General features: G+C 37.2%; 2 protein-coding genes and 1 long non-coding RNA gene across 3 annotated transcripts; 2 read left to right on the top strand and 1 right to left on the bottom strand.

The window, feature by feature from the left end:
- Nucleotides 1-38,555: 38,555 nt before the first annotated feature.
- Nucleotides 38,556-42,789, bottom strand: LOC126610197 (auxin-induced protein IAA6-like). Its single transcript, XM_050278190.1, has 3 exons — nt 42,326-42,789; nt 42,034-42,127; nt 38,556-38,969 (listed from the first exon to the last, which is right to left on the bottom strand). The coding sequence occupies exons 1-3, from the start codon at nt 42,687-42,689 to the stop codon at nt 38,855-38,857; spliced, it is 573 nt and encodes a 190-aa protein (XP_050134147.1). The 5' UTR covers nt 42,690-42,789; the 3' UTR covers nt 38,556-38,854.
- Nucleotides 42,790-46,836: 4,047 nt separating this feature from the next.
- LOC126611897 (uncharacterized) lies at nt 46,837-47,997 on the top strand. The gene has a single exon (XM_050280215.1). The coding sequence runs from the start codon at nt 46,837-46,839 to the stop codon at nt 47,995-47,997; it is 1,161 nt and encodes a 386-aa protein (XP_050136172.1).
- A 6,251-nt stretch (nt 47,998-54,248) lies between these two features.
- On the top strand, nt 54,249-69,689 carry LOC126610193 (uncharacterized). Its single transcript, XR_007618423.1, has 2 exons — nt 54,249-54,484; nt 69,183-69,689. It is a non-coding gene; the product is annotated as an uncharacterized LOC126610193 (long non-coding RNA).
- The last annotated feature ends 2,400 nt before the right edge of the window (nt 69,690-72,089 follow it).

The raw sequence follows: 72,089 nt of genomic DNA, 5'->3' as shown, positions 1-72,089 counted from the left end.
GAAAAAATTCACGTGTGTAAAAATAATTGTGTGTTGTTTTAGAAGGAGAATGAAGCGCTACATAAATGCCTTATGTGCAAAGAGTCAAGGTTTAAAATGACAGCTCAAAATAGAACAACAAAGATTTCACAAAAAGTTATGCGTTATCTTCCAATAAAGCCCAAGCTTCAGTGTTTGTATATGTCGACGTATACTACTAACGACATGACATTGCATAAGGACAGACGGGTGGATGATGATTTGATGAGGCATCCAGCTGATTGTGAGGCATGGAAAAAGTTTGATCGTTTGTACCCTAATTTTGAATGAGAGCCACGAAACATTAGATTGGGGCTGGCCATAGATGAATTTAATCCGTTTGGAGTATTAAACCAAAACCACAACACTTGGCCAATCTTCACAATTCCGTACAATTTACCGCCTTGGAAATGCATGAAGAAAGAATATATGATGATGACTATGTTGATAACTAGGATCCAAGCAAGTCTATTGATGTTTATTTGTGGCTGTTGGTAGATGAGCTGAAAGATTTATGGGAAAATGGAGTTTCGACATACAATAAATCAACTGGGCAGATGTTCACCTTGCGAGCAGCAATGATATGGACTATAAACGATTTTCCCGCATATGCTATGATGTCCGGGTAAAGTACTAAGGGTTATTTGGCATGCCCAGTTTGCAAGGAGGACACAACATCTTCTTGGTATGCCGGAGTTTGCTACCTAGGGCATGGTGGCGTTAGAACGAGACAACATTCTTTGATGGAACAAAGATTCAGCCAAGACCTAGAGAATGGTCCAAAGAAAATATTTTAGTGCACTTGAATTGTTTGGATTTTGGTCCGTTTGGCAAATCGGTAAATAAAACCAAACCAGACACCCATCTAAACTAGACACAAAATAGTATGTTGTTTAAGCTATCGTACTAGTCAAAATTGAAATTGCACCATAACCTCGATGTTATGCATGTTGAGAAGAATGTGTTTGATACACTAGTTAGAACTATATTAGACATCGAGGGAAAGATGAAAGACACGATCAAAAATTGCATCGATTCGGAGCGAATGGGAATAAGGCCACGTTTTTGAATGACGAATGAGAGTGAGATAGCTAGAAAAGTGCTAGCTTTTTTTTTCTAGTAAAACCGAAGAAGAGGAAAGAGTTTTAAAAGTTTCTATCCTCCGTAAATTTCTAGATGGGTATGCTTTAAATATCGAACGATGTGCAAATGTAGATGAGGGAAAATTTTATGGGCTTAAGACTCATGATTGTCATGTCACTGCAACGTTTGCTCCCGATCAGTATTTGACACCTATTGCCAGAAGATATGGTGAAGTCGATTTTTTTCTTAATTATCTGCTAGGACGTTGCGAAAGTCACGTGTATAACAGTTACGCATTGGCATTGTTGAAGTCCTATGCAATTTTGAACAAATATTTCCTCCTTCTTTCTTTATAAGCATGATCCACATGATGATTCACTTGCCAGATAAGACATTACTTGTCGGACCCGTCAATTATCGATGGATGTATCCAATCGAAAGGTATAAAGTCCTTAGTCATTAATTAAATCATGATCAATTAACGATTTAACTTATTTGAATCATCAAAATTTTATTTTTGCAGATTTCTAGGTAAGTTAAAGAAGAGTGTAAGGAACAGGGTAAAGCCCAAATGATCAATTGTGGAGGCTTGGGTGGCATTTGAGACAGATACGTTTTGTGCTATGTACTTACAAGATGTTGCGATGGCGTTCAATTGACCACACCGTAATATTGACGGTGGTGTGAGAAGGCAAAAACTATTCGTGTTTGCCCAAATCATGCAACCATTTGGTGAACCAGTACAAGGTGATTTGTTCACCGAAAGAGACATAAGACTAGCTCATTGGTTTGTACTTAACAATTGCGACGAGATAATTGAGTACTTGGATGAGCATAAAGAATTGATGAAGCGGGAACATCCTTCTCATTTATATGTCGTGAAGTACCGTGACCTGTTTCCTCGTTGGTTTCGCGAACAAGTAAGTTGTTTAGGTCTTTTTTGTTGCTTTTGTCCTAACATATAATTGCATGTCAGTTGTCTTAAAATTGGTAAAACCAACATATGAATTTTTTGATATAAATTAGGTGAAAAAACTGAAGGAAACCAATTGTCCCACGTATATTGATGGATTATACGACTTGGCTATCGGACCTCTAAGCGCGGAACTATACTCAGGATGTCTTGTGAACGGCATAAAATTCTTGGAAGCTGACCATGATGACAAGCTTCATACTTAAAACAGCGATGTGCATGTCTTATAAGCGGGAGATATTGCAGACATTGATTTCTATGGCAAACTAACAAGTGTGGTCCAATTGCTTTACAAAGACTGTTGTCAAGTCATCATTTTTAGTGTCGTTGGTTCGATGCAGACCTTAGTAGGAATGTGAGTGTTAAACAGGATGATGGTTTACTATCGATGAACATTACCCGATGTTGGTACAGTGAAGACCCGTACATTTTGGCAATTATGGCCAAACAAATTTTCTACATCGATGATCCAAAGGCTGGGAAGGGATGGAAATTTGTTTAGAGGATTGATCACAGAAAGGTGTATAATATTCCGAACCAAGATCCTAACGACACTGAAGATGACGACAACTTTGCCAAACAACTCCTCGAAACTTCGACACAAATTGGTGCAGAAACACTTCGGGATACTAATATTGTCCAAGAACCATTTCAGGTAGTTGAAGGTCCTCAAATTGAAATTCCTATAGACTCAATTACAATTGATCTTGGAAGTCTCCTAAGATACAATCCACCTGAGGGCGCAGATGATGTACCAATGGATGAGGATGAATGGGATACTGAAAGTGATCAAAGTAAAGACAGTGATATTTATTGTACCGAGGATGAGAATTAAGGACTTTTGACTTATATACAATGCAATTAAGTGTATTTAATTTTTTTGCATATAAACAAATTTTAATTTATTAAATTTGTAATTAGATAAAGGATTTAAAAAAAAAAACAAATTAAAGTCAATTCAAAGCGACGAACAGGAGAAAGTCGTCACGCATAACGTAATAGCGCAAGGAAAACAAGAAAATTCGTCGCTCAAGGTAGGTTTACGCTACGCAAGGGATGCATTCGTCGCATTTGGTGGTTTGCGCGACGCAACAAGTTCAGTTCGTTGCAGAAGGTCTTCAAAATTTCCCAAAATCAAAATATGGGCACCTTTTTTTTAAATGTTCATTAAACATTGGGCGGCGAATGAGGGTAAATTGTCCCACAATACCGTATTGCGCAACGAATGGGATAACTTTGTCGCTATAGGTCCTTCAAAATTTCCAAATTAAAATGTATGTGCCTTTTTTTTTAAATGTTCATTAAATATTGCGTGACGAAATGTGCTATATTTGTCACGCTTTTTACTTATACGCGACGAATGTTTTCCTTTTGTCCTGTATTGTTCTCCAATTAACCAAAAATAGGGCGGTTTTTTTTTTAAAATTCATTAAAATTGATCGTCGCTCAAAGTCCTTAGCATTATAAGTTCCATATAGCCTTTCTTTCTCTCATTTTCTAAAACCTCTATCTTACTTGAACTCTATCTCTCCCCCTCAAACTCTCTCTCTCCAACCGTCTCTATCACTCGAACTCTATCTCTCCCCCTCGAACTCTCTCTCTCCATGTATGTCACATCCTGGCCTGGGCCCCCACCACATCCTGGGCTCGACTCCACCGTAGCATAATATTGTCCGTTTTGAGCCCCGACCACGCCCTCACGGTTTTGTTTTTGGGAACTCACACGTGAACTTCCCAGGGGGTCACCTATCCTAGAAATGCTCTCACACAAACTAGCTTAACTTTGGAGTTCCAATGGAACCCGAAGCCAGTGAGCTCCCAAAAGGCCCCGTGCTAGGTAAAAATACGAATATACATATAAGGCTTACAAGATCCATTCCCCTAGGTGATGTGGGATGTTACAATCCACCCCCCTTAGGGGCCCGACGTCCTTGTCGGCACACATCTGGACAGGAATTGGCTCTGATACCAAACTGACACACCTTGACCCGAAAAGGTTGAAGCATGCTGGCCACCACCGTGGGGTGACGTAACCATAAGGGTAAGTGATGCAAAAAGTGAATAAAATTAAAACTAATTATACTAAATAACGAAAGGCAAAGAGTGTGCAATCGTGGGATGAACCCACTACAATTATTTAGAGCGTAATAGATAGTGAGACTACAGAAGAGTAGTCAAAGTAACTAAAGTACACTTATTACACAACAGTGATAAGTTCGTATGCCTAATCAGAAGAGAATGTCAGAATTTCCGAGATTCCTTGAGCCCCACAAAGAGTACAACTATCTAAGTCCTAGAGGGGCGAAAAACAAAGTTGAATGGGTCAGCAAAATAATGTTTAAAGGAAAACCTTTGTCTTGAATATACTAACCCCTCGCCGTAAAACAAGTATAGTTTCCTTAAAACATACTATATAGGTATATAAACAATAGATCAACAACATTATAACCACAATTATGCCAAGTCATGATATATTAAATGCCACAATAATATAATCATGTGATAATCAAGTATAGCTAAGTGCTCATCCATCTAGACTCACACATGAGTTCGAACAGATAATTTCTGACACAAGCAGGACTGGGTGTAATCAATATGCTCTAGTATTACAATCACGTGAAGGTTGGTGCTGAAGCATGGTCGCATACAAGTCAGATTGCCTAATGCAATCTACCCGACATGACTGGCACCTAGCTTGGATCCAAGACGAGCAAATGGTGCGATGTGAACATACACGTGAAGGATTGGCCTTGGCCCTAGGGTGACCGGTGCAACAAGATGAGCATGTACAAATATGTATGAATGCCATAATAGTAATATCCCAACCATATAGCAGCATTTATCACAATTCATATCACAATAATGATACTAGGCAATATAAGCGTAAAATGAAGTAAATACGCATTTATGGAAACTATAATATGTATAGGTATAAAAACAAACTGCCTACTCATAAGTATGTTGTTGGCTCGTAGCCCCTGAGCCTAACTTGGCCTCAAACGTCCTCGGGATACGTTTCACATATATGTGAAATAACTAAAATAAAATAAATTAAAGCATATATACGGAAACCTAAATAAAACCCCCATAGTTTGCTCAAACCTAGGGTTTAAATGTACCATTTTGACCTACTCAACGTCAAGAAAATCCCCAAATTTTCAGAATAATTTTTTGGACGGCTAGCGCGCCCTCATACGCCGTTAAGGGCACGGCCAGACGCATCCCTACGCACAGGCCAGTGTCGTTAGTGGACTTGACGCCGTCAGGAATATTTCGTTAAAAGCTAACAGAGTTTAACAGCGTTACCTGACGCTGTCAGGAATGTTTCGTCAACTCTAATGGAATATTCCGTCTCATTCTCCTATGAGCCTTGCCGTTGCCGTCTGCAACTGGGTTTTTCACCGGATGTCTGGGAAACTTTCAAACACATTATTCTCCTTCAATTCTCAACCATTTTCGACGTACTTTATATATATTTGAAGCTAATGAAGAGTAGAATCACATTATACTTGTTTGGAGTCTAAAAAGTGGACAGATGTCGCTGGAAAAAAGCCTCGAAAGTTTCGGCCAAAAGTGAACTTTTCGAAACTCGATCATTTCATTTCTAAACTTCCCCCAAATTATTGTAGGAGCCTCGAGGAGTTGCGTAGAAGTTTCCCCAATCTTCAAAACACCCTAACTCCCTCGAAAACACGTCGAACTCAATTTGCCCGAGTTCGGACCACACAAGTTCGACGTTGAAAACTCGTCCATTTTAGGTTTCAAGAACATGGTTGTTTTCGTGAAGATGAGAGGAGTATAATGGTGTGGTTTTTGGGTTTGATCCGTGAGCTTAGCGGCTCATTTGAGGGTTTTGCACAGAATAGAGCATACGGGAGAGAGAGAAAGAAAAGAGAGAGAGTGAGAGAGATAGTCATCTTTTTCCTTTTTCTGATTGGGTGATAGAAATGAGGGAATGGTTGGGATTGGTGAGAGTGAGAAATAATGGAGGAGGGTGCATGGGATGGGCTAAGAAAAAGCTAGGGATAAGGTTTTTGGGTTTTGTACATAAAAGGTATCGAAAACCTATCCGGAACATTGTTTTCACATTGATAAAATTTACGTACACTCGCAACAACGTGTACAATTTAAATGCGATAGTGAGAAATAAAATGAAAGCGATAAGAATACGTCCACGTCACTTGCCAATAAGGGCATAACCGATAAAATGAAAGCGATAGGAATACGTCCACGTCACCTGCCAACAAGGGCATAATCGTCAATACGTCCACGGTTATGCTCTTATTGGCAAGTGACGTGGACGTATTCATATCGCTTTCATTTTATTTCTCACTATCACATTTAAATTGTACACGTTGTTGCGAGTGTACGTAAATTTTATCAGTGTGAAAACACTGTTCCAAATAGGTTTTTGATACCTTTTCTATACAAAACCCAAAAACCCTATCCCTAGCTTTTTCTTAGCCTATCCTATGCACCCTCCTCCATTATTTAACACTCTTACCAATCCCATCCATTCCCTCATTTCTGTCACCCAATTAGAAAAAGGAAAAAAAGGATTCTCTCTCTTTCTCTCTCTTCATTCTTTTTCTCCCGTATGCTCTCTTCTTTGCAAAACCCTTCAAACGAGCAGCTAAGCTCACGGATCGAACCCAAAAATCACACCATTGTACTCATCTCATCTTCACGAACACAACCATGTTCTTGAAACTTGAAATGGACAAGTTTTCAACGTCAACTCGTGAGGTCCAAACTCGGGCAAATTGAGTTCAACATGTTTTCGAAGCTTGGGGAAGCTTCTACGCAACTCTTCGAGGCTCCTACAACAATTTGGGAGAAGTTTGGAAGTGAAACGATCGAGTTTCGAAGAGTGCACTTTTGGCCGGAAGTTTCGAGGCTTTTTCCAGCGACCTCGATCAACTTTTTAGACTGCAAACAGATATAACGCGATTCTACTATTCACTAGCTTCAAATCCATATAAAGTATGTAAAAAATGGTTGAAAATTGAAGGAGAATAATGTGTTTGAAATTTTCTCGAAAATCCGGCGAAAAACCCAGTTACAGATGGCGACAGACGACGGCGATGGTAGGGCTCACCAGAGAAGGAGACAAAATATTCCGTCACAGTTGATAGAATATTCCTGATGGCGTCATGTAACGCCGTTAAACTCGGTTAGCCTTTAACGGAATATTCTGTGGAATATTCCTGACGGCGTCAGGTCTACTGACAGCAATGGCCTGCGCGTGGGGGCGCGTTTGGCCGTGCCCTTGACGGAGCGTGATCCGTCCAAAAATTATTTTGAAAATTTGGGGATTTTTGTGACATTGAATAGGTCATGATGGTATATTTAAACCCTAGGTTTGAGCAAACTATGGGGGTTTTATTTAGGTTTTCGTATATGTGCTTTAATTTAATTTATTTTAGTTATTTAACATATAGAGGAAACGTATCCCGAGGACGTTTAAGGCCAAGTTAGGCTCAGGGGCTATGACCTGGTGACGTACTTGTGAGTGGGCAGTTTTTTTTATACCTATACATATTATAGTTTCCATAAATGCGTATTTACTTCATTTTACGCTTATATTGGCTAGTATCATTTTTGTGATATGAATTGTGATAAATGCTGCTATATGGTTGGGATATTATTGTCATGGCATTCATACATATATGTACATGCTCATCTTGCTGCACCGATGTTAGTACTCGCCCCAGGGCCAGGGCCAGTCCTTCACGTGTATGTTCACATCGCACTGTTCGCTTGTCTTGGATCCAAGCTAGGTGCCAGTCATGTCGGGTAGATTGCATTAGGCAATCCGACTTGTGTGTGACCGTGCTTCAACACCAGCCTTCACGTGATTGTAGTACTAGAGCATATTGATTACACCCAGTCTTGTTCGTGTAAAAAATTATCTGTTCGAACTCGTGTGTCAGCCTAGATGGATTAGCACTTAGCTATACTTGATTATCACATGATTATATTATTGTGGCATTTGATATCAATTGTGGTTATAATGCTGTTGATTTATTGTTTACATACCTATATAGTATGTTTTAAGGAAACTATGCTTGTTTTACGGCGATGGGTTAATATATTCAAGACAAAGGTTTTCCTTTAAGCATTGTTTTGCTGACCTACTCAGCATTGTTTTTCGCCCCTCCAGGACCTAGATAGCTGTACTCTTTGTGGCACTTGAGGAATCTCGGCAGTTCTGACATTCTCTTCTGATTAGGCGTACAAACTTATCACTGTTGTGTAATAAGTGTACTTTAGTTACTTTGACTACTCTTCTGTAGTCTCACTGTCTATTACGCTCTGAATAATTGTAGTGGGTTCATCCCACGATTACCCACTCTTTCCCTTACGTTATTTTGTATAATTAGTTTTAATTTTATTCACTTTTTGCATCACTTACCCTTATGGTTACGTCACCCCACGATGATGGCTAGCATGCTTCGACCTTTCCGGGTCGGGGTGTGTCAATGTAACTCTCTCTCCCTGCAACTTTCTCTCCCGCGAATTCATTTTCTCTCTCAACTTTGATGTAATTTTTTTTCTTCATTTGTTAATTATTTTAGATGTATGATTTTTGTGGATTGATTACATATTAGGGTATTAGGCATTAGGGGTTACATATTTAGGGATTTTGTCAATTTGGGGATTTATGGTTTATCTCATTTTGGGGATTTAGGGTTTATCTTAATTTGGGGATCCAGGGATTTTGAAATTGGGGATTTAGGGATTTTAGAAATAGGGAATTTAGAGATTTCGAAATTTAGGGAGTAGGGCTCGGGTGGGCATCAGGGATGGGTGGTGGGGGGGGGGGGGTGGGGGTTGGGTTGGGGTGGTGGAGTTTGGGTCATCGAGGGTTGGGTAGGGGTGGCGTGGGGATGGGTGGTCCAGGGTAGGGGTTGGGTAGGGTTAAAAATTTAAATTTCATAATTTTTATGCAAATTTCATTTAATTTTCAATGTATTCAATTTGTTAGTATGTTAACAAATTTCATTTAAATTACTTAAATTTGTGAAGTTGTTAACTTTATAATTTTCTATTTGAATTTTGTAAGTTTAGGGGTTTTTTTTATTTTTTTTTATTTTTTATAATGTTAGGATTAACATATTAGTGATAGGGATTATTTTATAATTACAATTATAGGCTTAGAATTTTAGTTTACACTTATTTTATATTTTGTAAGTTTACTTGTTCATTTGTTAACTTTAAAATTATAGGTTTAGAATTTTAGTTTAATTTTTTAATTTTAGAATTAAGATTTTAGTTGTCGGTATAATATTATTGATGTAGGGTTAAAAAAAAGAAGATTTGGATGAAGTATTATTTGTTGGGATTGATTGTTAAATTAGTTAAATTTGTTAACTTAAACATTTGTAGGTTTACATTTTTAATTTAATTATATAAATTGAGGATTAATATTTAGGTTGTAGGTATCAATTTGAAATTTTTTGTATTAATTAACTAATTCTAGGGTTGCTTTTACAAGTTCATAAATTTTGTGTTATTTGTAGAATTATAAGGATTAATTTTTACTTTTTAAATTTTAGGCTTTTGTATTGATTATATAAATTGGTATTAATAACATAGTTTTAAATGTTGGTCATTCAATTGGATTTTGTAGATGTCGCATTTGATTAGGCAGTGTAGGTCAGTCAGTAGGTCCCCTCCGACACCTCCACCACCTACTCACTAGTAGAAAAAATAGCTTGCGCGATGAGATTTTACGCGACGAAACAATTTTCATCGCCTAAGTGGCACCTACGTGAAGAAAAAATATATTCGTTGCGCAAAAATGGTCAGATAGAATAAATAAATAAACATTATGCGACAAAAACATTCGTTGCGTAAGAATACTTCGCACGACAAACACATGTGGTCGCCACGCAAGAAAAAAGCAGGAAAAATATTTTGCCGCCAAATGTTTGTTCGACGAAAATTTCCACACATTCGTTGCACAAAGTTTCACTGAAATGGTCAGATAACCCTTCAACCGCTCCCATTTAGTGCACATTTATAACACATTTTGCGTAGGGGTTGGATTGGGGTGGTGGGGGTTGGGTCATTGAGGGTTGGGTAGGGGTGGCGTTGGGATGGGTGGTCCAGGGTAGGGTTAAAATTTTAAATTTCATAATTTTTATGCAAATTTCATTTAATTTTCAATGTATTCAATTTGTTAGTATGTTAACAAATTTCATTTAAATTACTTAAATTTGTTAAGTTGTTAGTTTTATAATTTTCTGTTTGAATTTTGTAAGTTTAGGGTTATTTTTTTTTTATAATGTTAGGATTAACATATTAGTGATAGGGATTATTTTATAACTTTACAATTATAGGCTTAGAATTTTAGTTTACACTTATTTTATATTTTGTAAGTTTACTTGTTCACTTGTTAACTTTAAAATTATAGGTTTAGAATTTTAGTTTAATTTGTTAATTTTAGAATTAAGATTTTAGTTGTAGGTATAATATTATTAATGTAGGGTTAAAAAAAAGATTTGGATGAAGTATTATTTGTTGGGATTGATTTGTTAAATTAGTTAAATTTGTTAACTTAAACATTTGTAGGTTTACGTTTTTAATTTAATTATATAAATTTAGGATTAATATTTAGGTTGTAGGTATCAATTTGAAATTTTTTGTATTAATTAACTAATTCTAGGGTTGCTTTTACAAGTTCATAAATTTTGTGTTATTTGTAGAATTATAAGGTTTAATTTTTACTTTTTAAATTTTAGGCTTTTGTATTGATTATATAAATTGGTATTAATAACATAGTTTTAAATGTTGGTCATTCAATTGGATTTTGTAGATGTTGCAGTTGATTAGGCAATGTAGGTCAATCAGTAGGTCCCCTCCGACACCTCCACCACCTCCACCACCTACTCACTAGTAGGAAAAACAGCTTGCACGATGGGATTTTTACGCGACGAAACAATTTTCATCGCCAAAGTGGCACCTGCGTGAAGAAAAAATATATTCGTTGCAAAAAAATGGTCAGATAGAAAAAATAAATAAACATTATGCGACAAAAACATTCGTCGCGTAAGAATACTTCGCACGACGAACACATGTGGTCGCCACGCAAGAAAAAAGAAAGAAAAATATTTTACCGCCAAATGTTTGTGCGACAAAAATTTTCACATATTCGTCGCACAAAGTTTCACTGAAATGGTCAGATAACCCTTCAACTGCTCCCATTTAGTGCACATTTATAACACATTTTGCACGACGAAGTAGTTCATTGGTAAAAGTGTTACGGGTTCTATATAACACAATTTCAGAACCCTAGTTTTCAAAGGTTTTGTTTCAAGGGCAATGGTTGATTTGGTTCCCGATTCAACGAAAAGTTGCATGGGAGAAGGCTCTCACGAAGGGAAAGGTAAAAAAGAAATTTATTGTTGAATTAGTTGTTTTAATATTTGATATGGTTGAAATCATTTATTACTTCTAAAATTTTGTGGTGGAAAAAGATATGAGAAACATGTTATGAATAGAGAGGTACCGTTGTAAGCAAGTGCCCTACTTTGATAATAAAGGTAGGGCTGATGCGTACACCGAACTAAGGTTTGATATTGGGGGTTTTGTGTGGGTGCTCCGGGATACGGAGCGTGGGGGAGTTCCTGATGCCGCTGTTGATACTCCGCATAAGGAAGATTGAAGTTTATTTGTTGTTGTTGTTTTTATTTAATTTATTTTTTTAATTTTTTTTTATGAAATAAGATTTATTTGGATGTTATATTTGACTTTAATTAATAAATTTATGTTATATGGATGACTATTAATATTTACATTAGTTATAATATATATTAGGATAATAAATTAATTTTATTAATTATTTTGGTAATGTTTAATTAAGTTTGAGTTTTTATTTAGATTAAAATAAAAATTTACATTAGTTAAAAAGAAAACGAAAAAAAAGAAAAAAAATTTAAAAATATGCATGTTGCGCGACCAACAGAGTATTCGTTGCGCAACTTGTTTACATTAATAAATTATAAAGAAAACCCAAAAAAAAAAATATGTAGAGTTGTGCGACGAATAATACATTAATCGCATAAATATACTTTGTGCGACAAATAGTTCGTCGCGCAAAATCATTCGTGCAAAAGTAATCTTTATAATCTGGCAAAGGTAGAAACTGCAGAATTTGCCTCTGCACCTTATCCCCCTTCATTTTTCTTTAATCCGGCATCCATCACTTTCATTTTCTCTCAATTTCATCATCTAATACTCCCTCAATCTTCTTCTCTAGGTTGATCAAGCTATCTTAGTGTGTCTAGCAAACATTTTTTTTGTTAGGGTAAAAGTATTAATGTAAATTCATACTAACGCCAAGAAATTCGTTGTCTATAGGGATATTGTGTGTGATTAGCGATTGGTGGAAAATGATTTAGAAGGTATTTTCTTTGTTTTATTTTTAAAAAATATAAAATTAATTAAATTATGTTGGAACTATATGTTGTTATATTTATATTTTGTTGTGAAATTATATTTATATTATGTTGTTAAATTTGTACGTGACGTACAAATATGTATTGTGATGTATGAAGTTAATTGTAATTAACTTCGTACTTGTTTTTTTAGTACCAAGAATTATACTTAGGATGCGAGAGTTTTTTCGATTCTAACGGCCATTGTGGGACTAATGCATGGAAAAATAAAGTATCGTTTGTCAAACCAGTGTTTCGATTACTTTTTTGGGGTTTTCAAGAGAATGTTTCCAAAGGACAATTGTATGTCGAAAGACCATAGACATGTGCAAAAGGTGTTGAATGGTCTCAGATTGGGTTATGAAAAAAATTCACGCTTGCAAAAACAATTGTATTTTATTCTACAAAGAGAATAAAGCATTGGATAAATGCCTTGTATGTAATGAGTCAAGGTTCAAAATGACATCTCAGAATCAAACGACTAAGATCCCACAAAAAGTCATATATTATTTTCCTTTGAAACCTAGGTTGCAACAATTGTATATGTCAATGCATACTGCCATCGACATAAGATGACATAAGAAAAAACGGGTAGATGACAATGTGATGAGGCATCCTGCAGATGGGAGAGGAATGGAAAGAGTTCGATTGAACGCTCCCCGAGTTTGCTGCTGATCCCCAGAATGTTAGATTGAGACTGGCCACTGACGAATTCAATCCGTTCAGGGTTTTAAACCAACACCACAACACTTGGCCTATTTTTGTATTTCCATATAATTTGCCGCCTTGGAAATGCATGAAAAAAGAATACATGATGATGACTCTTTTGATAACTGATGATCTTGGTAAGTGAATCGATGTTTACTTAAGACCATTGGTTGATGAGCTAAATGATTTATAGACAAACGGTGTGGGCACGTATGATAAGTGTACTGGGAAGATGTTCACTTTGCAAGCAGCAATTATGTGGATTGTGAACGATTTTCCCATATATGAAATGGTTTCTGGGTGGAGCACTAGGGGTTTTATGGCATGCCCTGTATGCAAGGATGATGTAACATCTGGTTGGCATGCCAGAAAAGTTTGTTACCTTGGTTATTGAAGATGGTTGCCATGGGACCACAAGTGGCGAGAAAAGGATAAAGAGTTCAACGGGAAAACAGAGCATCGCCTTAGATCTAGAGAATGGTCCAGTGATCAGATTTTGGAACAACTTAACCATTTGGATTTTCCTCCATTCGGGGAAAACAGTGAGTAGGACCAGACCTTCTACACATATGAATTGGACGCACAAGTCTATGTTTTTTGAGCTCCTGTATTGGTTGAAACTAAAATTGAGACACAACCTCGACGTTATGCATGTTGAGAAAAATGTATTTGACAAATTGGTGGGCACCATTCTAGATATCAAGTACAGGACAAAGAACATGATCAAAGCTCGTCTTGATTTGGAACGAATGGGAATACAGAGGGGTTTATGGATGAATATGGACAGTGATAAAGCCCGAAGGGTTCTTGCGTTTTTTTCCATGAAACCGAATGACAAAAAAGAGTTTTTAAAGTTTTTATTGTCAGTAAAGTTTCCCGATGGGTATGCTTCTAATATCGCGCATTGTGTGAATGTTGATAGGGTTAAATTTGTTGGACTTTTTCAAAGGGCCATGATTTCCATGTGGTTATGCAACACCTACTTCCTGTGGGTATTCGACACCTATTGCCAGAAGATGTAGTGAAGGCAATCATGTTGTTTCCCAACTGACGTCAAGAATGTTGCGAAAGATGAACGTTAATCAATTGTGCCATGACATTGTCCAAGTCCTCTGCAAGTTTGAGATGATATTTCCTCCAGCTTTCTTCACAAGTATGATCCACGTGATGATTCACTTGCCGGAAGAGGTATTGCTTGCTGGTCATGTCAGCTATCGCTAGTTGTATCCAATAGAAAGGTATATAATCCTCATCATTTTTTTATTGATCATTAACTGACACTTACTAATTTGTATCGTATCGTTTTATTTTTGGAAGGCTTCTCGAAGAGTTGAAAAAAAGTGTATGCAACAGGGCGAAGCCCGAATGATCAATTATAGAGACTTGGGTTCAATATGAGTCGCTTACATTTTGTGGAATGTATTTAAAAGATGTGGAGACGACTTTCAATCGTCCTCAGCGCAATAATGACGGGGGTGTGAGAAAGGAGAAACTTTATGTTTTTGCCTAAAGCGCACAACCTTTTGGAGATCTTGTACGAGGCTAGTCGTTTCCCAAAAATGACATGGAGGTAGCGCATTGGTTCGTACTGAACAATTGTGACGAGACAATAGAATACCTAGATAAGCATGAAGAAATGATGAAGTGAGAACATCCATCACATTTGTATGCCAAGAAACACCGTAAATTGTTTTCACAGTGGTTTCTCGAATATGTATGTTATAAGTGTTTTGTATTTGACATATATATTGTACTATTTAATTTTCTCAAACTAACAGGTGTATGTTTTTGTATAATGTTAGGTGAATAAACTGAAAGCATCGAATTCCCCCACTTACAGTGAAGAGTTATATAACTTGGCGTTCAGATCGATTCGCGCTGAATTTTTCTCGGGTTGCCATGTTAACGGCATCAAGTTTTTTGGGGCTACACGAGATGACAAGTTGTGTACACAAAATAGCGGGGTCCATGTCCCAGGTGGAGACGAAAGTATAGACATTGATCTCTATGGCAAACTAACAAGTGTTGTGCAATTGCTTTACAAAGACCGATGCTAAGTGATCATGTTTAAGTGTCGCTAGTTTGATACAAACCCAAATAGGCAAGGAAGTGTTAAAATTGACCATGGCTTACTATCTGTGAACACTAACCGAACTTGGTAAGATGACAATCCTTACATTTTGGCAAACATGGCAAAATAGATTGTGTATCTAGATAACCTTAAAGCCGGGAGAGGTTGGAAAGTTGTTCAGAAGATGGATCAGAGGAATGTGTATGCTATACCAGAATAAGACCCTACTGACGACGAAGTCAACAACGTCGCTGACCAATGTTTAAAATCTTCAATAAAAATGATGCGAAAACTCTTCGAGGTACAAATCTTATCCAAGAACCGTTTCAGATACAAGGAGTGACTTCAATCAAAATACCGATTCAGTCAATTACAATTGACCTCAGTAATCTTCCGTGATACGATGTTGCAGTGGGCCCGAACGACGACGGTGACATACCTATCGAGGAGGGGAATGAAAGGCTGAAAATGATGATAGCCCTGTCTCTCACTAAATCTTTGTCACCCTCTCGGCCTCTCACCCTTTCACCCCCTCGAACTCTCTCTTCCTCCTCCGACAGCCCTCTCTCTCAGTTAATCTCCGTCACACACTCTCTCAGAGGTAATGTTTCAATTTACTTAACTCTAGTAAAGTTAGGAATTAGGGTTCTAGAAAATTTTAGGAATTTGTAATTTTAGGATTATTTCATGCTTTCATAATTGCTTTATAATTAGGGTCCTAATATGCTTTGATTTTTATAATTAATTGCTTTCAGGTTGCTCGAAATCTAATGCTTTGATAATTGCTTGTTAGTTGCTTTTATTTATAAAGTGTACACATAATCTGTCGAGTGTAGGGATGGGCAAATACCCATTGGTTATGGGTAACCGCGGTTACCCGCCCATTTAAATTAAACGGTTACGGTTATGGGTAACCATTTAGAAAAATAAACAGTTATGGGTATAACTGTTTACTCGTGAAATTTAAATGGGCGGTTATGGGTATTAACCACGGTTAGAAACGGCTAACCGTTTACCCATTTATTTTATATATGTAAAACTAACACAAACCATGTTCTTGATCCAATAATACTTAGCATCCAATAAATTAGCAAGGAATTCATCGGTCATTCTCTCAATAACACTACTACAGGAATGATGATTCTCATCATCAAGGAATTGGCCAAATTAATTTAAATTCCTTGTGGGTAATCGTGAAATTGACAGAAATGCTTTGACATAAATGTCTTGTAAACAATTTTTGTAACCCAATAATACTTAGCAAATATTATATTTATTTTCATTGGTAACAATTAAAAATATCGTCCGTAAACTATTATTTCAATTATTGGAATAGTATAAGGACTTAAAAAATTAAAATATGGAAATGTATGATGAATGTACCTATAACGGTGTTTAATTGTCAAAAAAAAAATTATGACAATTTTTTTAAATTTTCAAGTTGTTAAAAAACATGTAGACGGGTGAAAAAAGGGTAATGGTAAAAAAAAAGAAGATAAACGGGTTAAAAAGGATAAATGGGTAAACGGGTATTAAACGGTTACGGTTAAATTGGTATGGTTAACCGTTTATAAACGGTTATGGGTATGGGTATAACCGATTAGGCAATTACTCAACAGGTAAACGGTTATGCGGGTATGAGTATAAACGGTTATGGGTAAATTAACCGTGATTACCCGCCCGCATAACCATTGCCCATCCCTAGTTGAGTGCAAGGTTTTATGTATAATCTGTCAAGTGTCAACTATGCCATTAGCTTTGACGCAAACTTGTTCCCAACCACCATTGCAGCCTTGTAGTGAGTGAAAACTTCGAAAATTTTCATGTGCTATACAGGTTTGATCTGCTTTTAGTTTTGCAATTATTATAACTTTGTTATATGTATGTATTTATACTCGAAGTTGAATAAGTTACCATGTGTATGTATGATGCTGATGAAGAATCTCCCATGATCTCTATTTCTATGATCTCAAGTAGGTCGAACTCTATCTGTAACTTAACCACACAAGAGAGAGAGGAGAGAGAGAGAGAGAGAGAGAGAGTATAATATGATTGGGACTGAGGGAGTTGCTTATGTAAGATATATATACATACAAAGCTTAGTTAGCAGGCTAGAGATCACAGAGAGCTGAGAGACTGAGAGGATTAGAGGAGATTTGTAAATGACCATTTCTTTGTTTTCTAACCCTCTCTCCTGCAGTATTTTGTCCCAAGTCGCATTTAGGCAGCCCCTCCTCCACGTGATCTTGACAATTGTATATGAGTCCAGCTCTCATGATTTTTCTCTGCTTGTAGTTTTGCAATTATGTATCAAATTTTCATAGGCCTAACGAATATCCTTTTCTTTTCCTTTCACCAAATTTCCAAATTCTATGATTTCCTTGTTCCCGAGATGTTTATGATTTCTAATCTAGTTCTAACAGCTGACCAAAATGAAATTTCATTCCTTGATAAGAATTAATAATAGAGCCTTCAGAAATTGATGGTTTGTAACATGTCATGTTGCTACTTTAAAGCTTTAAGTGAGAAGTTATTTTTTGTTAGGCTTATTTTTTTGCCGGTATCTTCTTTCTGTTCTTGGTCAAGGATTTGTATATTATGAAATTCATACAGAGAAGCTAATATAATTATTTATGCACACAAAAACAAATACTTCTAAGTTGAATTTCAAGACTTTGATGTGAATGTTGATTTTTTTTTCCATCTTTAATTGTTATAGTTAGTGATAATTAAGCTATTGGTCATCCACAAGCTAATGCGAAACTGTGTTTGAACTAATTATGGCTTAACTGCAGCACTACACATAGTTTTTGTGTTCCTTCAGCTGTTGCTGTGCTCCTTGAAACTTTAATATGTAGAATTGCATAAATGTGAAACTTTATTTTTTGATGAATGCTTCTGGTGTTTATGTTATATTTGACACTGGTACTACAGTGGCTAGCATATGTAGTTTTGGTGTGGATGTTTAAAGAAAGAAATTGATATTAGAGTGAATTGTTTCCGCATATTAGTATTGGTATTTTGAGCAGCCCCAAAACCATATCATTTGTGAATTGGATTGAATTTCTGAAGGCTGCTGCTGACGTATCGCAACATGTATATGGATTGAATATTTTTATCTAACTGTGCAGATGTCACAACTTTAATATGTCATGTTGCTACTTTAAAGCTTTAAGTGAGTAGTTATTTTTTGTTAGGCTTATTTTTTTGCCGTTGTCTTCTTTTTGTTCTTGGTCAAGGATTTGTATACTATGAAATTCATACTGAGAAGCTAATATAATTATTTATGCACACAAATGTAAGGATAAAGTTGAGAATTAGACAGAAAAAAATGACTTTGAGTGTCACATCCCGGTCTGGGGTCCACCACATCCCATTCCCGCTCCACCACCGTAGCACGATATTGTTCGCTTTGAGCCCTGACTACGTCCTCACGGTTTTGTTTCTGGGAACTCACACGAGAACTTCCCAGTGGGTCACCTATCATGGGATTGCTCTCGTGCGCTACTCGCTTAACTTCAGAGTTCCATGGAACCTGAAGCCAGTGAGCTCCCAAAAGGCCTCATGCTAGGTAGGGATGAGAATATACATATAAGGATCACTCCCCTGGACGATGTGGGATCTTACAATCCACCCCCTTAAGGTGCCCGACGACCTTGTCGGCACACCACGGCCAGGGTTAGGCTCTGATACCAATCTGTCACATCCCAGGCCCGCTTCACCACTATAGGGATGAGAATATACATATAAGGATCACTTCCCTGGGCAATGTTGGATCTTACAATCCACCTCCTTTAAGGGGCCCGACAACCTCATCGGCATACCACGGCCAGGGTTAGGCTCTGATACCAATCTGTCACATCCCGGCCCGAGGTCCACCATATCCCAGGCCCGCTCCACCACCGTAGCAAGATATTATCCGCTTTAGGCTGTGACTACGCCCTCACGGTTTTGTTTCTGGGAACTCACACGAGAACTTCCCAGTGGGTCACCTATCATGGGATTGCTCTCGCATGCTACTCGCTTAACTTCAGAGTTCCGATAGAACTCGAAGCCAGTGAGTTCCCAAAAGGCCTCATGCTAGGTAGGGATGAGAATATACATATAAAAATCACTCCCCTGGGCGATGTGGGATCTTACATTGAGGCACGCTAATATGTTTTCCTTAAAGTGATATTTGCCCCCACTTTAATATGAGTTTGCTAACGTATCTAAAGCAAATCACTTCCAGGATACAACAAAGTTTGGAATTTTAGTTTAGCAAGAACTAAAATTCCTTTAAAATCTTCTAAAAGGAAATTGTATGATTTTGATGGAGAGAAAGAGGATAAGAAACTATTGTTTGAAGAATTGTATATATGAATATGCAGCCAACATGGGCTCTATATAGATTATATGGTGCCTGTTGAATTTAGTTCAAAGTGTGCATAGAAAAGTCACTTCCTTCAACTGAAAGTGTGTGAAGATCAAATAGATCTTTCCAACATCCTTTCATTCCTACCGAATGGATGAAAGCCAATTGCCTTTTCATATATGTGCCTTTCACAAAAAAGGCGTAACCTTCTGATTGAATGATCCAAGGGACATATCCCTTGTTGTGCTACGGAGCTGCAGTCGTGCTTCTTCATTCCAAGAGACACGACATGGCACTGCAGCCATGCTTCTTCAATTTCAAGAGACATGGCATTGCAGCCCATCTCTCACGCAATACCATATATATATATATATGCTCATATACTTGGAAACATGTAACAATTCTCCTTTATCTCAAAATATATAAAACTAGAAATATTATAATGAATCAATTTTTCTATCATTAACTTTAATCATACACATATGTTCATGCATACAAAAAGGTATCTTTCGATTTTAACCTTCAATTAGTGTAAGTATCTCAAGGTTTTTACAAATACAATAGTGGCCTTTCCATACTTTAAACTATGTATTTATCAGTCAAAACCAGAAAATGCTACACACATGATCATATTATAGCTTTCTTGGAGAAAATTTTGTTCTAGTTATCCCTATTATGGCCCTGTGCTACATCCTGGTTTCATAAACATTTACAAGAGAAAACCCAAAAAACTCTTAGTAGAAGCAGCACCACTCCTTATGTTTATATAGGCGATATTACTTGTATATGTTCCTGCTATTCGAACATCTTATATTATTATACCTCATTAAGAATTTAAATTGCATCCTCTATATCATAGCAGTATGCACTGCCATTCTAGAATAGGCTATATAAATTATTCAGTGCTTATTCAAACCACTTATCAGTAACTTGTTGTTACCCATTGAACTTTGGTCTAGTGATGTTCTAGGCAAAGTTGGGTTACCATTATTGGTGATTTATAGTAAAGGATTTCAACCCCATTCCACTAGATGTACTTTGTACCATATCTCTCGAAAGTCCCTTGGTAAAAGGATCTGCCAAATTTTTATTTGACCTTACATAAGTTATGTTAACAACTCCTTGTGTTATTAACTGTTTGACAAATTCATGTCTAAAGCTAATATGTCTAGATTTTCCATTATATACTTTGCTATAAGCTCTAGACAATGTAGTTTTACTATCGCAATACAAAGAAATAGATGGCATTGGTTGTGGCCATAACTCTATATCGAACAATAAATCTCTTAACCATTCTGCTTCTTTGCATGCGGCTACTAATGCTATAAACTCAGATTCCATAGTGGATAGTGGAATGTGATGTAACAGTTTGTTTCTTAGATACCCAAGAAACAGCACATCCCCCAATAGTTAATATCCATCCTGTTGTGGATTTATTATCCCTTGCGCTAGTAATCCAACGAGCATCTGAGTACCCTTCTAGTACCGCTGGAAATCTTGAATAAAATAGACCCAAATTAGTAGTCTTTTTAAGATAACCAAAAACTTTACAAATTGCTTTCCAATGTAAAGTGCTAGGGTTGCTAGTATATCTTGAAAGCTTAGAAACAGCAAATGTTATATTTGGCCTTGTGCTATGCGAAGCATACATCAATCCTCCAATTGCACTAGCATATTCAAGTTGAGCTACTGATTTGCCAGAATTTACTAGCATGTTGATCTTAGAGTCATAAGGGGTCGGTGCTTTTTTTATTTGCAAATGATTATACTTCTGCAATAGTTTTTCAATATAGTGTGACTGGCACAATGCAAAACCCCCATCATGTCTCTTTACTTTTATCCCTAAGATAGTATCCACTTCATTTAAATCTTTCGTTTTGAAATTTGAATTTAGATATTTCTTAGTTTCGGATATAACTTTCATGTTGGTCCTAAATATTAGTAAATCATCTACATATAAACATATGACAACACCATATTCGTCAGTGAATTTAGAATAAATACACTTATCGGCATTATTATGTCTAAAACCATTTGACAAAATGACAAAGTCAAATTTTTCATGCCATTGTTTTGGCGCTTGTCTTAGACCATATAGTGATTTCATTAATTTACAGACTTTCTTTTCATTACCAGGAAGAACAAATCCTTTCGGCTGCTCCATATATACCTCTTCATCCAAATCCCTATTTAAAAAGGATGTTTTCACGTCCATTTGATGTACATATAGGTTATATACAGATGCCAAAGCAAACAACACTCTAATGGAGGTGATTCTTGCAACTGGTGCATAGGTGTCAAAGTAATCAACTTCATTTTTCTGTTTAAAACCTTTGGCTACCAATCGGGTTTTGAAGGTTTACAGAGAACCATCAGTATTATATTTCCTTCTAAACACCCACTTACAACCAATTGGTTTAGATTCAAGTGGTAAGTCAACCAAATTCCATGTTTGGTTGGATAATAATGAGTTCATCTCATCATATACAGCTTTTTTCCAGAAAACAGCATCTCTAAAAGTCATTGTTTCTTTTAAAGTTACAGGATCTCCTTCTACATTTAAAATGAAGGGTATTTTATGTAGAACCTTTTTTCTATTTCCTTCCACCAAAAATAAAATGGCTTCTGAAGATATAAAATCATGACCTAAATTCTTTTCTTTTTCTGACCCTTTGACCTTTCCTACGCTCTAGAACCTCTTTCGGTTCCTTTCTCTTTTTGGTGCCGGAAACTGAACTGGGATGTTCTTTCGACACTGATTGTTGATTATGTTCTTCAATTGAACTAGGACTAGGGTCATTATAGAATTTTTTCCTCAAAGAACTCTACATCTCTTAACTCAACAATGACATTTAAGTTCACATCAAGCAATCTGTATGCTTTAGAGTTCATGGCATATCCCACAAAAATACTTTTTATGCCTCTAAGACCTAATTTGGATCTTTTAGGGTCGTGAGACCTATAAAATGACAAACACCGCCAAACTCTAAAATATTCCAAATTTGGCTTTCTGTCCTTCCATACTTCATATGGTGACACATGAGTTTTCTTAGAGGTAATTTTGTTTTGTATATGGCATGCTGCAAGAAGAGCTTTGTAGATGCACAAAACCGGAAGGTCTTGGAACAACGTAAATCCAACCATGAATTATGCAAGAAAGTAAAGAACACAAGATGTATCATGGTTTACCCCAATGTTTGGGCTACGTCCACACTGTTGTTGATATTGTTTCACTCTGAATGGTGAATATACAAGAAGGCTAGAGGCAGTGTGCTCTCTAGCCTATTTTCTGTGTTTGCCCTCTCTAAGATGTTTTCTCTCTTCCCATGGCCTAAACCTTAACGACCCCTAATGAGGAGAGTGATGAGTCCTTTTAAAGAATAAGGGCTCCTCACTTATTACATATTTGCCCCTTCATTTATTACATAATTACATTTGAGTCTCCCAAGTATTTATACGAGGTCTAAATACGGAGGCCCTAAATATGGTACAAACAAGCTTCACCCCATAAATATGTAGGAACATTTTCAATTATGATCATTGAATTAATCATAATATTCTAGGCCATGAATAAATATTGCACAATATGTAGCCTGTAATGATGTTCCTAGTGTGTGTGATGCAGACATCAAATAATAAAATAATATAAAGACATCGTGCGGACTAGCCTGTATATTTTCGACTGCCAACTCACACCCACTTTCAGCAAATAAAAATAAAAAAGGGAAAGTAAAGATATCATCATGATGTTTGTGGGGAAGGTTTAGAGCAAAAGTAGGAATATATTCAAGTAAAGATACCCAATCCGTGGAGGTAAGCTCCACTTTACAACTCTTTTGTGTTTTTATTATTATTATGTTTTTTTAAACATCATGAATGATTCCAACCTTTCAATTTTATTATTCCATTAGCAATAGTGAAAGTTTTGTGAAGTGTCGCAATCATGTAACAAATATTATACAATAATAATAACATATTAAATAACAAAGTAAAGTTCTTATCTTTTGCAGAAGTTGGTGGGTTTTTCAGTGGGATAGTGGATCATCGCTGTCCAGATTCACATTCAGCGAATATGTTCACGACTTCCCATCCGTCATCTCACTCATCACCAATGGCTTCTTTTTTTTATTCCCAGTTGGGAGAAGGAGTAGGGCAGGGTCCCATCATAATATACTGAAAAATCTTCCTCTCAACAAAAGGAGCAAAAAACACATAGAAAGCAAAGGCCAGCACTAGAAATACGGTAACAGCCACCACCTGAAGAGGATGGTAAGGAAGCTGCCATCCATGCTTCCTCATTTTTCAACTGGAATGCTGAAAACCCTAGACTGATCCTTGAGAATCATCGATCGAACACCGCGAATTAGCAGACCAGGGTCGCGTAGATCGGGATGGATTCTGGTTTGAAGCCTTTCATGACGGTTTTAGAGAGATTTTGGGACATTGACAATGCTTGTTCGATGAACTCGGTCATTGACGGGAGGGGATCTGACCTAAAAACCTGCTGTTTAACAGACCCGCCTAGCTTTCACCGCCGCCAAGCAGCAACAGCTCCACACCGCTGTAAGTCGAAAAAAGCTTGGCGAGGAGGTTTGTCTCGCCAATGTTGGAGTAAGAGTGAGGGAAGGTGCTTGTCGGGAGTCTTCCCCGGATGGATCACAATGACATCGTCGTAGGGAATGCCATGGCTGACTCTGTGCTTGAGCAGACCCATATAGATTTGCACTCCTCTTCTCTGACCATTGGACACCTTGTGCAAACGCCATGAAAGATCAATATCCAAAACATTTCTCGTCGATGAACTCGTTACTTCCGTAGTAGCGGTTGCTGGGCATGCCTTCAGAGTACTTGTTGGTGAGGGCGCTGCTAAGGGCCTTAATGATGGCAAATGAGGTGACGTTTTCGGAGGCAATGAACTCGATTCCTCGGCATTGGCGGTGCTTTTCCTTTTCGATGAGGTCGTGGATCTCGGGGCTCTTGAGAGATGAGTTGCCCCACGCGTTTACTGGTTCCATGGGGATAGTTTGGAGAAGAAGAAATGAGGGAGAAGAAAAACGGAGGCAGAGAAGATAGAGAGAAAGAGAGGTTGTGGGATTTTGTCTTGCAGTTACAGAGAGAGAGACTGAGTGAGAGAGGAGGTGGCTCCATGGGTTTTCTAGGAAAGCTTTGGGTTCTTGCAGATTCACGACGGAGGTGAAAATTTGAGAGAGAACTGACATAGCTTTTCATGTCGCTTCCCACAGACGGCGCCAAATGTTGATGCACAAAACCGGAAGGTCTTGGAACAACGTAAATCCGACCGTGAATCATGCAAGAAAGTAAAGAACACAAGATGTATCGTGGTTCACCCAATGTTTAGGCTACGTCCACACTGATGTTGATATTGTTTCACTCTGAATGGTGAATATACAAGAAGGCTAGATGTAGTGTGCTTTCTAGCCTATTTTCTGTGTTTGCCCTCTCTGAGTTGTTTTCTCTTTTCCCATGGCCTAAACCTTGACCTCCCCTAATGAGGAGAGTGAGGAGTCCTTTTATAGAATAAGAGCTCATCACTTATTACATATTTGCCCCTTCATTTATTACATAATTACATTTGAGTCCCCTGAGTATTTATACGAGGTCTAAATACGGAGGCCCTAAATATGGTACAAACAAGCTTCACCCCATAAATATGTAGGAACATTTTCAGTTATGATCATTGAATTAATCATATCAGTGAGTGTCATATTCTTTCTTTCTGCTAAGCCATTTTGTTATGGAGTGTAAGGTGTAGTTTTCTGATGAATGATTCCATGTTCTTCACAAAATAAAGAAAATTCATTTGAACAATATTCACCATCTCTATCACTCTGAAGGATTTTAATTTTCCTTTCCTTTTGGTTTTCAACCTCTGCCTTATATCATTTGAAAAACTCAAAGGCCTCATCTTTATTAGACATTAAATAAACATAAGTAAATCTAGAACAGTCATCAATAAAAGTAATAAAATAGCGTTTTCCTCCTCTAGTTAAAACACCATTAAACTCACATATATCAGAATGAACTAAATCTAATATTTCAGTATTTCTTTCTACTTTTTGAAAAGGTTTCTTTGTAATTTTAGCTTGTGTGCAGATTTCACAATTTTTAAATGCAACATCTGTACAAGAAATTAAACCATGTTTAGACAAATATTTTAAAGATCTATAATTCAAATGTGCTAAACGAGAATGCCATAAAGTAGAAGAAGAGTCAACAAAATAAACAGAAAAATTCACTTTATTGATACTGAGTTTGAACATTACATCAAAGGAATAACCCTTGCCAACAAATACACCATTCTTTGACAGTATAAATTTGTCGGCTTCCAACACCACTTTAATACCATTTTTACACAGTAGATTTGCAGATACAAGATTCTTCTTAATGTCTGGGACATGAAAAACATTTGTCAGAGTCATTGTTTTTCCAAAAGTGAATTGTAGTTCAACAGTCCCTTTTCCAAGAACCTTAGCACCATTGTGATTGCCCATTAGTACTTCTTGACCATCCTCTTCGACTTTGTAGATCTTGAACTGTGCTCTATCATTGCAAACATGTATGGTAGCACTAAAATCAAGCCACTAGTAAGAAGATTTAACGGTTGAAGCCATGTTCAATCCAGTCATCATGCCAATTTGCATTTCAGACACCATAGCAATTATATATTCAGTATGAGTTTCCTTTACCATATTTGCTTTGTTTAATTTGGCGTCCTCATTTTTCTTGAACCTGCAATCACGAATAAAGTGGCATTTCTTTCCACAATGGTGGCAAGTTGCATTTTTCTTGCCACTGTTGGTGCCAAAAGATGTCTTTTTGAACTTTCCTAGGTTATTTGCTTTCAAGTTCTTTTTGAACTTACTATTGCTCCTTTCAACATAATTGATCTTAGTGAAGTCTTGTGAGGAAAAATATTTTTCTCATTTTCGAGGTTCCTCTTCAATTTGGATCCCCTTCAAGAGATCTTGGAGACTTATATCTTCTGCCATATGCAAAAGCTGCTTTTTATACTTGTTCCAATCAAGGGATAATTTTGACATGATAGCCCCTACTTGTAATGCATCCGGAACAATTATTTTGACTTCACGAAGCTTTGTGATCAAAAGTAATAAATCTTGAACTTGGTCCACAATGGATTTGCCATCAGTCATAGTGAATTCATAGAACTTAAACATGATAAATTTTTTGGTACCTTTTTTTCTCCGATGTATACTTCTCTTCAAGAGCATTCCATATTTCCCTTGGAGATGAGTTGTAGAAAATAAATTGTAGAGCCAATTCAGCAAAGTATTCAGGACATGTCCTCTGCACATCAATTCATCGTCTTCACTCTTCTTTCTGTTGGCAATAATTTGTTCAGTATCTGCATCATGAGGTTCAGGAATTGGCTGCAAATTTGGATCAAGAACATAAGCAATGTTCAGGGCCGTCAACATCCAGCGTATGTTGTCCTTCCAGCGCATGAAATTGGTTCCATCAAACTTGTCAAGTTTCCAAAAAGCACCGTCGTTCATTGCAGATAAAGCCATAGTTTCGGACATCTTCTCCATTGCGAATATCACTTTAAGATTGTAAGAATAAAGTTGAGAATTAGACAGAAAAAAATGACTTTGAGGCACGTTAATACGTTTTCCTTAGAGTGATATTTGCCCCCACTCCAATATGAGTTTGCTAACGGATCTAAAGCAAATCACTTCCAGGATACAACAAAGTTTGGAATTTTAGTTTAGCAAGAACTGAAATTCCCTTAAAATCTTCTAAAAGGAAACTGTATGATTTTGATGGAGAGAAAGAGGATAAGAAACTATTGTTTGAAGAATTGTATATATGAATATGCAGCCAAGATGGGCTATATATAGATTATATGGTGCCTGTTGAACTTAGTTCAAAGTGTGCATAGAAAAGTCACTTCATTCAAATGAAAATGTGTGAAGATCATATAGATCTTTCCAGCATCCTTTCATTCCTATCGAATGGATGAAAGCCTGCTGCCTTTTCATATATGTGCCTTTCACCAATAAGGCGTAACCTTCTAATTGAATGATCCAAGGGACATATCCCTTATTATGCTACGGAACTGCAGCCGTGCTTCTTCAATCCAAGAGACAATACATGGCACTGCAGCCATGCTTCTTCAATTTCAAGAGACATGGCATTGCAGCCCATCTCTCACGCAATACCATATATATGGATTGAATTTTTTTCTAATTGTGCATATGTCACAACTTATTAAAAGTTGTATGACGGTGACGACTGCACCCTGTTCGATTCCCCCGCCTCCTACTACTGCCATTACTGCTTTAGCAGAAATGGACCTCGGGCTGGTTAATCCGGTTGGTTCCTGGGTCTCCCAGGTGCTAGTGTCATCAGCCTCTTCAATAGTGCTACCTGTTAGCACTAGGTGTGGTCATTGCCACCCCCTCATGCCTGACACGACATCGGCATCCATTACTGATGCCTCGAGGTCACAACAAGTTAAAGTTAAATAACTCCCTTTATTTCCTTGTGAATTTAGTTATTCACATATTAAGTTTAATCAAATTGTTACATACTTTTGTGAATTTAGTTATTTCCTTGTGATTGTTATTATTCATATATTAAGTTTAAGATAGATTTCTTAATCCATGTTGTTGTGCTCTCTCTTTCTTTCTCTCTCTCTCTCTCTCTCTCTCTCTCTCTCTCTCTCTCTCTCTCTCTCTCCTTCCCTCCTCTCCCCATGGCGGAAATTTAGGCAAATTTATGGCGGTAGGGTGATCATTAGTTCTTCGTATGGAAAAATTATTTTTGAAAATGTTCATTTAGTGAGGTACGTAAAGGATTTGGATCCTCTCCTGAATAGGGGGTTCGAATCCTACATCCCTTAGTATCTGATCAGGAGGATTCAGACCCTCTACTCAGGAAATGATCCAAATCCTTAAGTAAAAAGCTCTTTTTGACTGATGTGACCTATTTGAGTAGCCCAAAGAAATGTTAAGAAACAAACATGTGATAAATGCTGATAACTGATTCGTTCTATAGTGCCTTAGTGATTTCTTCATATAGATTGTTCTATGTGATATTGGATTGCCTAATGATGCTGGGAGGGTGGTCATTAGTTCTTTGTAGGGAACAACGTGTCTTTGAAAATGTTTGTTACTTAGGTAAGCAGAAGGAAAAGGAGTAAAGTTGATCATTTAGTTTTCTCTGCATGTCCTTTATATAAAGGATTCTCATCTAAATGATCATAGTAGGCGTTAGGCCGTTAGTCTTCAAGTATTGAAGCAATTCATATTAGCATTTGAATTTGCTACTTAAATTCCCAAGTTCTACTATGTAATATTTCACTTGGCATACACTACTGAAGTATTCAACTGTTATGATTAATTGTTGTTGGATATCATATATTATTCATTACAATGTCCAAGGTTTGGGAAATGTTATAACTTTAGGGGAGGTTATGCCTAAATTTCGGTATAATTTGTAGTGTTTCTTTGACTTTTTTTATTTTTTTCAGCAAAGAAAAATACCTGGGGACCTTGTTGCCAGTTGAAGACGGGGAAGGTCACCTGGGTGACCAACGAACGTATCACGATCGGATACAATGACCAGCATCGGGTTGCATCAACGGCAGAGCAGCATAGCGTATTGGGCCACGACATTGGTCACGTCGTTCGGACCTATTACCCTATGTGATGGAAGTCTTGGAAGGCGATGGCAGACAAGGTGAGGACGAAGGTACGCGATTATTTGTCGGTACGTATCCTGACTTTTTATTGCTTTTCCTTTAAAGTTTATATATTTATATTAATTAATGCATGTAATTAATTTGTTACATTGCAGACAAACTACAATTTCGACGACATCAACGACAATATGTTGGCGTATGTCAATAGACTCTTCGCTGAATGGTACAAGTAGTGGAAAAGTGACCTGCACCAATATTTTCAAACATTTGATGATCCGCATGTCGCTCTTGATAAAGATTGTCCGAAGAAGTTTAAGAACTGGGAAGAAAATTTGGTGTGACACTGCAGTCATTTTTAGGAGCTCGACTATGTGGTACATTTTTTTATATTAAGTCTAAAAGTATGATACATTTCTTACTAATGTTTATTGATTTTTTTATATTTCATTTAAATTACAGCTAATACGTTTATTTTGTGTATAACAGAAGAAGACGAAAGCCAACAAGATCAATCGGGAGAAGAAGACTTTTCTCCACTATAAAGCCCCGCCCCAAAATATTTATTTCGGAAAATAATATCGGTGATAGGCCCAAACTAAACTCTTGTTTAATCAGCTACCATTAATCACAATTCTCTACCTCAATTTCTTTTTCCCTCACAAAATTTATGATCAACATTGATTTACCAAAACATAAGGTTAAATCTCAAATTATTCACCAAATTCCTTTTCTTAGTTCAATTTCTCAACAAAAGATTTGTCTCAATTATTTAAGGCTGCATATAACCCCTGTTAGATTGCGTACGTACCCTTGAATGGGATCAAGCCTTTCGTAGTTCACCATTCAATCTTAATCCATTTTCGATTATATTCCCAATAAACGAAATATCCAACATTAGTTCTAATGATTGAAACACATCCAATGGGTACCAAATTCGTATTTAGAATATCCAAATTTGTACAAAATGGCAGCATCGGCAAACTAGTCACGCACCGCCGTGGGTGATAGTTTCCGGCGAACGGAAACCCAATTTTCCGACTAACTCTAAAAATGACCCAATTTTATAGGTAAGTAAAGTTGAATGAGAGGAACAACTTTCATACCTGGGCCGAAGACCAATTCGGCTGGGGAAACACCTCGACCTTGAACCGATGAAAACCCTTGATTTGGATGTTCTTGATTCGACTCCAAAATAGCTCTGTTGCCCCCATACTTGTTTGTGCTTTGTTCCTGGCCTCAAGAGGATGCTATAGTTAGTGGTGATTGAAGGAATTTTTTTCAGAAATAAGAGGATCAATGACAAGAACCCCAGCACCCACCGTGCGGTTTCTCCCAAATTCAAGGCCAATTTTCCTATATTTTTTGGTGAAATGGGTAGAGGGAACGACTGGGTTCAAGGTAAGGATCATTTTGGCACCGGTCTCGTCGTCAACGATGGCCAGAATCGGGAGATATGGCAGGATTTGGTTCCCTCTTTCTCTTCTCCCTCATTTCCCCTCATTTCCTCTCTTCCTGATTGGCCGGTCCCCTCTCTCCTTTTTCCTCTCATTTTTCTCTCCTTTCTCTTCTTTCCTTCTCATCCCAGCCGTCCATCTCTCACTCTTCTTTTCTTTTCCTTTCATCCCAGCCACACACGTGGCATATCACATGGCTCCAGAAAATCTGAAGCCTTCTAAAAAAGGTTAAAATTACCAAAATATCATTGGCTTTAAACGTTAATAACTTCTTCGTTATAACTCTATTTCACAAACGGTTTGCGCCTACGCGTTTGTGAGATCGAGCTTTATTCAAAAAATATAAATTGTGACCTCGAAGGGTCTATAGATTTTTGATAATTAACGTCCAAACTTCAAACTTCGTAACTAGTTTAATTTAAAACTCAATTCAATAAATTAATATAAATTCTTGAAAAATAATATAAAATCTCAATAATACCAATATGTAAATTATAATAATTTCCGATAACAAAATTTTAAAATTCCTCAATTAAATTTTCATAACCATAAATCGATTTATTTCCGATTTTTCTCCACATATTCATAATTATGAATATTCTATTTCATATATTTAAATTTTTAGGGTATTACATCCACGATTTGGATTCGAGGCCTTTCTTATATAGGATAGAGGTGCGGCGGTAGGTAATAATAAAGTTTTTCATATTAAATTTTTAATACGTCGATAATATTAATTTCTTTTTCGTACTAACATTTTTCTTATCTTGTTCTATTCAGGGGGTTCAAAATTCCCAAAGATTGATGTCTTTGGATACATTTATGTTCGACCGAGGATGAGTTGCTGAGTCCCTCCATGTAAGTATTCTTCAATTGTAATTACTATCTTATGCATTCAAGTATCATGGTTATTATTTCATTGTTATTATTAATATTTCATGTTATATTACACAAGCCACGATGATGGAGAAGGGGCAATCGGTTCTTTAGGAGTTTGCTGCCCAGCTTCCTCCTGAGACTCTGATCAAGTATATGGATCACCCCGAGGATGCGGGGTTTCAGATCCTTACAGACATCTTGGATCAAACTATTGGGCGGAGGCCGAGGATGTGTTGTAAAGGGATGGGGAATACCCAACGGCGGGAACCTAGAGCCTCTTCATCCTTGCAGTCGAAGGGCGAGGTGATAGCTTTGACAACAAAGGTGGCCGACCTTAGGACTGAGCTTGCCTCGTATAAGACCTAGATGTCACTGATCGTAAAGGCCTTCAGTGAATCTGGCATTCGTCTCCCAGATATTCGTACCCCGTCGACGTCTAAGCCCTTTCAACCCAAGCATGCCCAGAACTTCGCCCCTTCGACTTCTAAACCCGTCCTCAACCCTAAGGTCTTCTTACCCTAAGCTTTCTAGCCTCCTGTGAACGATGACCTAGTAGATTATTCCACCTTCTTTTCTTAGTTATTTACTCCCTTACTTTTTAAAATTTTTCCTTGTACATACGTTTGATTTTTATTTTAAATAAATTAGTTTTCTCTTCATTACTTTTTTTTATTGCAATTTTATTTTATTATTTTATTACAAAATTAAAACCAAAAAAAAATAATTTTTTTTTTGCGCGACGAATACCTTTGCCTTGCATAATTTTTTGCGACTAATCTGTTTTCATCGCGCAAGAATAACACATCATCCCGCAATTTTTTTAGAGACGAAGATTAGTCGTCCTATGTATGTATCCTGGCATTTTGTGCGACGAATATATTCGTTCCTAAAAATTTGGTGCAACGAAGGCGGAACTGTCGCGCCTTTTTCTTCGCGACCAATGTGTTTATTTGTCATGCAAAGTCTTTCTTCACAATCTTTGTGTGATGGATTCTGCAAGACGAATTTTTCATCGCTCAGACGTTTGTGAGATGGGGATAAGCTTTGCACGACCAATTTGTGTGCGTTGCACTAAATGTTAAACATAGTAATGACTACTACTACCATTACCACTCCACCAGCACTAGCCCCAACGTCGTAGGCTGTCGTACATCCATCCCAGGCCACGATGTTGGCAATGCCTAAGTCATCGACTTCTTCAATGACTCATCCATTACTGAGCGCTAGATGTTTTCATTGACAGCCCCGACCTATCGATGAGGGTGATGAGTTTGCATCGGCTTCCACTGCAATAGGAGAGGGAGTCGACATAGGTAATACATTATTTTCTCCAAATTTTTAATTTAATAAATATAATATACTTTTATTGGGTTCCTCTATATGTGAATTGTTGTGTACTTGTGTTGGTTGTGTTGTTTATTAGTTTGTAGGTTATGGGAAATGTTGTATTTTTAGGGGAAGTTCTGTCGTATTTTTCGTAGATTATTTAAATCGTTTTAACACTAACTTATTTCATTTTGCAGGTCGTAAAAAAACTAAGGGTCCATGCATACTCATGGGCATGTTACAGCTCACCCGCACCACCCACGAACGTATAAAGATTTCGTGGGATGCTCGACATCGGGCGGCAGTAACAAAGGAGCAACACAACCGTTTACTCCACGACATTGGCTCCATTGTGCATCACCACTACCCCATGTAGTGGGAGTCTTAGAGAATTGTCCCACCGGGGACCAAGGACTTTGTTATCGGTTAGTAAAGTTTTTTTTTTTCATTATTTTGTATGTAAAGTAATGAAATTTAATAACTGTTAACTTTGATTCATTTGTTTCATATTTGTAGCATCACTATGACCTTGAGGACCTTTATGCCAATCAAGCCAAGTACATCCAAGAACTTTTCACCGGCTGGTTCACTTAGTGGAAGAACGACCTCCACAAGTATTTTAAGAGATTCAACGATCCGGTTGACGCTCTAGCACATGGGTGCCCCTTGGAGTTGGTGAAGTGCCCTGAAAATTGGGCCTAGCTCTGCACCCATTTTTAGGACGAAAAAGTACTTGGTAAGTGAATTATATACATTATTATAGACTAATAATATTTTATTAATACTTCAATTTTGTTTATTAATTTATTTTAATACTTTATAATTAATACCGGCACTAATGCGGTTCATTTATTTTTAACAGAAAAGAGCCAAGGCCAATGCAATAAATAGGTTGAAGAAGAAGCTTCTCCACCACTCCGGCTTCTGACGCTTTTCATATAGGATGGAGGAGCAACTTCAGGTAACCATATTTTTTCCAAAAAACAATTATTACTCTTACTCTAAATTACACAACTAATAACTTATTTTTATTATTTTTAATACAGGCGAGGTCGAAGTTTCTGGAGATTGACATGTTCAAGGAAGTGTATATGCGCGGCCCGGGGATAAGTTCACAGAGGGGCTCCATGTAAGTTTTTGTAATTTTTAAATTTAAAATTCTTATTCATTTTAAATAAATGTTATATAAATATTAATTAACTTGCTTTTATAATTATAGGCTACTATGATGGAGATGAGCCAGGCTGTCTTTAAAAAAGTGCCTTCCCAGCTTCCCACTGACACCTTGATGGAGGAGGTGCCCCCCTCCCTTGAGGATGCGGTTCTCCGTATCATAATGGACACCCTCGACTAGAGACTCGGTCCTAGGCCGGGGAAGGTGTATCAGGGTATGGGAAATGCCTACCATCGTGAAACGGGAGACTTCGCTTCCTCTTCTACCTCGGGACATGTCGCATCATTGACGAAGAAAGTAGCGGAACTCGAGTTGCAAGTGGCAGTCCAACATAAGCACATTGCAACGCAATCTGCCCAGATCGCCACCCAAGAAGCTCATATTGCTACCCAAGAGTCTAAGGCCATCTTCAACCGAAAGGTCCAGAAGGCCAGAGGGCAGAAAATAGCCCTAAAACCGTCTACAACCGAGGGCTAGGTCAAAGGGCTCGAGAATTTGGGAGGGCCCCACGGAATTTCAAAGGGCCAAATGGCTGGCTGCTTTCGGCCAACCAGCCAGCCCCGGGCTGGCTATTTAGTTTTTATAGTTTTGTTATTCCTGTCAGTTATAACCGACAGGAATACATGCTATTATTTAATATACTAAATAATGGTGTATTCCTGTCGATTATAACGGCTGGCTATTTAGTTTTTATAGTTTTGTTATTCCTGTCAGTTATAACCGACAGGAATACATGCTATTATTTAATATACTAAATAATGGTGTATTCCTGTCGATTATAACCGACAGGATTTTTTTAAAAAAAAATCAAATGAAACGGCTACTAGCCGTTACATTTGATTTGATTTTTTTTTTACATTATTATTATTTTTTTTATTTACAAAAATTTTCATATAACTTCTATTTTTTCCTATAACTTCTATTTCACAAAATTTGGTTCATATTTTTTTTTAAATTACATTTTTTCCTATAACTTCTATTTCACAAAATTTGTTTCATATTTTTTTTTAAATTCCATTTTTTCCCTATAACTTCTATTTCACAAAATTTGTTTCATATTTTTTTTTCCTATAACTTCTATTTCACAAAATTTATTTCATATTTTTTTTTAAATTCCATTTTTTCCCTATAACTTCTATTTCACAAAATTTATTTCATATTTTTTTTAAATTCCATTTTTTTCCTATAACTTCTATTTCATAAAATTTGTTTCATATATTTTTTTTAAATTCCATTTTTTTTCCTATAACTTCTATTTGACAAAATTTGTTTCATATTTTTTTTAAATTCTATTTTTTTTCCTATAACTTCCTAAGCCATTATTCAACATTAAATTAAATTAAGTAACATGAAACAACATTAAACAATATGAAACAACATTAAATAACATTAACCAACATAAAAATTATACAACATGAAACTTAAACAACATTTTAGTTGTAGTTTTTAAATAATAAATTATGTTTGGCCCTATGGCCCTTTGGCTCTCGGTTGGAGACGGTTTTTTGTGACAAGGCTAAAACGAGCCCTCTGGCCCTTTGGCCCTTGGTTAGAGACGGAGGCAAATATGGCCCTGTACTGTTCATTAAAATATTAATATCTTGGGGAATCTTGGAGGGCCAGAGGGCTAAAACGAGCCCTCTGGCCAGCCCTCGGTTAGAGATGGCCTAAGATGGCCCAGAACATCACCACGCTTCAGTTGTCCAGCTTCAACATCCTCGCCACTAAACCTCCTCCTACTGCTTTGACCTCCCAGGCCCTCGACCCAGCACAACCGACCGCAGAAGTTGACTCTAATGACTTTTTAGTGTAGTTTTTTTTTTAATTAAACATTCATACATTTAAAAATGTTCCCCACTTGTACATACATTTTTCATATTTACTTTAAATTAATATTCTTCTTTATCAATTATTGTTCTTAATTAAATTTAACCAGACAAAATTATTTTGTTTTGAAATTCAGATTATAAACAATATAAAAAATAATAATGGTTTGCGCGACGCAGTAATTCGTCGTTGCGACGAAGGATCTCTTCGTCGCTCTGTTCTTGCGGCACGAAACCCCTTGTCCCTCTAATCTATATGCGACCAATCCTGTTTCGTCGCGAATATAGATATATGACAATTAATCTTCGTCCCTATTCGTTTTACGCGACGACCTCGTTCTTCATCGCGTAATAAACCTTTGTCCCTTAAAACGGTATGCATCGAAGAATCTCTTCATCGTTTCCGCCTTGTGCCACGAAACCCTTTGTCCCTCTAATCTTCATGTGACGAGTTTAGTTTCATCGTGCCCATAGGTATATGCGACGAATTGTCTTCGGCCTTATTAATTTAAAGCAGCGACGTAGTTTTTCATCGTGTATAGAGTTTGAACGATGAAGTGTTTTCTTTTCATTGCGCAATACCTTTCTTTACGAGCCTTGAGCGATCAACTTGGGGCGACGAAGTTTTCGTTGTTTATAATTTTAGGTGGCGAATTTCTTATTTACACGACGATTTATTGTTCGTCGCAATAACTGTTTTATGTAGTAGTGCACGGCCTTCTATTGATTTTAGAGGCAAAGTAAGCCCTAATTAATTTAACATATTTTTAACTGGGGCTTAACGGATAAGACGTTTTCAATAGGTTGGGTACTTTTTTGGAATGTTTAAAAATGTTGAGACCAATTTGGATGACACTAAAAAGTTGGAGAGTTTTAGGTACTCAATCCTTAAATTTATTATGAATTTATATAACGTATAATTATTACTTTGCAATTAGTCATGTTTTATTCTAATATTTTTTAGATCAAAGTTTGCAAATATCCTATTTGGGTTGAATTGTTTTCTAAAGATAAGAAGGCCCTTGTAAGGCTGGAAGGCGAATCGTTAGAAATTAAAGAGCATGCCACCTCACTCTCGAAAGAAAATAAACCTTATGAATCAAGATGGCATGATATGGAGAGAATAATGCACAATAGACCATAGATAAAATCCCTGGTTCCGTCACCAATATGACAAGAGCCATCGATGCAGATCAAAGTCAAATTGACATAAGAAGGAAAATCTATAGATATAGCATGGTTGACAACTCAAACTTAATTGCCTACATCGAGAGCACAAAACTTGCCTATAAAGTGAGACTACATAACATAAACAAGTCAACTTGAGTTTTAATTTGGACTTATTACAAGGATAAAACAAGAAGCCTAGTCCTAACTCCGTAGGGCTGATATGGTGGTTTGGGGTTGCTTAAATTTTTTTCCAAGCAGCTTCTTAAAAAATTTGGGACACTAATTGCGTTTCGTAAATTAATGAAAAAAAAATGTATCCTTCAAAACCATGGATCCAAAATAGCAGAAAGTAGAAGCAGCTCAAGTCATACTTCTCAAAAGTGCGCTTTTTCAAGGAGGCGAGTGAACATTACCATTTGGTGAAACTTCCATATTTGCAATCCTACTCCCGTCTAATATTGCATTGTTCACAACTATCGTGCAGTTCCAACTCTCCAGCTCTCTCTCGTCGTTCCTAACTCTCCCTCTGAGCTCGTTCTCTCCCTCTCATCTTGTTCAAACACACTTCACCAACGAAAGGGTTAATTTCCTTCTCTCCCAACCGTTATCTCTGTGTATTTCGACATTTTTTTTGTTGCAAGATTGAAGGATTGAACTGGATAATTGGAAGATTGACCTAATTGAATATACCCCATTTATTTTTATGGGAACTTTAACGAAAAATTCCGGATACTGTTCACTTTAACGAAAAATCACATTTTTACACTAAAAAGTCAATCCTGGTACTATTCACTTTTCCCTTTATTTTGTCATTTTTGTTAAAATTCAAAGTTTTCAAGTTATTTTCATTAGTTTTTAAGCATAACGTTATTTCTGGAGGTTATGTTCATAACTTTTTCTTTCATCCATACACTCTATAACATTAAATCTTTGCTTAGTTATATGTCAATACTCTCGGTTGTTTCTCAGTCTCACTATTTCCAAAACTTTTGGAAAAGTTTTAGCCATGGATCATAACTAACTTGATTGTGGTCTGATAATTAAGTTCACAACTCAAATGCACATTAAGATCCATTAAGACTCATTTAGTTTGATTTTACCTTAAATCATCATCACTACTACCAATCTCACATTTATATTATGGTAATATTAAATTAAATAGGTCTTAACAAGTACACATTAACAACCCATGAGTTAATTTGCCACCTCTACTTTTAGGTTATATCAATTTTTTTTTTATGAACTATACTATAAGTTTAACACACATACAAAGTTTTGAATATATAGTACCACACCCAACATTGTTCTGCAACACGTTAAGCCCCTAAAAATTTTCTCATGAGGGTGAGAACTAGAATTCATTATCAAACGGAAGCACAAAAAAATAATATATATTCAGAAAAAGAAGATCCAGTTGAATATTAAGATATCATCTGAAACACATATATGAAGCAAAATAATGACGATAATGAAGGAAAATTATATCCCCTTAATTTCTAGGGTTCCTATATTCTTAACAATTTAACAATATCAAAGTTTCACCTTTAATTTGCGATTAAAACAATAATTATCTGCTTAAAGCCAGCAATTAATAATCATTATATGAAAAAATGCGTACATATGATGAGACAAAGTCAAATATGCAGTCATATATTGATCTTCATTTCGATATTTCCTTCTGAAGTGATTATTTATGGCTCCTCTTCCATTGTTGCTTTACGGAAGCCCTCCTTGTGCTGCAGTCCAAATCCCTTGGCATCCGATCTCTTCATGATCCTCAGCCTCTTGCATGACTCAACAAACATCCTGCAATTAAATGCCAAGCATAATTAATCAGATTATGAATTACAAGTTTGATATAGCTAGTTAAAGGGTCCGGCTACAATGGTACATACACTACTAAAAATGAGGGTTAATAACGAGGGTTGCCTTGGCCACAGATTCTCTTGTGAGCTGTGGCTTTATGCAAGGTTTCAAAAGGCGTTAGGTGAAGTGCCTAGGCGTCTAAGCGGTGGCTTAGGCGGTTTTTTTAATTTTAATTAAATTTATTATGTAGTATATAAATAAATATTAGGATAAATCAATTGTAAAATAAATTGATATATAAATTATAAAGTATTAGGCATATCAAAAACATGGGTAACAAGCATGTTATTCAACACTTAAATAATAAGTCAATCATTACTTTTTATATCATTTAGTTTACAAAATATAATCTATACGTCAACTTCTATGTTTATTTGAGAGTTTGTATGAAAAGTTTTCAACGAATTGGTGATTGTAATTGACTCGCCGCCTACGGTCTCTTGCTCGTGCATGACACGCTAGAGGTATTTATTCCAGACGTGACTAAATTTTCTCTTAAATTTTGTTTTTATTCTCTATTGGGTCAAAAAGATGACGGTTGAGAGACTGGTACTAATTTTGTGTTTTTGTGGTGTCCTAGAGCGATTTGTCATGATTTTGGCAACGAAGAGGCAATGGTAAATGATTTGGGATTTTTTTTTGTTTCATTGGGATGTCTAATTTCTTTTGGAAATATGGTTTTCGAGTCTGATTATTTCCGTTTCCGTTATTCTTCAGGTTTGAGATGATGAGGGTAGTGAAAAGGGAAGTGAGAGTCAATCTTTAGCATACGAAAGCAGGTCTGGCAATTGGACTTGGTTGGATCAAGGATTTCATTTTTGTTTTTGGTCGGAACGAAGGACTTGCCTATATATAAAAGTTTCAACTAAAATGGTGAAACATTCAAAATACAATATTGTCTTTTTGAAAAATTTAAAAAATATTATTAAATTAAAAAGAGTTTAATTCAACACATTTTAAATTTGGAATGAAATTAAAATTTGAAACTTTAGAAAGAAAAAAAATAACAAAAACAAAGACCCCAGTTATGGGCGTTGAGACTTGATTAGGAAGAAAAAAAGTTAGTGGGTGTTGAGTTTCGTTTTCCTTTTTAATAATTTTTTGATAAAATATATATAAATAAAAAAAATCTCATTTTCTAAATCATTTTTTTAGTAAAATTCATGGGAAACGATCCTATTCGGATTCCATATCCTTTCAACCAAGTCCACCAAGGCACACAATCCGAGCCTTTGTAATTTGATCCAACAGCTACAAACAAGGACTCACTTTAAAAGTTATAATAATTATAGCCATTGAATCAAATTTCAAAATTCTGGATTGTGTGCCTTGGTGGACTTGGTGGACTTGGTGGAAATGATCCAGAGAGGATCATTTCCCAAAATTCATAAATAAAAACTTAATTAACAAGGGGTGTGATATCCACACACTCCATTTTACTTCTCACACACTTTTTTAATTTTCGGCCGTCGGATCGGATGAATTGAAGAAGATCAACGGACATAAATTATCAAGGATGTGTGAGAAGTAAAATGGGGTGTGTGGATAGCACATCCCATTAACAATTGCCTAGTTTCTTATGATTGGAAGATGGTATTGTGAAGGACATTTAAAAAAAATTTACCTAAAGATATATTAGATTCATATATACAATATCTAACGGTTAATTTTTAAGCCACTTTCATATATACCATAAAGAAAAATTAATAATTAAAATCAAGCACGCGGGTCCAAATAAGAAGAAGATATTTTTTTTACGTTTTGATTTCAACTTGGGAATATGTTGTACAAAATTTTGCCTTGTGAAATACATTTCACTTCTACGTCCTCTCCAAAATAATGTATTGCCATGACTAGGCCGTACGACCTCAAAGGACAATTTGGTATTATTCTTCCCAACATCATCATAAGAAATGCTTATGTCGGTAGTATGACTATGTGGTTCAAAATATAAGAAATTCGAATAATGTGAGAAATCATGGAAAGACGCATATAATTCTGTCCCTAATCTTTACAAGGATGAAAAATTAATAGCATGCATGCCTAATTAGTGCCGGTTTTATGGACCAATTAGTGTTAACCCTATACACTTTACGACTAATACTTGGCAACCAATGTTGACCCTTTGCAATTTGATTCTAAACTTATCACGCACTTAGCAAAGAACAAGTCCAGTTGTATTCCAAGATCAACTTTTATTTATGTACTACTTAATGACACTTATTTTTCTGATGTGAAATTCACACTCAACAAAATTTTACATGAAAATATAGTTAGTGTAATAGATTTACTTAGAGAGTCTAATGGGCTCTTCAAATGAGCTCCTAGCTTAATTTTAGAGAGAATTTGGAAAAAGTCATCTCCAATCACACTCACTATTCAATTAATTGTATTATTACGCTTAATGTACCGAGTGTTCCTGCCACACTGAAAACCTTTTCCTAACCTAAAGTATCAAGTTATGCTTCCGGCACACTGAAGAATTTTTGTAGGGAGCTCCTAAAGTAACTTCGTAGTCTTTTTGGTTAAAATTTAACTAAATATAGAGAGCATGATTGAAGATGCTATTATCTTTGTAAGCATTGGCTCAATTCAGTAGTCTTATAAGCTCAATTGGATCATGGAAATTTGTATACCCTCCATTAAAAATTATATAGAAAACTCTTCTAATCTTTGTATATGTCTGAATTTAGATTACACAATTTTGCAGTTCTAATCCTCAATTAATTACAGGTCAACTTAAGTAACCCAGGTCTTGGTGCTGCATGAGGCATGGTACTTAAAGAGAGAACTGGATACAATTTCATGTTCAATTTCATTAAGCAAGATTTTACATTTTTAATATTTAAAAAAAACACAAGAATTCCTAATAATCCTGCAATTATTGTATTAAGTTCTCAATAACTGTAGCGCACACTTGTAAACTGTAATTCATAAGTATAAAAAATAGAAATTATAATTCATGTCATGTCATGTGTTGGGATTTTGGTTTTAAAAAACTTACTCCCAAGGAACATCTCCCACTAGCATCCAGTCTCCATCTTTGTCTTCATAAATGGGTGCAAATTCACAGTTGTCTGCATTCTTCAACACCTCGCCTGTTATATATATGTGGACAAACTTTTAAGAACATTTCTTTCAATTTTACTTTACATTTGTAGTTTGTAATTCAAGTGGTAATTTCGGAATATGCATAGATAAAGGTTTGATTAAAAAAGTACCATTTCCTTCCAAGTGTTAGTTGTTGTACTTACATAAAAATATATAAAGAAAAGATATAACCACAACGTACTCACCGATGCCATAACAACCAAATAACTTCTCCAACGCCAGAGCAAGATCTGCATACTCGTTGTGCATGCTCAAGTCAATTTTACGAAGAAAAGGTGCTCCATCCATGCTAACTTTGACATACATTTTTGTCGTCTCATTCAAGCTATTAATCTTCATTCTGTATGAACACACTGGAGGCCACCCCACAACCTCATTCTTTGTCTGACCATTTTTCGGGTAGTCACCAGATGTGGTACTATACCTGCCGTCTCCACCGTCAATCTTTGAAAACGCCCTTTTCTTCTCGTTTTTGTCCACTAAACTTGGACCACTACATAATCCCAACCTCAGCTCTGTAATTTCAAGCCCTAAACCTTCTTTGGCCATTTGGGTTTTGAGGGTTTTGAGAAATTCGAACGTGTTATTTTGCTTTTCTGGATCAATTGGACTGGTGAGAAATGGTTTTTTTTTTATACAGTTTTAAATGAATAAAGGCGAGTTCTTATACATGGTGTGAACTATAGAAATACAGGACATGGTGGGAGCAATGACAGGCCAACTGTGGCTTAGTTGGTCGGTCACATGAGAGGCAAAAGTGGGGACTATGTGCTTCCCTACATGCACTAATAAAGACCGGCACCATAAGTTGGATATGGGACAGATCTTAAGGCTATTGGTGCTTTGAGATTTGGTGGGATCTGATCTTCACCGTCTGATCTGCTCGCTTGGAACAGGTCATGTGACTTTCTTAAGTGTGGTCGTGCTTTGCCTAATTCTATCTCTTTTTTTTGGGGGGTTTTATTATAACAAGAGTTGGGATGTAACGTTGCATCATGGAAGATGGGATAATGTTTTTGCAACATATATGTATGGTCATCCCATTCGTCATGCATGCATAAGTATGAATCATGATGCAGAACTAGGGTTATTACGCACCTATCTGTGAACTCGTAGATTGGTATGCATGAACGATGAATAAAATTTGCTGAAAATATGACTTTAGCCCTTAAAATTTAATTTTCTCCACATAAAATCCGACATAAGTTTTTTTCTTGAATAAAACCCATTGACTAGATTCCACATCAACAAATTCATTAATTATGTTTGACTTTACATATTTAAAAAAATTTGGATGCCTAAAATACCCCTATTTGAATTTTTTTTTAAACCCTATTTAAATGTTTGATGTACATAATTAATGTCATGCGGATGGATGGTAAGGGAGAATTAATGATTTTACCAAAAAAAAAAACATTAATGTTATAAATTCATTGCCTAATATATAAAAACATAAAACATGTCTAATATATGTTATTATACATGCTTAATTAAGTCAATAAAATTATATTTTACATATTAATGTAGGTAAATTATTTCACACACACACACACACATATATATATATGTCTGATATATGTAAAATTCATGCAAAATAATTTACCTACAAAAAAAAACATTTGATTCAAATTGTGCACCTACTATTAAAATTTTAAAATGTTAGATTGCTGGAAAAAAAAACAAAAATAATATACCCAGTATATGTAAAATACATGAAAAATAATTTACCTACATAATAACAAACCCATATATACAAAATACATGCAAACTAATTTACCTTATAAATTCATTGTTTAAGTTTTAAAAGAAACAATGTTTCTACTAGTTTTTTTTCTTCCAAAAATAAAGTACCTATTATTTAATTTTTATGAAAATTGTGTACCTATTGTGTAATTTAAAAAAAAATTACATATTGTTTTTTTATTATGAAAATAATGTAACTATTCTTTAGTTTTTACAAGAAACAATGCATCTACTAGTTTATTTTTACCTATTTTTGTTTTAATTTTCACAAGTTAATGTATCTACTTTTTCAATAGAATGTATATTGGACTAATTAGATTTGGATTAGGCGATTTCACATGAACTTCTTCTCTTCTTTTTTTTTTTTTTAAATTAACAGCAATTAAAACTTAAACTAATTGAATGTTGTTGACAAACAAAAGACAATAAATTAAAAGTCTACAAAAAAAAAAAAAAACCGTAATAGCCATATTAATGTTGGTGGCATGGTGTTGTAAATAAAATTAAATGTATGGATATCTTTTATCTTACCTGGCATTAAATTCAAAATTTGGGTTTTATTTAGATGTTTTAATATAGGTGGGTTTATATCTAGAGTTCAACAATTCTAAGGGGCTAAATCTAAAGCACCCTAAAATTTGTTTGTCCATGCATTGGCCATTAGGATGGCATGATGGTACATGCATATGTCTATAGTTGTGGAAGGAGTAACCTTACTAGTAACAAGAGTGAAGCAAAAAATAATCAAGAAAATTATGGAGGTGACACATGGACTTTTGGGTGAAAATGACAAAATTACCTTCGAGGCACATCGGGATTCTCATGCGCATACAACGAAAAATAACGGCTTAATCAAGGAAGAGTCAAAGGTGATCAAAATGGTATTTATTCAAAACCCTCTCATCACTTCTCATCAAATCCTTATTCAAAAGGTAACTCCCAATTTTCCTATTTAATTTAGGATTAATTGCCATGTTAATTGCAAGATATTATTCACATAATATCTTGTAATTATTCACACAATGTCACCATATATGGCCGGCCACTCCCCTATAACTAGCCTTGTTATCCCGAGTAATGTTATTCATATCATGTTTTTATATCACATTTCTATACCACCTTAGGTGGCATCTGATGTGAACAGCCACATTATTTGAAAATTTTGCAAAACCCAAGCAAAGGAATAAAAAAGATTTCTCGTATACCACAATCATCATTTTATTAACTAGTTTTTCGTAATTATTAGTTTATTAAATAATGAACTAAATTTAAAAATCTGATTAATTCAAATGATGTGGCTGTCCACATCAAATGTCACCTAAGGTGGTATGAAAATGTGGTACAAAAACATGGTATGAATAGCATTACTCCCATTAAAAAGCTAAGTCATTTGCTACCTACAAACTCCAAAACAAATTCTTTTCAAAATTCTAACTTTGGCATTGGAGATTCTTCAACCAAAGCCTCCCCATTCATCGTGGCCGCAAGAGGCTTTTGGCCTTAATCTTAGGTGTTATTATTAAAACTTAAAGCCTTAATCTTAGGTGTTATTATTAAAACTTACTTGAAGATTCTTTGGTCAAAGAAAAAGACGGCAGAAATTTACATCCACAACAAAAGTGAAATTCGAGCTAATTTTTTTATTGCCTCGCTATTGCCGGCAGACACAGCTTATAAACGGTGCCTTGTTCATATGTGTTGTACCAGGATCCTCTCCTGAGCAGATGGAGAGGATCCTCCTGACCAGGCCCATCAAGCCGTTCATTTTTTATCCAACGGCTACAAACAGGGGGCCCTTCTAAAAGTTATAATAATTATAGCCGTTGGATAAAAAATGAACGGCCCGATGGGCCTGGTCAGGAGGATCATCTCCATCTGCTCAGGAGAGGATCCTGGTCCGTAATTATTTGTGTGTTTGGGTTGCTTTTTGTTAGTTTCCACTTAGCTGACTGCAACCCCATCACTTTGCATTTGTAGCTGCATGCCAATGCTTAGCTTTGCCAGTAAGAGACTATTTGGAGGTGGGGCGGGTTGGGGGTTGGTGAAGCCTATATCCTAGAGACACTCTTATATAATTAACCTACGTACGTGGTTAGACTGAGTTAAACACATAAATAAGTTATACTATGATAGTGTGCTTGGTCCAGAGCCGGCTTTTAAGGGGTGTGACCGGTTCCACTGCACATGGCCCCAAATTTTAGGGGCCCCCAAAAATAAATTTTTATTGAATATAATAATATATAAAGTAATATTATATAAAAATAATACATAAAAATATTAATCAAATAAAAAAAAATAAATATATATATATATATAAATCTGATGGGGCCAAAAGCCATCAGATACGTGCCCCCCAATAATAATTTTTTACTGAATATAATAATATACAAAATAATATATAAAAATACTAATCCAATCAAGAAATATGTATATAAAAATCTGATGGCTGATTCCCAACAGTGCTGTTGAGTCCCATCACTGCTGCTTCCTAGTTTTCTTTTCTCACGCCCAAATCCCATCGCTACTCCCACTTTTCTTCTTTCAGAATTCACACCACACTTCCAGACTCCAGTGTCAAATTCCCATCACTGCCGCTGCAGTCTACTTTACTTCTCTCTTCCTATTGTTCTTTTTTCCCACAAATTAGTAAACCCTAATTTATAAGTTCATGAAATTGAAGAGAAATTTCCGAATATGAAGACAATTCAACTGATCAGAATGATGTACACTTCGATTAAAGTAAGATATTTACTAATTCAAGTATATTGACTTGGAATTTGAAGATTTGGGTATTTCTCATTTATAATAATTTTTTTTCTTTTGTACTTTTCAGGGCAAAATCAAGAGGAAAGCAGTCACAAAAAATCACTAGACGCACACGTATTGCGAACTATCAGGTTTCATTGTTTATACTTACTATAATTTTATTGTGATATTGTTTGAGATATAAAAGATGGCACCTACTAGAAAATATCCATCTGGCTACTTGAAGCGTCAAAGAAAAAGAAAAATTGAACAATTGACTCAGTCTCAAAAAGGAGCTATTGATAGGTTCTTTTTGAAAGAAAAAGAACCACAAAGTTCAGTGGATGGTTTAATTACGGAACAACAGGATGACAATGAGCAATTAGCTAATGATTTGGGCAATGATGAAATTGATGATGACCTTGATGAGAAAGATAATCATGAGGATGCTCCTATTGTCAGTGGTCAACCGAGTGAGTTCATTCCCTCAAACATTTATGATCCTCAAATTTGGGATAGTCTTGATCCCAAATGGATTGATTTCTTGGCAGAAAAAGGTCCTGCAAGAGATCTATCAATTGAGAAAGGTCCTAAATATCAGTTTAATATGCGTTTTAATGCAGCCTTTTATACTCGATACTTATCCAATGGAGAGAAACATGATAGAGATTGGCTAGTCTATTCAAATGATGTTGATAAAGTGTTCTGTTTTTGTTGCAAATTGTTCAAGAAAGGGCCTCTTAAAGGTCAATTAGCAAATGATGGCTACAGAGATTGGACACATCTCAATGTGAGGCTTAAAGAGCATGAAAACAGTTTTGATCACATCTCGAACATGACCACTTGGATTGATTTGCGTCTTAGATTGCAGAAAAACGAAACAATTGACAAAGTTGTACAAGACCAGATCAAGAAAGAAAAAGAGCATTGGAGGGAGTTACTACGAAGGTTGATCTCCATTGTGAAATATCTAGCTAAATACACACTAGCTTTTCGTGGAAATAACGATAAGCTTTATCAAGAAAACAACGGAAATTTTATGGGCCTAGTTCAAATGATGGCTGAATCTGATCCATTGATAAATAATCATCTTCAACACTTCCAAAATAATGAGATTCGTTATCATTATCTTAGTCATACCATCCATAATGAGTTGATATTGTTGATATCTTGTGAAATCAAAGCTGCAATCATTCAAAAAGTCAAAGAAGCTAAATATTTTGCTGTGATACTTGATTGTACTCCTGATTTTAGCCACCAAGAACAGATGACCTTGATCATAAGATGTGTGGATATGAACAGTACTCCAGTAAAAGTTGAAGAATACTTTTTGCAATATCTGATTGTGAATAACACATCAGGAGAATGACTGTTTGAAGAGTTGCAAAATGTATTAAAAGTTCTTAATCTTGATATTGATGATGTGAGAGGGCAAAGTTATGATAATGGATCAAATATGAAAGGGAGACACCAATGTTGTTTCTTGCTGTTTTAAGTGTTTTTAGTGTGTTTTTAAGCATGTTAGTATGTTTTGACATAAAAATCCGAAAATTTGACAAAAGTTTGAAAAAAAATTGTTTTGAAAAAGCCAAAAAAAGTTGTTTTTGTGTGTTTGTTTGTGTCTTAGGGTACCTTCCAACACAATAATGAGGATTTGGTTTGTTAATTGCATGACTGTTAAAGAAAGTTATAAACATGGATGGAAGTTTGATATGCTCTTGATTTATGCTTGGTTATAGTTATAGTTTACGAATTCACATGTAATCACAAAGAAAAAAATCAATTTTTGTAACATGCTTGAAGGAAGGAACTCAAACTAACACTACAACCTTGAGAGACTTGAGCCTAATACGTTCTTTGGAGAGTTATTAATCTGTGCATTTTTGTTTTCTAAAGTCGTTGCATGATCTCATCATTCTTTGCTTGGTTGCTACTTAGAAGGCGTTTCATCATTTAGTTCCAAATACTAGAACTTATGCCCGTTCCATTCAAAGCATGACATTGATTTGCATAACACATATTCAAGATGAAGTTGTGTAGTGAACTAGAGCCAAAAAGCTTATCCCGTGCATATTTGTTTAAGTTTAACCCCGTTGAGCCTTGTTTAGCCTGTTTTCTTTGTTAAACCACATTTCCCTTACCTAGCCTAGATTAGGACTATCCATACCCTTGTTTTTAAAGCATAATGAAGCATGACTTAAAATGAATTCCTTTTGATTGTCCTTATGCAGAAAACAAGTATGGGGGAATGAGATTTTTGTGTTTTGTGTGCCAAAAGAAAGTAATAAGGCACGGGTTAGAAAAGAAAAAGAAAAAAAGAAAAGAAAAAGAGTTTGAAATAAGTGAGGAAAGGCTCACAAGTGTTGTTTGTAGTTGAAATCGGCCCTAAAAAGTTGAATGAATAACCCCATTGTGTTTAAAGTTAGTTGCTGCATTCAAAGGGAATTCTAAGCATCAATTTCATTACTTTGCTTATTATGCTTTAAAAACGTTTGTTTCCTTACCTTTCATTGTTAGCCAATCACCCCTAACCCCGTTACAACCCTTAACTTCAATCTTGAGTGTTATGCGTTTCAATATGTGGAGTTTGGGATTGGTACGAGCATATGGTGTCCCTGGTTCTCGCATCTAAGTAGTAGCATTCCAGTCATGAGATCATATCTATACATGCTTAATAACTCCAGAAATTGCTTTCTTTGCTATAAACATATGTGAGTGTTCGTTTTCATGTTTACATCAATCTTCTCACATACACCTAGTGTAGGGTGTGTAGTCAGAAAATCGGAGTGAAAATAAGAGTGTATCTTGTAAGGAATTGAGCAGATTCTCTAAGGCATGTTACTACATTCAAAACATAGTTTTAATTGGTTATATGTGAACTAGTATGTGGTGACTATGATTAAGTATGTGCTCAAGGGTAGGGAATGCCAAAATATGTGGTTATGATGATCTTTTGCATGTCATGTTGCATTGAAAATCCCTAAGGTAAATATTGGAAGGTTTAGGTTTTGTTTTGTTCTTATGTTTTGTTTCTTTGTTTTGCTCGAGGACTAGCAAAAGCTAAGTGTGGGGGAATTTGATAGGAGCATATTTATGCGACTTAGTATGTTTGTTTTCGTGCATTTATGTTCTTAGTTTTTAGTTATGTTAGTAGTTTAAGCCATTTTTGTGTGTTTGTAGGTTTTATGGGCCAAGGATGCAAGAAGATGCATTTTGGAGCATTTTGGAGCATTTTTGGGCTAAGATTGGATGATGCAAACATGGAGACATGAGGATGGATGTTTTGGGCTTTTGTGTGTGCAAGTGTGTGTGTGTGTAATTGCAAGGATAAACACATGCAAAGAAGCCCACATGCAAACTCAAGGCAAGAGAGGGAGAAAACACATGCAAAGAAGCCCACATGCAAAGTGAAGACAAAACTCATGGCAAAGGTGAAGGAATTGTGTGTGTTTTGTGGTTGAAATGATGAAGCATGTGTGTGTAAATGTAAAGGGAAAAACATGGCAGAAAATGTGTGTGTTTTGTGGTTGAAATGATGAAGCATGTGTGTGTAAATGTAAAGGGGAAACATGCCAACACACACCCACACAAGCTCACATGCAAATGAAATGGAGTGGTCCTATCTCAAGCCTATAAATACCACCTTCCATATTCATCAAAGTCATAACAGATTTTCTCTCCAAATTTAGCCAAAAACCACCCCTAGCCACACCACCCATCAATCCTAAACCTTTCCATACCATTCCCCATCCATTCTACACCATAAAAACCACCCAAAACCGTCCAAAACCTCTAGTGCCGCAGCTTGCAAGTAAGGAAGGAGAAGGAACATCTTGTGTCGTGCCTAAGCCCAAGCCTTGGGAGTGTTGGAGCGTTTCTAGGTGTTTTCTATCTTTGATTTCAATGTCTAATTTTATGTATCTTTGTTTTGCAAGTATGAGGAACTAAACCCCCCTTGGCTAGGGGGAATTCAAAGCCATGAATATATTTGTAATATGAATTGATTACCTTCAGTTGTGATTTCTGAGTTGTGATTTAATTTGCTTAACTGCTTGATTGATAACTTATTTTTGTATGTCGATTAAGAATGCATACTTAATTTACATGCATGAATTTGATGCTAGAATATAAGTGAATTTCACCTAATCGTTATGAACTTATATTCACAAGTAGTGAAGGTTGCTAGTCACAATCACGTTAAGTAAATTCTTGGCATAAGTTTCATGCAAATCATAGTTACGAATGCCTCGTCAATGCTTATAGTTTTCACAAAGTTTAATGATCTTTGATTGTATCTCTATTGTGCTTTTCACGTAGGGGACTTTTGAAGAATGTTTTGAATTGTTGTATGCATTTTTCCGTCCAATTCAATAACTTAAGGAAAACTTGAAGATTAAAAAAGTGCTGTTCACGGTTAATCTGAAGTATTGAGATTTACAATTTATTGAAAGAACAACTGAAAATCAATTTAGGTTGCATATGTGTCATGTGTGGAGAAGAACCCTCTAGCTAGTCCATCACCTATCCTTTCACCTTAATTTCATGTTTTTGTCAATTCTGTAATTTATTTAAGTTTAATTTACTTCTCGTCAAAACCAAACCCCCCCATTATTAAATTATATTATTTAGTTAGTTTTCATTGTTGTTAGTCTTTTAATTCAATTTCCGTCCATTTCAGTTCCTAGTGTCTAATTTGATTGTTTTCATTATTTTGAGTCATTCTAAGTGTGTTTCGAGTTATTAGAGTTTTTAGCCTAATTTTGTGTCATTGAGTCTTGTTTAATATTTTTAAATTAATTTAGAATAGATTAGCAATCCCTCCTAATCCCCGGCCTAGAACGATACCCTACTTACATCTATACTACAATTGTCAAAAAGAGGGTTTAATTTGTGTGTCAAGTAATTTTCACATCACAATGTACACTCCATGTGGTTGCCATAGTCTTAACTTAACACTTTGTGATATGGCAAACTCTTGTGGCAAAGCGAAAGACTTCTTTGGAACAGTACAACGTATTTACAGCTTGTTCGCAAATTCTACAAAACGATGGCTGATTCTAAAAGAAAATATAAAATGACTGACTCTCAAATCATTGTCGACCACACGATGGGAGAGCCGTGTTGCGAGTGTTAAAGCAATTCAATCTCAACCTCTACAAATAAAAAAAGCTCTACTCCAATTAGCAGAAAATGACAATGACTTAGTAACAAGAAGTGCAGCTAAATCTTTGGCAGCATATGACATTAGGAATTTTGAGTTTTTATTGGGCATGACTATTTGGTATGATATATTGGCTGCTGTTAATGAGGTTAGCAAAGATTTGCAATCTAAAGACATGCTTATTGATGTTGTTATAGAACAAGTACAAGGATTGATCGCTTATTTTGAAAAGTACAGAGAAACTGGGTTTGCGGAGGCGATGATTAATGCTAAAAAACTTGCTATTGAAATGGAAATTGATCCCGTGTTTCCAGAACAGAAAAGCGTCAAGTTCGTAGAAAAAGATATTTTGATGAGAATGAAGGTGAATCATCCCAACCAACGAAACAATCAACAGAGGAATCTTTTAGGGTTCATTACTTCTTGTATATAATAGATCAAGCTATTGGTTCACTGAAGAGAAGGTTTGAAGAATATCAAGCCTATGATGATATATTTGGGTTTTTGTTCACTTCAGAACGGTTGAATTCGATGGACAACAATAAATTGAAAGATTCTTGTGATCGGCTTCAAAACTTTCTCAAGAAAGATGAGCTCTTTGATGTTGATGGGGATGCATTATTAGTAGAGTTGAAGCTTTTATGAGAGCGTTTGCCAAAAGAAATAAAGACATCCATTGACATATTGAACTACTTGAAGAGGATGCGTTGTTTCCCGACTGCAAGCGTTGCATACATAATTTTGTTGACTATACCTATTACTGTTGCATCTGCAGAAATAAGTTTCTCAAAGTTAAAATTATTAAAATCATACTTGCGGTCAACTATGTTGCAGGAAAGGTTAAATGGACTTGCTTTGATATCAATTGAAAGTGATTTTTTAGACAAAATTGACTATGAAGTTTTAATTGATGATTTTGCAGCAAAGAATGCACGAAGAGCCATCTTTAAGTGAAACTTCGGTGCTAGACTTTTTTAAGTTTTGTTTATTTGGTTTCCTTAGATTGAACTTATTGTTAGTTATTAGTACTATGGTTGCTTTGTAGCTTTTTATACATTTAATAATATTTAGAAATAGATGGTTAGTGAGTTTTAAAGTTTATTACGATATTGCTTTTTAACATCAATACATTGTCCAATTTTTTTTAAGATGTCTTATAAGAAGGGCCCCTTTTATGAATTTCGCACAGGGCCCCCGAAATCTCAGAGACGGCCCTGGCTTGGTAGAGGAATTTTCATCACTAGAAAGGAATTTAGGTTAAATTGATCAATAGAGAGAGATAACAGATAAAGATACTAAACAAAGGTTTTTTTTTAAAAGAACTTTGACGAAAAACTCTCGGTACTTTCACTTTAACGAAAAATTACATTTTTACACTAAAAAGTCAATCATGGTACTGTTCACTTTACCCTTTTTTTATCTTTATCATTAAAACTCAAAATTTTCAAGCTTTTTTTCATTAGTTTTCTTTTTTTTTTCAATGATTCCTTTCACATTTATTATAACAAAAAACACATAAAAATAAGCGACCACCTTACAGTTATACTTCTATTTATATAAGTTATGATCCGGGAACACACATTTTGACACATGTTTTTGTGGTTCCCATTCAATAACTTTTTCAAGGATCTAAACCATTCGATGATCGATGATTCATCATTCATAGATCATCTTTACAAAAAATTAGACAAATCCAAACCATTAACACATTCATTTGTAGTGAAGAAAATTGATGAATACAGTTTTGCAAAAAAAATTAAATTTAGTCCAATGGTCATATGGCTTCGAAATTGGGTGGGCTTTGTTAGAAATAATATTTGAGGGAAGACATAAAGATAGATGGTTGGATCATTGAAATACATTATTACGGAGTGAGCCTCACAAAATCTGGGTCAAAATGTGTCTTCGGTTCCTATTATATGTGTGTGTGTGTGACTATACACACACATATATTGATAGGAGCACATTTATGCGACTTAGTTGGCTTGTTCTTGTGCATTTATGTCGTGTTTCCTTAGTTATTTTAATGTTTAAAGTCATTTTCGTGTGTTTTCAGATTTTATGGACAAAGTATGCAAGAAGATGCATTTTGGAGGCCTTTGGAGCATGTTTCGGGCTTGGAATGGATAGCAAATGCATGGGCCAAGTGGATGGACGAATTTGAGAACTAAAGAGGCCAAGAATATGAAGAATTATGGTCCAAAAGATGAAGAAAACAGCCCAAAAATCTGTCACCCCAACTTGCATTCCTTGCCATGCAAACCACATAGAATTCCCTTTGGATTCCATGCCATGCTTGATCACTCTTGTCCCCTACATAATTTCTAATTTCATGCTTCAATTCATTTAATTATTACACTCAATTGCTTGATACTTCTTGTTCCCTTCACTCATTAGATTTTAGACAACATTTACATCCATTGCATGCACCAATTCTTGCTCCATCATTCACATTTGGAATCCCATGCCTTGTGTACCACATGTTGCTGCACCTTTGACCCATTTATTGACACATTTTCACCTCCCTTTCCATCTCTATGCAATGTACACAACCATTCATGCTCCCTAGCTTCAAGACCACTCCATTTTACGCTTCACACTTTGCATCATCACTTCATTTTCACCCTTGGACCATTGCACACCACACACACAAATTGCCATGCATTTCATCCTTAACCTAACCTGATTTTCTAAGGTTTTTGGGGCCTATAAATACATGTTTACACCCCTTGGCAAAAGAACAATCCCCCATATTCATCATTTTATCACAGAAATTCGTCCATACACACCCTAGGAAGCCAAACACCCCAAAAACACCATTCTAGTGCCTAGAAAACATAACAGCCACTCCACCTTCTTCCACCCTCTTTACCTAGTTCTCCACCACCTTCCAACCATCAAACACTCTTTCACACTCACCCTAAACCCCTCCATATCATTCCCCATCCATTCTACACCATAAATCCACCCAAAAATCTGTCCACAAGCTTCATGCCGCAACAAGGAGGAAGGGAGATCCATTGATGCACTTGCTTTCCAAGTTGGAGCATTTTAGGTGTTTTCTTTCCTTTGATTTTAATGTCTAATTTTATGTATCTTTGTATTGCAAGAATGAGGAACTAAACCCCCTTAGTTGGGGGGTGATTCGAAACCATGTACATGCTTGCAATATGATTTGATTACATTCAGTTGTTATTTCATAAGTTGCGGATTCAATTCGTTCATCTACTTGATTGATAACTTATTTGTGTATGTTGATTGAGAGTGCACGCTTAGTTTTCATGCATGAATATGATGCTAGATTATGAGGGAGTTTCACCTAATAGTTACAATCTTATAATCACAAGTAGTGAAGGTCGCTTGAAAACGATCGCGTTGAATGAATTCTTGGCACTAGTTTCATGCTCATCATAGTAACGAATGCCTCGTCAACACTTATAGTTCTCATTGTGCTTCATGATTCTTGATTGTATCTTTATTGTGCTCATCACGTAAGGAACCTTTGAGGAATGCTTTGAATTGTTGTATGCGCTTTTCCATCCAATTCATTAACTTAAGGAGAACTTGAAGGTTAATTTAAGCGTATCTAATTAACTTGGGGTGTTGAGTTTCATAATTTATTGAAAGAACAACTGAAAATCATTTTGTTTGCAAGTTTGTCATGTGTGGAGAAGAACCTCCTAACTAGCCTTTTATCCATCCTTTTCATCCAAAAACGTTTTACAATCTGTTTTGTTTTAAAGTTTCTGTTTTGTTTTCAATTTTCGTCCAAAACAAATCCTCCTTTATTTTGAAGTCTTAGATTAGTTAGAAAGTATTTTGATTTGTGTTTCTAAGTGTTTTGATTCAAGTTTTCATCCAACTTCGTCCAAGTTCTTGTTAGGTTCTCAAAACTGCCCAGAAAGTGGTTTTTAGGCAGTTTTGAGTCATTAGGTTGCTGTTTTGAGTTTTATGTTTGTTTAAGTATTTTAAAGTATAGTTTTGCATTCTTTGAGTCTAGTTTAGTGTTTTAAATTTTGTTTTTATGTTTTTAAGTCAGTTTTCAAGTATTTAGCAATCCCTCCTAATCCCCGGCCTAGAACGATCCCTACTTACATACTTTACTACAATTGATAAAAAGAGGGTTTAATTTTGTGTGTTAACTTATTTTACGCATCACATATATATAGTTGTATTTGGAAACATAAATGCAAAATGGAAGGATATATAAAATGAAATATGTATTTAGAGTTATTTCATATGAAAAAAAAGTCCATAATTAACTTAAGAGTTATATAAAATGATATATGTCAAATAAAACATAACAGAATTGCCAGTAAGACTGCTTAGGGCCGCCTAGAGGCTTCACCGATTTCCTAAACACCCAGGCCCTAATTTGTCGGGGCGTCCAACCTCTGTCTAGCGCTAGCTAGGCTGCTTTTTTGAACAGTGATGTTATATATACAAAACCCAAAAGCGAAAGAAAATTTGTTTGGAGTACCATTTATACTGATTACATGCATGTGATACAAGTCACACCTCCCATGTTGATGGTTTATGCAAGTTAAGGACATACAAGAGAACTAATTAAAATGATATACTGTAGTGACTTGCTTAGCACTTGTATTGTGTGTACATTCCAGCAGTTGTTGCCATAAATTTTATGCATGTTATGTGTTGGGAACGAAAGATATATCGTACATATATATGGTAGGAATTGGAAACCAAAGAATCCAGTAGTTGAATGGGAGTTTGTTCTGTGCTGAACAAAACCAACTTTTAAAAAAATGCCCTAGCTAGCTAACTAAAGTATTGAACTAACTATCTGGCTAACATGCAGTTGCTAATGCACATCAATTTGTCTAATTAATTAAGTGGGCACTCATTTATTATGTCCCTAATGCGCTCATTGGGTCCCTGAATTTCCTCCTGTACATTGGTTCTACTATCCTGCAAAGATGCAAGCATGAACTTTAAATTGATTTTTAATTATATATTAATTTAATAAATTTTGATTATGTCTCCTTACATAAGATGTTTTTGCTTCTTATTCTCATTAAAACATTGGGTGCTAGTTGTGGATACAAATTTTCGCCTTCTTCTTCTTGGACAAAATTGCACCTATAAAACAATTAACATCTTAAGTCAAGGCCAAGAGTCTCACGTGCCCACGATGAATGGGGGGGCTTTGGCCGAAGAACTTCCGATGCCAAAGTTAGAATTTAGAGAGAAAAGTATTTGAAGAGTTTTTTTGGGATTTTTGCCAAAGTGTTGGAATGAGTGTTTGGTGAAAATAGGAGCCTATTTATAGGGCTAGGAGTGGCCGGTTTATCAAGAGATTTTGTGGTTATGATTTTGGCTTAATTAGCCAATTTATTGGCTAATTAAGTATGAAAGAAGTAAATGGAAGGTTACAAAATTATTTATTTGTATAAATGGGGTAATAAAATGGAGAAAAGTGAGAAAGGTGAGGATGAAAAGGAAGTGGCCGGCCCTTTAACAATTTTTAGGTTAAATTGTATAATTTAATAGGTAATTAATGGATTAATTGGGTAATTAATCTATTAATTTACCAATTAATATTATTTTGGAGGTTACTTTGCAAAAAAGGGAATTTGATGAGATGAATATTGAATTGTTACCTCTTTGGAGCATTTTTGAGCTGCTTGCGTGTAGGAATCCCGGTGTACCTCAAGGGTAGTTTGGTCCTCTTTTACTAAAAAATCCACGTGTCGTGATTATTTTTGGCTCCACAAATGCCCCACACCTGCTGGGCTGCTCGTAGGAAAGGGCAGCAGGTGTAGAGATCTTCTTTCTCTAGGAAACTTAGGACTGCTTCCTATTTTGATGTAGATTCCCTCTTTAATGTGAAATTAGATCCTTCTAGGAAAGAGAAATAAATTTCTCTCAAAGCCTATTTAAGTTCACCTTAAGTGGGTTGTTAAATCAACTTTGGAGAGCGATTTATTCTACCCTACAAGAGAGAGAAAGCTTAGAGGATATTTGTTCCCCTTCCTCTAGCAATCTTCTACATCTTGTCTGTGCAAATGACCGTCTTTCGTTGCTTTTTTTTACTTCTCTGCGCCGCACCGATGTAAGGAAAACTTAATTCTCCTTATCTTCTTCTTGGGAGGTGCTGCCACAGGGCAGCCGTTGGGGCGGTGCGGCACGTCGGCTGGCAGGGGCCAGAAGTCGGCTTGGCATGGGCCAAGAAGGTGGTGTGGCAAGAGCCATTATTTGTGTTTCTCGGCTTAATTGAAGCCAATGATTGGCTCGGCATAGGCCGAGGAAGTGGCGTGGCATGGACAACAGTTTGGGCTGCCACGTCTGGGCTGCTTGCCAAAAATGAGGAAACTGCTTGAGTTTGATTTCTCAGCTGCCGTAGATAGAGCAGTCAAGGATGAAGCTTCCAAGATCGGAGTTGCTGAAGATGAAGTGTCGGATGAGCGAACTCTTAAGTGTAAAAGTGGCTACTGCTCTCTAACCATTTGTTACTTAATTGATATTTAAACATTCGATCTTTTGAACTATGTGGCCTTCTCGCATTAGAGAGCTTACCCAGATGGGTGTCAGGGATTTAGTTTACCCTCTCGCACTGGAGAGCAATTAGTTTACCCTCTCGCACTAGAGAGCAATTGGTTTACCCTTTCGCTCTGAAGAGCAATTAGTTTAACCTCTCGCGCTGGAGAGCAGACCCATATGGGTGTCGGGGAATTGGTTTACCCTCTCGCACAGGAGAGCAATTAGTTTAACCTCTCGTACTGGAGAACAGACCCTTTTGGGTGTCGGGGAATTGGTTTACCCTCTCGCACAGGAGAGCAATTAATTTAACCTCTCGCACTGGAGAACAAACCCTTTTGGGTGTCAGGGATTTGGTTTACCCTCTTGCACTGGAGAGCAATTAGTTTAACCTCTCACACTGGAGAGCAGACCCATAAAGGGTTTTGAGCAGTTGTTGTGGACAGCAATTGAGCCAGACTTATGAATAACTTCTTGAATCTTCATTGAGAATAAAGAAATAAATCAACTATGCTGGAAGGTAGAAACTGCATAACAAACTGGATATTCTTCGGCTTGTGAAGCCTTGTTCGTCGAGCTATTTGAGTCTTCAAACTTATTTGGAAAAAAAAATCCAAACGTGGTTCAGGGGGTGATAGGAACTTCCCTTGCTTGTGTAGGCCGTTTTGTTGACCTGTCAATATACTCGTCGCATCAGCCCTCATTTGTCAGCTTCTCAAGGTACTGCTTCCACTTCAGGCAGCCGCTAGTATTGTGGCCTGGTCCTTGATAGAATGCGCAATATTTTGTATTATCCAGCCTGGTAAGATCGCCTTTCATGGGTGGCGGCAATTTGAACCAAGGTTCATTCTTGAGCTTGCGGAGAATTTGGCCGATTGGAACTGTGAACTTAGTGAATGTTTCAAGCGCTGAGTCTTCTCTGGTCAGGGAACATTCCATGTGCTTCTTTTTCGACTCATTTTTATTAGACTACTTGGCCTTGTCCCATAATGCATGCTTTTCTGCCAAAGTATACGAAGTTGCTAAGGTCAATTCTTCTCCCATGATCAATTTTTCGAATAAGGATGTTCCGTGGGAAGCCCATTTTTGAATGCTGCTGTTGCTATGTCTTCGTTGTAGCCAACAATCTTGGCCTTCTCCACTTTGAACCTCTTGACATAGTCGCAAATTGTCTCCCGATGGTCTTTTATGATGCTGAAGAGATGGTCGGATGTCCTTTTGATTGAGCGGTTAGACGAATACTCCTTAGTGAAAACAAAGGAAAGTTCGTTAAAACTCTGGATCGACTACGGCGGTAGAGTGTGAAACTAGTCTTGCGCCTCGCCTTGTAGAGTTATGGCAAAAATTTTGCATATAAGCGCATTGTTGTTCCTGTAGAGGATCATGGTACTATGGTAATACTTGAGATGTCGATCCGGATCTTCGTCTCCCTTATACGAAATGAAGTGAGGCATAGTGAACCCGCGAGGTGGATCTATCCACTCGATCTCATTCGTGAATGGTGACATGCTTATTTTGGTCATGTCTCGTCGAAGCGCATCATCAGTAGCCTCGTTTCGTTGGAAATTGCGCATCGTCAGTAGCCTCGTTCAGTTAGAAGCCTATAAACTTCTTCTTAAATTTGCCTCTACTGAGGCAATGTAATTTTCGACTGCCCCCGGTCGTGACCTATGGGTTTGGGTCGCTCTTCCCTATGCTCGACTTCTCCATGTCATAGTTGCGGTGCATGTGGCATGTATCTAGCAAGCGAACAGGCCGTTCACAGGCTGCCGGTTGAACTTGAGTCAGATTAAGTGACTGATTCTCTCTGTCTGCCGTGCTGCCTACTCCGATGTGAGGTGGAGAATGCTCATTGCGAGCCTAGTTGTGAATGAACATTTCGCCTTGAAGGTTGTCCATGTTGATAATCGGAGTGTGACCTCAACTGTGAACGTATGCTCGCCCGTAGGCTTGATTGGGAATGCACGCTTCTCTGCGCGCTAAGACGAGAGTATACGTTATCCCAAAGACCTAAGCGGGAGCGTAAACTACCAGAATGTTCGGATCGTGGCTGGTTGATAGGCTGTTTGCTGGGACGTTGGTGGAGAGGTTCATCTACCCTTGTCCTCCTTAGGGACACCTCGTCTAGGGCACGTTGGATCTCGGTGCGTTGCAAGAGTTGATTCACCAAGGTTGTCTGTTGTGCAAGGGCGCTCATCAACTTTATGACTTGTCGAGACAAGTGTTGTTCGCCATTTGGATTGGAAGAGCTTGGAAGTAATGTGCCTCATTGAGCAATGGAAGTATGGCAGACTCCGGGTGCAAGATTTGAATTGGGAAATGTCAAATCCGCAGAGAAATATGGTGAAAATGCCCCCGGCTTGATGGTTGCTCCGTTGAGATATTCTCGGGCCAACTTGAGCTGCTTGGGAAACCATAGGAGGCAAGGCTGCAGAAGCAAGCTGGATTACGGGAGCAGGCTGGGTCGCGGGAGCAGGCAGGGCTGCAGAAGCAGGTTGGATTACGGAAGCAGGCTGGGTTACGGGAGCAGCCTGCTCAATGCGTGGTGTATGCGAATGCGAGGCTTGGGCTCGAATTAGAAATGCATTGGGCTCACGTTGGGCATGGAGTGACATGGTTCGGGTTGTGGCTTTGATGGCATGGGCCTTGGATAGCATGGCTTGGGCTGTAGTGGTGAAGTCATGGACCTCGTTGCGGGTGATTGCCATGGTGGCCACCTCGGTGGTTGCCATGGTGGAGCCTTGTGGTGGTGGTGCCGCTCCCCCTAAGATCACGTTTAGTCTCGTGGATCGCTGCGATCCCATTTCTTGAATATTGGAATTTTCACTTGTGGAATTTTCTAAATTTCTAAATGGGAGGTTACAAAATTATTTATTTGTATAAATGGGGTAATAAAATGGAGAAAAGTGAGAAAGGTGAGGATGAAAAGGAAGTGGCCGGCCCCTTAACAATTTTTAGGTTAAATTGTATAATTTAATAGGTAATTAATGGATTAATTGGGTAATTAATCTATTAATTTACCAATTAGTATTATTTTGGAGGTTACTTTGCAAAAAAGGGAATTTGATGAGATGAATATTGAATTGTTACCTCTTTGGAGCATTTTTTAGCTGCTCGCGTGTAGGAATCCCGGTGTGCCTCAAGGGTAGTTTGGTCCTCTTTTACTAAAAAATCCATGTGTCGCCTTGTGATTATTTTTGGCTCCACACTAGTTAGATTGGATTTTGATTTCTGTCCTTAATTCCTAGTAACTATATTAGTGTGAATATATGGAGGTCATTATATTTGTATCGTTGTAGGTAAATTGATTTGCATGTTTTTTTTTTTAAGGAAAACTAATGAAAAAGGCTTGAAAACTTTGAGTTTTAACGATAAGAACAAAATAAAGGGTAAAGTGAATAGTAGCAGGTTTGACTTTTTAATGTAAAAATGTGGTTTTTCGTTAAAGTAAACAGTACCGCAGGCTTTTCGTTAAAACTCCCTTTTTTTAATGCACATGTTAATATGCCAATAATAAGAGTACCAATGTACCTAGCTATAATTTTATCCATATGTAGTATAGTCAAAATATTGTACCAATAATTATTATACTGATGTATAATACATATATAAGGGTAATGTTATAGGAAGACTAAATTTGTAAAAAAAATAACATGGAAGTTGATGATTTGATTATCATTCCTATTGGCAACAAGTCATTTAGTTTGCATATTTTGTTTACAAATTTAGTCTCTCTAGCATTACCCTATATATAATTATGAGAAGGTAAAAATTTTGTAGAGGGCATTTTAGACTGAAATTGAAGGGTCCTCAAACCCAAGGGCATGTAAGTTGCCATTGATATTCATTATGAATAATACTTGCCTTTGTGTAACTCCACCAGTTTGAAAAGGGCAAGGGCAAGGGCAAAGGCAAGTACTATTCAAAAATATTTTTTTTAATTCTTTTTTATGCTTTGAAAATAAAAAGATTGTTTAAAATATAGAAGATTGCTTATATTTTTATGCCTTGAAAATAAAACGCTTGTTTATTATTTTTTGTATGCTTTCAAATACAAGACAAAAGCATAGCATTACAACAAACATAATTAATTTACAAAAAAAAGTAATAATTTGGAAAGTGGAAAACAAAAATAGAAGATTGTAGTGAAAATGAATATTGAGTTGTGAAGGAAAATGAAGAAGATAATTGAGTATCTATAGGACAACAATACAAAAAAAAAATCCTAATTTTTACTAATTTTTTCTGATTTTTTTTTTAATTTTTTTCTATCTTTTAATGATTTTCTTTAAAAAAAAATTAATGTTGGATTAATCATGACTGTTGATTTTCAAATTGATTTGAAACCAGACGCATCAAATAGCGCCACGTGGCGCAAAACTAATATTTATAATTTTTTTACCGTTGGAAAACCAACGGCTTTAAATGGAGCCACATGTACCTACCGTTGGAAATATCTGACTGCACTGCTGCAGCAGAGCCCACCGCTGCAGCCATATCGACCACTCTCCCTCAGTAATGTGTGTGTTATACATGCCTAACAAAAATAAAATAAAAAAGGCGTTGACGTCAGCTTGCTCAAAGGTAGTAGGTTGTGCTTAAGGGCACTTGGGCTGGTAGTGGTTGGCACACCACTTGCCCTTGCTTATTTGGATTGCTGGAGGTGTTTTTTGGGTTTGAGAGCAACATTGTTGCTCTTGCCTTCCACCAACTGGTGGAGATGCTCTGAAAACTCAAAAGAAAAAGCAAGGTCAGCATGACCAATAATTCAACCATATTGACGGATTTGTAGGTGTGATAAGCATGAGAAACATCAAATTAACACAAACACAAAACAATTTCAATTATGGCAACTAGAAATTAATTTAGTCACTTCAACAACATGAGTGTAGACATCGAAATTTCGGTAAATAAATGTTGACCGATAAATCAAAGTTTCAACGCTCATGTATTACATAAATTTTACACGTAGCGTGTGTCTAAACAAAAAATCGAAATAAGTTGGAAAAGTCATCAAACAGGACACGTGTCAACACTTGGCAGAAACAACTTATTTCATCTGGGATATTCTATTCAAAATTAGGCCTTGGAAAATTCTATAAATAGAAGCCAATTTCATTCATTTCATTTCACCAATTCATATTACACCAAAACCTTGAAGCTCTGAAACTCTGAAACTTCGAAGCTCTCAAGCATCTAGGTTCCCGAAGAATCAAGAAAGCCCTTTTCGTTCTTCGTTCATCGTTCTTCCAAGATCAAGCCCCGACGGTCCTTGGATCAACAATCATCCACCTTCAAGATCAAGCCCCGACGGCCATTTGAAGAACTTCCACCAATTCAAGATCAATCCCTGACGGCTCTTGAAGAAAGTATTCATCGTTCATCATCCGTTCATCCTAAGATCAAGCCCCAACGGCCCTTTGGATCAACAACGTCGACAAATCCATACATCCAACCGTTCTTCAAGATCAAGCCCAAAAGCTCTTGAAGATCTGTTCATCACTGTTCTTCAAGATCAAGCTCAAAAGCCCTTGAAGATCCGTTCATCACCGTTATTCAAGATCAAGCCTCAATGGCCCTTGAAGAAACACTCATCCTCAAGATCAAGCCCCAACGACTCCTTGAAGATCCGCTCAAATCCACCTTCACAGATCAAGCCCACGGCCCTTGAAGAACGTTCATCCTTAGATCAAGCCCAACGACCCTTTGGATCAATCGCACATCCACAAATCAACACCTTACAGAGATCGAATCAGATGATCAAATTTATGAGAGATTGTAACCCAAAATCATCAAATACAAATATTATTTTGTGCACGTGGTTCTTGTCTCTTTCGTTTCAGGAAAAATTCTTGTTTACAAATTTGGCACGCCCAGTGGGACTATCTCTACCTCTCATCTCTTTCTCAGTTCAAGAAATTCAAAGCACACTTCCAAAATTAATGGCATCAAGGAAGGCTCAAACTGTTCCCGTAATTGGCGTAAAGAACAAGAGCGTGCTCATCGTAAGTGGTGTCACTTTGGGCATCACGACTCGAAGCAAGGCAAGAGCTACTTCTGCCGCCTCTTTCACCTCTACATCAACTCTGCCAAGGGAACAAGAGCACCCAAGGCACGAGTCTGTGATCACATTAGCCTCACTAAGGACATCAAGGGGGGAAAGCCCAAGGAAATACTCTGAATCCATACTCTCCGATGCCGATTCAAGCGGCAGTTCAGCCATGCAAGTCATGACTACTGGATCAACTTCAATTGATGAGCAGCTGGCTCAAATGAATGAAGCAATCGCAAGGCTAACCCGAACTGTGGAAGAAAAAGACTTGCAAATTGCAGTAGTAGTCAACCGACTGGAGGCGCAGGACAGCGAGAAACCCGACCCAGAGGATGATCCACTAAAGGGAGGAGCTGGCGGAGAAGATGAGCCTCCGGTGAAGAAAATCGATGTGAAGCCGGAGCCAGACCAAGCAGCGGCACTCATGGGATCTCTTTCTATCCAACAGCTACAAAAGATGATCACCAACACCATCAAGGCACAGTACGTAGGGAGCTCTCATGCCTCCACGTTGTACTCGAAACCTTACTCCAGAAAGATCGACGTCTTACGTCTTAAGGATGCCGATGGGCTATCAACCGCCGAGAAGTTTATGCAATTTGACGGAAATGGAAACCCGAAGCAACATGTCGCACATTTCATCGAAACCTACAACAATGCAGAGACGGAGGGAGATTACCTCGCCAAGCAGTTTGTACGCTCATTAAAAGGAAACGCCTTTGAGTGGTACACGGACCTGAAGCCTGAGTCCATCAACAGCTGGGAACAGTTGGAAAGGAAATTCCTCAACCGCTTCTACAATACCCGCCGCACTGTAAGCATGTTAGAGCTGATGAGCACGAAGCAATGGAAGGAAGAACCAGTCATGGACTACATCAACCGATGGCGTAATCTAAGCCTCGACTGTAAGGATAGGCTCTCCGAGATTTCTTCAATCGAGATGTGTATCCAGGGCATGCAATGGGGTTTACAATACATCCTTCAAGGTATCAAACCACCGACTTTTGAAGAATTAGCCACTCGTGCCCACGACATGGAGCTGAGCATCGCCTACCCTGGAAAGAATGAACCAATCAACGATTTCAAAAGGGATAAGGTGTTTACTTCAAGAGCAGACAATCATGGGAAAAAGCCCGCCAATGAAGCTTTTACAACCAATACCACCCCTATCAAGACCTCGTCCGTACCCGTCAAAATCTCCTTCAATAATAAAGCAAAGGAGATAAAAAGAAGTGAGCCTTCCCACACCCAAGATAGGTACAAAAACACCTTGAGGGAACTGGAACGGAAGGTATACCCTTTTCCGGACTCCGACATGGACGCAATGCTGGACGACCTGCTGGAGAAGAAGGTGATTGAGTTGCCCGAATGCAAACGCCCTGAAGAGATGAATCGCATCAATGATCCCAAGTATTGCAAGTACCATCGTATCGTGGGTCATCATGTGGGCAAGTGTTTCATCCTAAAAGAACTCATCATGAAGTTGGCACAACAAGGGCGGATTGAGCCCGACCTATAAGACACAGCTGTAATGCACACCACTACAGTCGTGTTCGGATCCTTTGATCCCGTGCCTCTTCAAGAAATGCCTGACCATGCTCGGCAATACTCAAACCACACTGCACCTTCTACACCACCGTCACTGGGGGTAAGCAACCAAGATGCACCTACTGACGATGACAAAGGATGGATATTGGTGACCTATAAGAGGACGAGGAAACCGAGACCGCAAGCTATAAAGCCAAAGGGGGAACAAGGGAGAAAGCACCACCGCCGCAGCAATAGGAAGCCTAAAAGAAACATAAGAGCTACTAAGCCAATATATGTTGGGGAACTTGCGGAGCAAAAGCCACGCATTCTCGGCTCCTTGCACGAGTACTTCCCGGAGGACTTCTTCCAACATTGCATTATCGCTGCATGTCACATGGTCGAAGTAGAAATGGAAGAACCCTCAAAAGGCAAATTAGTCGCCACTGAGGGAGAAAATACTCTTACACCTGAAGAAGGTCTGCCAACACACTTTAGCATCGAGGAAGCGCTACAATTGCCAAAGAAGATACGAAGGGCACTGGCAGCGGTTTTAACAAGTCCAAACGACCACGAAGTGAAAGAAAGCAAGAACGAAGGCTTGAGGCTTTGGCCACACAAGTTTGCCACATGCTGTGCCGCCGAGGACACAATCCACTTCACCGACGAAGACTTACTGCTAGGATCCAAGCCTCACAACCATCCTCTCTTCGTCTCTGGGTACGTAAAGGAGCACAAAGTCAACCGCATGTTTGTGGATGGCGGATTAGCAATAAATATCATGCCAAAGTCAACAATGACCACAATCAACATCAAGGTGGATGAACTATCCCTAAGCCGTCTACTAATCCAAGGTTTTAACCAAGGAGGACAAAGAGCGATGGGCATGATCCGAGTGGAGATAACCATTGGTGTACTCAAGTCAAGCACAATATTCCACGTGATTGATGCAAGAACTTCCTATGGTTTGCTCTTAGGAAGGCCTTGGATTCATGCGAATGGAGTAGTACCGTCCACCCTTCACCAATGCTTAAAATTTTACCGAGAATGAGTGAAGGTGATCTATGGCGACACCAAGCCATTCACCGAAGCCGAATCACATTTCGCAGACGCCAAGTTCTACATGGATGAAGACATGGTTCTCGAAACTCTTCCAAAAGAGATCAAATCCAAGGGCAAAGCAACACCTAAAAAGCAGGAGTCGCAAGTTGTGCCCAAGAAGCAAGAAGAAGAAGCTAAGCCATCTTCAAGCAAAAACGACGATGAGCTTGCTAAACCTGCAACAACCAGAGGGAGTAGGACGTCCTCAAATGGACCAAAAGTACCCGTTTTTCGATACATCCCGACGTCGAAAAGAAAGAATGGTAAATCCCCGTTTGAAACTGCACCAAGTAAAGCTGATGCACAGCGGCACATGTATAATGTAAAGTTGCTCAAAACGAATGCAGTTTTGCCTCTGACACAGCTAGGCGACACTAAGTTTGCAAGACCATCACAAGGCTTCATAAAAGGCATGCCAAATGGGGTAGAACCAAGCTTTCTCCCAACCAAGAGGACCGAAGAAGGTTTTGATCCAAACACCTACAAACTCATGTTGAAAGCTGGGTACAACTTCACCTCCTCTGCAAATCTAGGAAAGAAGGATTTGAACACTGTCAAAGACAACGAACGTGATCTCACTAAAACTCAGAAGAAGTTGGAGGAGCATGGTTACGAGGTCAACAATAACAAAGCTGGACTTGGCTTCACACCAAATACACCGGTGAAGATCTCCAGAAAGGCAAAAAATGCTAGCGCTCAACACATCAGCATGAGCATTATACAAGATAAAGTGAAGCCTCAACCTGCCCCCCAAACATCAATATTCTATAGAATGAATCCTTCAAGGCTCAAAGTTTTGGCATCTAAACTCATTGGCGGTCAAAACAGAACTTCCGTCTTCAAAAGGTTTAACACATCAGCATCTCGAAGCTCTGTTTTCAAATGGTTTTCGAAACCTAAGAAGCAAAGCAATACGACTAGCTTTCCTCCACGACAGTCAGTTATGGAAAGACTTGAAGAAGCCAAAGAGCCTTCCAGAAGGAGAAAGATGACACCAGAAGTAGAAAAGATCGATCGTCTGGCAGAAAAGGATGACGTTCGAAGTTCCATTCCTTCAAGAATGAAGCGCCAAGCAATTTTGGAGGTTAACAAAGTTGGATCACTGAAAATGAAAAGGCGCACTACCATCTACACTGGACAATCTTCATGCCAAAAAGCTCGAGAGGTCAACACCGAAGAAGAGGCCCAAGACGTCTTCCACATCACAATCCAAGAAGGTGAAGAAGATGAAATCCTCGAGGAATATGTCATTACAGCACCGTCACAACTCGAAGATGGGGGGCAAGCCACAGTTGACGATCTCAAAGAACTCAACTTAGGCACAAGTAAGGAACCGAAGCCTATCTTCGTGAGTGCATTACTAAGGGCAGACGATATAGAGAAGTATTACCAGCTGCTGTTAGAGTACAATGACGTCTTTACTTGGACCTACAAGGAAATGCCCGGCCTCGACCCTATCATTAATGTGCATCATTGATAGGAGCACATTTATGCGATTTAGTTGGCTTGTTCTTGTGCATTTATGTCGTGTTTCCTTAGTTATTTTAATGTTTAAAGTCATTTTCGTGTGTTTTCAGATTTTATGGACAAAGTATGCAAGAAGATGCATTTTGGAGGCCTTTGGAGCATGTTTCGGGCTTGGAATGGATAGCAAATGCATGGGCCAAGTGGATGGACGAATTTGAGAACTAAAGAGGCCAAGAATATGAAGAATTATAGTCCAAAAGATGAAGAAAACAGCCCAAAAATCTGTCACCCCAACTTGCATTCCTTGCCATGCAAACCACATAGAATTCCCTTTGGATTCCATGCCATGCTTGATCACTCTTGTCCCCTACATAATTTCTAATTTCATGCTTCAATTCATTTAATTATTACACTCAATTGCTTGATACCTCTTGTTCCCTTCACTCATTAGATTTTAGACAACATTTACATCCATTACATGCACCAATTGATGCTCCATCATTCACATTTGGAATCCAATGCGATGTGCAACACATGTTGTTGCACCTTTGACCCATTTGTTGACACATTTCACCTCCCTTTCCATCTCTATGCAATGTACACAATCATTCATGCTCCCTAGCTACAACACCACTCCATTTTACCCTTCACACTTTGCATCATTACTTCATTTTCACCCTTGGACCATTGCACACCACACACACAAATTGCCATGCATTTCATCCTTAACCTAACCTGATTTTCTAAGGTTTTTGGGGCCTATAAATACATGTTTACACCCCTTGGCCAAAGGACAATCCCCCATATTCATCATTTTATCACAAAAATTCGTCCATACACACCCTAGGAAGCAAAACACCCCAAAAACACCATTCTAGTGCCTAGAAAACATAACAGCCACTCCACCTTCTTCCACCCTCTTTGCCTAGTTCTCCACCACCCTCCAACCATCAAACACTCCTCCACACTCACCCTAAACCCTTCCATACCATTCCTCATCCATTCTACATCATAAAACTACCCAAAATCTGTCCATAACCTAATCTGCCGCAAGCAAGGGAAAGGAGGAATCTTGGATGCACTTGCTACCAAGTTGGAGCATTTTAGGTGTTTTCTTTCCTTTGATTTTAATGTCTAATTTTATGTATCTTTGCTTTGTGAGTATGAGGAACTAAACCCCTCTTAGTTAGGGGGTGATTCGAAACTATGTTCATACTTGCAATATGATTTGATTACATCCAGTTATGATTCATAAGTTGTGAATGTTGGTTAAGAGTGCACGCTTAATTTTCATGCATGAATTTGACGCTAGAATATAAGGGAGTTTCACCTAATCGTTATAAACTTATATTCACAAGTAGTGAAGGTTGCTAGTCACAATCACGTTAAGTAAACTCTTGGCATAAGTTTCATGCAAATCATAGTAACGAGTGCCTCGTCAATGCTTATGTTTTTCATAGAACTTAATGATTCTTGCTTGTTTCTCTATTATGCAATTCATGTAGGGAACTTGTAGGGAATGTTTTGGGTTGTCGTATGCAATCATCCAACCTAATAACTTGTGGAAAAAACTGAGGGTTAATTAGTGCAATTCACGGTTAATTTGGGGCATTGAGTATTCATAGCTTATCGAAAAGCAACTGGAAATCGTTTTGTATGCAAGTGTGACATATGTGGAGAAGAACCTCCTAGCTAATCTTCCATCCATAAGTTTCATTCAAATTCATTTTACAATCTATTTTGATTCACTTAAATTTGTCTAAGAATTTGTTTACTTTGTTCTTGTCTTAATTTAATTATTTTCATCCAAAATCAACCCCTTCTTATTTCTTTGAGTCATATTAATTAGAACTTGTCTTAGATTATGTTTTTAAGTGTTTTAGTTCATTAGAAAACCAAAATTCGTCCAAGTTTGTGTTAGAGTCCCAAAACTGCCCAGATTGTGTGTTTAAGGTAGTTTTGAGTGTTTAGGGGCTGTTTTGAGTCTTTTGGTTTGTTTTAGTGTTTTAAAGTATAGTTTTGCATTCTTTGAGTCTAGTTAGTGTTTTAAACTTTGTTTTTACGTTTTCAAGTCAGTTTCCAAGTGATTTAGCAATCCCTCCTAATCCCCGGCCTAGAACGATCCCTACTTACATACTTTACTACAATTGATAAAAAGAGGGTTTAATTTGTGTGTTTAGTTATTTTACGCATCAATCATCTTGCAGTCAAGCCTGGAACGTGACCAATAAAGCAAACTCAAAGACACTATCGATCCGAGCTCATCCCACAAATTGAGGCCGAGATTGACAAGTTGATCGAAGCAGGCTTCATTCGAGAGGTGCAATACCCCAAGAGGATCTCCAACATTGTCATAGTCCTTAAGAAATCTGGACAAATACGTGTTTGCGTAGACTTTCGAGACCTCAATGATGCTTGCCCAAATGATGACTTCCCCTTGCCAATCATTGAAATCATAGTGGACGCGACCATTGGCCATGAGGCACTATCATTCATGGACGGCTCTTCTGGATACAATCAAATTCATATAGCTCTTGAATATGAGGAACTAACAGCCTTTCGCACTCCAAAAGGTATCTACTGCTACAAGGTGATACCCTTTGGTCTGAAGAATGCTGGAGCTACATATCAACGCGCAATGGAGAAGATCTTCAATGACATGCTACACAAGAACGTAAAATGCAATGTAGATGATGTGGTGGTCAAGACAAAGAAAAGACCAGATCACTTGAAGGATTTGCGAGTAGTGTTCGAAAGGTTGCGAAAATACAACCTCAAGATGAACCCGTTAAAGTGTGCATTTGGCGTCACATCTGGAAAGTTCCTTGGCTTCATTATCAAGCATTGTGGCATTGAAGTGGATCAATCAAAGATCAAGGTCATTCAAAGCATGCCCGAGCCAAGAAACCTGCACGAGTTGAAAAGTCTACAAGGACGGCTAGCCTTCATCAGACACTTCATCTCCAACCTTGTAGGGCGTTTTCAACCGTTCAGTCGACTCATGAAAAAAGATGTTCCTTTCGTATGGGACAAAGCATGCAACAATGCTTTTGAAAGCATAAAAAAGTATTTATCAAGTCCACCTGTTCTGGGGGCACCAGTACCAGGGAAACCACTCATATTGTACATTGCTGCTTAGGAAAGTTCAGTTTGAGCACTCTTGGCACAGGAAAACGAATCCCAGAAAGAATGAGCGTTCTACTACCTCAGTCGAACGCTCACCGGCGCTGAGTTGAACTACTCCCCAATAGAAAAAAAATATGCCTTGCCTTGATGTTTGCCATCCAGAAGCTCAGACATTACATGCATGCTTACACCATCCACTTGGTTGCTAAAGCTAACCCGGTCAAATACGTCATGTCCAAGCTAGTTTTGACAGGGCGACTAGCTAAATGGGCATTGCTTCTCAATCAATACGAGATCATCTACGTCCCAGCTAAAGCCGTCAAGGGACAAGCTCTAGCAGACTTCCTTGCCGACCATCCAATCCCAGCCGATTGGAAAATCTCAGACGACTTGCCTGACGAAGAGGTGTTCTACATCAACATATTCCCGACATGGACGATGTTCTTCGACGGATCTGCACGAGCAGACGGAACGGGGGCAGAAGTAGTATTCATGTCGCCACAAAGGCAAATACTACCTTATTCATTCC

This window comes from Malus sylvestris, chromosome 17 (genome assembly GCF_916048215.2).
Source record: "Malus sylvestris chromosome 17, drMalSylv7.2, whole genome shotgun sequence".
Taxonomy (NCBI): domain Eukaryota; kingdom Viridiplantae; phylum Streptophyta; class Magnoliopsida; order Rosales; family Rosaceae; genus Malus; species Malus sylvestris.
Note: the sequence above shows the minus strand (reverse complement) of the source record. Positions and strands in the feature narration are given on the sequence as shown.

Bases quoted from the DNA above. Each gene is read 5' to 3' on its own strand.
- LOC126610197 (XM_050278190.1), bottom strand. From the start codon at position 42,689: ATGGCCAAAGAAGGTTTAGGGCTTGAAATTACAGAGCTGAGGTTGGGA. The intron at 42,128-42,325 runs GTGAGTACGTTG...TATATATAACAG, and splicing joins ATTTGGTTGTTATGGCATCG to GCGAGGTGTTGAAGAATGCA. The intron at 38,970-42,033 runs GTAAGTTTTTTA...ATTTAATTGCAG, and splicing joins GTGGGAGATGTTCCTTGGGA to GATGTTTGTTGAGTCATGCA.
- LOC126611897 (XM_050280215.1), top strand. From the start codon at position 46,837: ATGGCACCTACTAGAAAATATCCATCTGGCTACTTGAAGCGTCAAAGA.